Raw genomic sequence first — 72,089 nt, forward strand, 5'->3', positions numbered from 1 at the left:
GATTTTCTCCTCGCGGGATGAATTTCCTAATGTTTCTCGTGGTGTTTTGTATGGCATTGTGACCGCGCAGTTGAATTACCGAAAATTGTGCGCACGTTGGGTACCGAAAATGTTGACGGGTGGGCACTAAACCAAACGTTTAGACAGTGCATTGACTTTCCTTGAGCGGTACCACAACGACAGTGATGATTTCTTAAGTCAAACTGCTACGGGCGATGAAACATGGGTGGCCTACGTCACACCAGAATCAAAGCAACAGTCCATGGAAGTTGAGCAAGGGCATCGTTTTGCTGCAAGACAATGCATGTGGCGAATCAGACCAAAGATCTCATCACATCTTTTCGAAGGGAAACTCTATATCACCCTCCGTACAGTCCCAATCTTGCGCCCAGTTACTACCATCTGTTCCTGCACTTGAAGAAATACCTGGACGGTCAGCATCTTCAAGATGATGACGAAATCAAAAAAGTGGTGATGACGTGGTTAACAAGTCAGGCAGCAGACTTCTATGAGGAGGGTATTCAAAAACTGGTACAACGTTATGACAAGTGCCTCAATATTGACGGAAATTATGTAGAAAAGTAGATTAAGGTACGGGCTTTCATGTAAAAATAAAATTATTGAGATATCTTGGCACGTCTTTTTTTTAATTTCAAAACGGTACTTACTTAAAAAACACGCCTCGTATCTTATCCAAGAGATGGGAGAATGTAGTGACCAGCGATGGTCAATACTATGAATCATAACGTTTTTGTAAGTTTTTCATAATAAAGCCCCCAACTTCGAGAAAAAAAAACGACGGAAGCAAAGTTGTAGACTTAGTATTTTGTATGTTAGAGAGAGAAACACCTTATGTGAAATGCCTTGTAGGTAGTCGAGCAATAAACTGTGGAATAACACAGGATATTGTTAATACTGTTACGAAGAACCCTCAACCATCACTGCACAGTACTTTTCGGAGTATACAAGGCGCTTTTTAAAAAAAAGTGTAACACGCTGCTACTGGGGTAGTACTGGTCAAAATTGGATGAAATGTTCCTGTCATAATATGCCCAGAAACCAATATTCGTTGAGATATGGGTTGTTGAAGATCCGTAATTCACAGCCTGCATTTTATTTACTGATGAACCAGGATTCACAAGAGACAGCACAGAAAAGTACACAACAAACTTGTACGGGGAGATGCAAATCCTTGAATAATAATGACGGTGAGATGTCAGGACCGCTTTAATATCAATATATGGCCATGAATTTTCGGCGACAGGCTCATATAGCCATACACTCTTCCAAACACATTAAGAAATGCTATTGGAGGATGTTACCGTTGCTGAAAGACCATTGCGGTTTATGCACGACGGGGCGGGCCGTGCCACACTAACTCACCACCATGTATCTCGGGCGATAGATTGGTCGTGGAAGTACGCCAGTATGGCCTTGCCGTTCACAGGAACTGAATCCCTCGGCTTTCTGCCAATGGTGTCATTTAAAGGCATTCATTGTGTGCCCAACCTACCGACGATGTGCAGACGCTAAAGAAGCGTGTGACCAATGCATATGGCGCCCTCCGAATGCAGCAAACTGTACTTGAAAGGCTGCGCGATGAATCGCGTAAGAAGGCTGAAGGATGCGTGGTAAGCAGATACAGCACTGCCTACATTGTGTACTCCTGTGTAACAAAGAGGTGGTAATGAGAAAATAGATTGGCCCATTTTTCAACAGGTACTGGTTTGCCGTTATATGATTATACGAAATTTTCTTCTATGTTCGACAAATACTACCTCCTGTAGGAATGTGGGAGACTTTTTTTAAGCAATTAAGAAGGGAAGAGTAGTGGTATAACTTCCCGTCGATGACGAGGTGATCAGAGACTGAACTCAGGTCTATAAAGTCAAAGGCTGGGCTGTGGCCTTTCAAAGGAATGACTGTGGCATTCGCCTTTAACGAAATCATTGTGACCAGGTACGTAGTGTACCGGCTGGTTATTATTAGAGGGCAGCTACTCACAGAGGTCCAGTGTGGGCTATAACGATCGTAAGGCACCGAGACTTAGTGATACGCTAATGCGTTAATGGATAATCGATTTACGCTGTAAAAAAATTAATTCCACTTTTGGCCAGGATGTGCAAATATGGTGCTCTGAATGGAAGAAAGACGTATAGAAACGTGTCCATACGTAATGGATTATGAGCGGGACGTGGCTAGAAAAGGTGAAACAAGTGAGAAAGGCATAGTGTTGATTTTATTATTAACTGCCACTTACACAGTTTGTTCAGTATGAGCACAGGATACGTCGACGAGACGCTGCATCCGTAAAACAACAGTTACTCTCAGCAGTTCCGGTGGAATTTGAGCAGTGTATTTCTGTCTACTGGCCTTCAGATGGGTAAGAACCGAACGTGTACCTGGTGAACGCGTTCTTTTAGACACCCTCACAACCAAAGACTCATCGATTCAGCTTGGGTGACCTCGCAGACCACGCATCTGGAGAACCTCTGGAGAGAAGACGTTCGTGGAATGTTGCATTAAGCAGATCTTTCACTGGGCGGCATGAGGTGTTGCCCCATCTTGCATGAAAACAATGGTTTCCGCAGTTGCGCTCTTAAACAGCACGAATCACATGCTGTACAAGGTCATTTCGATAATGTGCAGACGTCACGGTATACCTGGTACGCCATCTTGGTGTATTCTCTTCAGAGAAGACCGGACCGAGACACAGGTACTTTCGAATCCACAGCACACACTCACATACGGCGAGTTCAATGGCTCTTCGTGCACAACACGCAGTTTAACAGTTCAAATGGTTCAAATGGCTCTGAGCACTATGGGACTTAACATCTGAGGTCATCAGTCCCCTAGAACTTAGAACTAATTAAACCTAACTAACCTAAGGACACCACACACATCCATGCCCGTGGCAGGATTCGAACTTGCGACCGTAGCGGTCACGCGGTTACAGACTGAAGCGCCTAGAACCTCTCGGCCACACCGGCTGGCTAGTTTAACAGTACCCCAAAAATCGGCACGTCTACGTATTAAACGCATCCAGCAATGTAAAATATGTCTTGTCGCTGCATAGAATATTACACGGCCACATGTCATCAACTTTAATCCGTGCCAGAGGCAGAAGAGAAAATTCAGAACGTTGCTGCAGATCAAGGGGTTTCAATTGCTGCACCGTATGGATGTTGTACGAGTGGATGTGTAAAATAGGTCGCCAAACTTTCCGTTCTGTTGATCATGGGATGGACAATTCTTGTGATGTTCCACGTGCACTAGCACTACACGGGGCACGTGCTCATTTCTCAGTTACAGCAACAGCAACTTTGTCAATAACTTCCACCGGGATGGGAGGCTTTCCTCTCCCAGGTGCGACACCAAGCACACCCGTGTTTTCGAATAACATAACCATCTTCTTTAAACCATTTAAAGGCATGGGGCCACTGCTAAGACCTTTCAGTCGGCGATACTTTCTGTGCAGCACTGTAATTGCTGACGTTCATATAAAACAGTTTCATTAACAGCGCACAGACTCTTTTCTCGACAGCCATACTGTTCAGTCACGTTACGGCTTGTCAAATGACAGCATGGATGTCACACCATCACTCAAACAGTTTATAGCGCCAGATTTGCACCTGGTGGCCAAAATTGGAACTATTTTTTTTTCAGCGTAGATCTGTTCAGCATTGACGCATCACCATATCTAGCAAGTTTCGCTGCCATACGGTAACTGCAGGCCACACCGGACATCCGTGAGTAGCTGCTCTTTAACTGTAACCACCCTTTACATGTACCCAGCAAAATAAACGGCATGCGAGACTACCGTAATAGAACCATACGAGCCAAGGAGTATGCTGTGTGCCAGAAGTCTATGGACTGCGGATCGCAGGCAGCAGGCACTGGGGCAGTGGGCGTGCCGGGCCCGCGGCGTGGCTTCCGTAGGCGTCTGGTCGCCTGGCAACAGCGCCCGGCCTGCGCGCCCGCCGATCGATGCCGCCACCTTCACCCCAACCTCCACCTACAACCCTACCTGCAGCCTCCTGCTTGCTGCTGCACCACAACAGCCTACGGCCTTCGTGTTGTTATTTCACGGACTAATCGCTACATTTCGCTACCAGACAACTTAATGGTCACAGTTCTACCGATATCTCCGTTCTACAGTGCAGTCAACTCATCGAGCGTACGCCGTCAGTCAAAAAAGTTTCGAGGCTGAATTAATAAAAAACAGAGAAAAGTTATTCTCCAGGAGGTGGAAAAATATGAAAACACCAAAAACACAATATATTACCATGCGTAGGTAAAACCATTGACACTCAAAACAGCTTCCAGCCGTCTCACAGTTGATAAATAAGGTTTTGTATAGTTTTCAGTGGAATCTTATACCATTCTTCCTGCAAAAATAGTGGTAAGTTCAGGAAATGGTATTAGGCGTAGATAGCGATCGCGCCCCTTCTCTCCAGAATACACCTCAAATCCCCAATAATGAGAGATTCGGTGAAAGTGGTAGCCAGGGGAGATGCGTCAGTTCAGCCTCGCGCTCATGGACGATGCGCGTTGTGTGAACAGCGGCCCTGTCGTCTTGGAACACAGCATCGCCATAGGAGTGTGTGTGTGTATATGTGTGTGTGTGTGCGTGTGTGACACATTACTTAAACTAACTTATGCTAAGAACAACACACAACCCATGCCCGTGGGAAGACTCGAACCGCCGGCGGGAGGGGCCGCGCAGTTCATGACATGGCGCCTCTAAGTGCGGCTACCACGGGGGAAGAAATATTGTACCATGGGATGGACCTAATCAGCCAAAATGGTCACGTTATCCTTGGCAGTAATACGACCGTGCGAATATACCATGATGTGGCTGCCCAAATCACAACGGAATCCCCACCAAAATTCATTCTTGGGAGGGGAACTTTGCCAGAATTTGGAAACATTGCGAAATTAGAGTCTCCCGACCAAATAACTTCTTTCAATTGCTCAAAACCCACGTTTTACGGCTTCGGTGCCATGTTTTCCTACTACGGCTATTTGTATCACTGATGAGTGGTTTTGGAATTCGAGCTGTCCCGGCAATTCTCGTTTATGGAGCCCCCTTCGTGTTGTTTTGCTGCTGACAGGATTCGTGACTGACGCATTCAGTTCTGTAGTGACTTTTGCAGTTGTCGTCCTCTTATTTTTCGTCTCAATCCTCTTCAATGACCGTCTGTCACGATCACTCAACACAAGCTTTCGTGTGCGTTGTTTACTTAGCGGATGACGTTCCTCCACTTTCCCTGAACGCGGTACAAATCATCCATACGGTGTCTCCTCAAACACCAAGCACTTTAGGTAACATCGATACAGAAGCATCCACTATACTACATAGAGTTTACCCACGTTCGAAGTCACTTAGCTCCGACATAATGCACTGAAAGTTACACAGAACACTGTTCTGGCCACAACTGACACTTGCAGCGTATTGGGGACATCGCACAGGTGGCGCTCGTGGTCAAATACAACAGCGCAACCTCCAGGTTTGGTTACACCTGTTTTCATGTTCAAGTATCCGTCTGTCGCGGTGTTTCCATATTTTTCTCAAGCTGTGTCCATAGCCTGCCACCACTTAAGGACAACGCACACAATGTTGATAGAACCTTGTGAAACAGTCAGAAAGGTCCTTCTTTTGGACATTTTTCAACTCGTCCGTCACATTCGCACCTTCATCGGTCTTGGCGAATTATCAGAGAACTTCGTCGTTTTGTGGTAGGTTCGTATTAATAGCACCAAGTCTCGTCACCACTCATGATTTTCCCCGGAAAAGAATCGCCTGCGTTTGCATTTTAATCAAGCGACAACAGGTGACCTCGCGTCGTTGTTTTTCTTTTCGGGAGTCAAGGTCCGTGGAACAAACAGTGAACACACTTTTCTCTTCTTCAAAACATTTGGGAGAATGTCTTGAGCACTTCATTTAGAGATGTTGGTTCACTGCGGTTTGTGACCCAACAGAGTTGACACACTACTGCCACACGTCCACTTTTTAACGCTGTCTGCTTACAGTTGAATAGTTGAATGCATTTCTGTCAATCACTGTTGTTAGTTCAAGCTCCTACCGTACAAACTGCGCTGAACTCGCCTATACGCCAGGAATAAGTTCAATCCAGAAAGTTTTTGGACGGACGGTAAGTCTCTTATCACATACTCTGGGATCGCTGAAGAATCTGTGGCGGAGCTAAGTGACTTCGAACGTGGGTAAACTCTATGTAGTATATCTTCATACTCGCTAACATCGATGTCGGTAATCATGCTAGGTAAATATTTAACTTCAAAAAAGAATGTTACATTATGAGGCTTAATCTACAGTTTACTTGGAATCATCATTACAATACTGATTTTTAGCATAAAGTGTGCATCCCATCACTACGCGTATTGTTTGACCAATGACAACGAACAAGCCGAGTATGCATCAGACTAAGTAATCGGCATTATGACTGCAACGTCATACTTTTGCCCATATTTTAACCGTAAAGGACACAGGTAGTTTTCATTGGGCGAATTTTGTACAGCGGGAAGAATAAAAAGAGTTACTACTACGATCCTCATTCACAGATTAATAACACAAAAACATATCTTGGGAACAGAACGAAGTGGGTATCACAGACAAATAAGTGTTAATAACAGAATATTTCTCGCAAGATATTCCAAGAGAATATAGTAAAATAAGATATTCAAACATAATATACACTACTAGCCATTAAAATTGATACACCAAGAAGAAATGCAGATGATAAACGGGTATTCACTGGACAAATATACTATACTATAACTGACAAGTGATTACATTTCCACGCAATTTGCGTGCGTAGATCCTGAGAAATCAGTACCCACAACAACCACCTCTGGCCGTAATAACGGCCTTGATACGCTTGGGCATTGAGTCAAACAGAGCTTGGATGGCGTGTACAGGTACAGCTGCCCATGCAGCTTCAACACGATACCACAGTTCATCAAGAGTAGTGACTAGCGCATTGTGACGACCCAGTTGCCCGGCCACCATTGACCAGACTTTTCAATCCGCGAGAGATCTGGAAAATGTGCTGGCCAGGGCAGCAGTCGAACATTTTCTGTATCCAGAAAGACCCGTACAGGACCTGCAACATCCGGTCGTGCATTATCCTGCTAAAACGTAGGGTTTCGCAGGGATCGAATGAAGGGTAGAGCTACGGGTCGTAACACATCTGAAGTGTAACGTCCACTGTTCAAAGTGCCGTCAATGGGAACAAGAGGTGGCCGAGACGTGTAACCATTGGCACCCCACACCATCACTCCGGGTGATACGCCAGTATGGCGATGACGAATACAAGCTTCCAATGTGCGTTCACCACGATGTCGACAAACACGGATGCGACCATCATATGCTGTAAACAGAACGTGGATTCATGCGAAAAAATGACGTTTTCCCTTTCGTGCACCCAGGTTCGTCGTTGCGGACACCATCACAGCCGCTCCTGTCTGTGATGCAGCGTCAAGGGTAAACGCAGCCATGGTCTTCGAGCTGATAGTCCATGCTGCTGCAAACGTCATCGAACTGTTCGTGCAGATGGTGGTTGTCTTGCAAATGTCCCCATCTGTTGACTCGGGGATCGAGACGTGACTGCACGATCCGTTACAGCCATGCGGATAAGATGTCTGTCCTCTCTACTGTTAGTGATACGAGGCCGTTGGGATCCAGCACGGTATTCCGTATTACCCTCCTGAACCCACCGATTCCATTTTCTGCTAACAGTCATTGGATGTCGCCCAACGCGAGCAGCAATGTCGCGATACGATAAACCGCAATCGGGATAGGCTACAATCCGACCTTTATCAAAGTCGGAAACGTGATGGTACGCATTTCTCCTCCTTACACGAGGCATCACAACAACGTTTCACCAGGCAAAGCCGGTCAATTGCTGGTATGTATGAGAAATCGGTTGGAAACTTTCCTCATGTCAGCACGTTGTAGGTGTCGCCACCGGCGGCAACCTTGTGTGAATGCTCTGAAAAGCAAATCATTTGCATATCATAGTATCTTCTTCCTGTCCGTTAAATTTCGCGTCTGTAGCACGTCATCTTCGTGGTGTAGCAATTTTAATGGCCAGTAGTGTAATAAAAAAACTTTAGCTATATAGCCTACGTGCAGAGTACGTTACACAGTTACGAATACATGAATGTGTCAGAAGTCAAACGAAGCGATTAGCGAAAACATGTAAGTATATTCGTTGGGACGAAAATGTATCAAGTACCATAAAAAAAGATTTACAGGAGGTATACAGAACATGAAAGTATGAAAAGGAATAACGGTACAGGGAAATGAAATTAAAAATATGCATCAAGAAGTAGCGTTACTGCTCACAGCCGAAGAGTAGTATCGCAAATTTCTCTTGATCCAAAGTTGTGAAATATTGTCCGAATGGAAATGTCGTGTGGCTACGGCCTCCCGTCGGGTAGACCGATCGCCTGTTGCAAGTCTTTCGAGATGACGCCACTTCGGCGACTTGCGTGTTGGTGGGGATAAAATGATTATGATAAGGACAACACAACACCCAGTCCCTGAGCGGAAAAAAGCTGCGACCGAGCCGGGAATCGATCCCGGGCCGTTAGGTATGACATTCCGTCGCCCTGACCACTTAGCTACCGGGTGGACATTGCCCGAATGAAGAAAGGCGATGTGACGGCAACTTTAGCGGCCTTCAAGTTTCTTCTGGGGCTTCCGCCGGTGAAGGGATCGAAGCTGGAGGAGACGATAATGCACAGTTTTTCTGACACTTACACTCTCTACGAAAAACAAGCGACTCTGTGTCCAGAAATAGTGCTATCTATTTTTTTATTCCCCAATGATCTCCTTGGAAAACGACTTCGCAAGAAGGAAACTTAGGACGCGTTATTTAATGTCTATAAAACCGACTGAATTCTCTTATGTCGATAGAGGTGAATGGCGAGCTGATTAATTGTCAAAAACCATTCAACAGCCAAGATCGCGTAAAAATATTTTTTTCTTTATTTAAGACAACCGCTTTCAACAGACTATGCTGTTACCTTCAGTTCTTAAAATCTTTTTTGTTGTAAAATATGTTCATTTCACGCTGACCTCTCGACAAGATGTCAAGCGGATAAAAATTACACATTATAAAACGTTTGTCATCGCTAAAATATTTTTAAAAAACGATAAAGCGCCTTGTGCAACAAGTTACATCCACAAACATGTTGCTCATAATTGCTTGTTGCATCATACAAATACGATACACAAAAGTACAACTGTTTACATATGCTGGACGTATTCTAAACAGTGCGAATCCACTTTTTTAAATGGCGCACAATTAAATTTATATTTGTTGTTAACAAGTTTTTCTTCATCAGAAACGTTTTTCATGCTCCACTTTTGCTATCATCACTAATTTTACAGCCTAAATAGTACAATTCATCTAGTACTTTTAGTGTCTCATTTCCTATTGCAATTCCCTCAGCATCCCGTGATTTAAATCGACTAAATTACATTGCCTTTGTGTTGGTTTTGTTGTCCGCCTCGATTGTTCAACGCGACGGAATGCCATGATAAGGGGCCCGGGTTCGATTCCCGGCCGGGACTTCGTGCTGTGTTGTCTTCATCATCTCATCGCCATCGACACTCAAGTCGCCGAAGTGGCTTCAACTGAAAAGACTTGCACCAGGCGAGAGGTCTACCCGACGGGAGGCCCTAGCCACACGACGTTTCATTTCATTTAATTGGTTTTGTTAGCGTTCAAAAACTGAAACGTGTCTGCCCTCTGTTGGTTTATATATTCTTAGTAATAAGAGAATACTCATCAATTTTTAAATGTATTACGTTTCATACTTCGTGAACAAAACTTGAAAATAAAAAAATATGAAGAAGCCAGTCAAATATTTTGTGAAATGAGTTGTCTAAAAGTAAGAAACAAAAAAGATTATGGATGTATTTAACATGCCTCATTTGCTGTACAAGATTCCGGCAGCATTCAAAACTGTATCAACTATTTTCCTAATCCATCTTACTTCTTACTTCTAGACAAATCATTTTACGAAACATTTGACTGGCTTTTCTCTTTCGAAAAAAAAAAGTTTTTTTCGTTATTCTTTTACAACAGCATCAGTGTGACCACTCGTTTTCAGTAACCTTTGTACCGAAAACATGATAAATGACGAATAAATCAAACGTCGTTGTCATAGCTCACCAACGTTCCAATATTCTCCGTCGCCTCATTAGGTGTCACAGCACGCTTAGTGCCTCACCAAAGTCAGAAACGTGCATCGATACCACAGACTAACGATGTCTCCTTGCAATCCTCACCGACGAATGGGAAACGCTGGAGAAGACACTTCCCCTCCCTCAGCAACACGGCACCATTGCATGGAGGTTGATAGAGAGAAGAGCGTGGACTCGCTGTGTCCAGTTCTTGACCTCCGCAGAAGCTGCAGATGTTGAACTTGTACTTCAACAGAAGAGTTCGTGCGCACCATGCCATGATTTACTGTTCAAAGAGAAAGACATCTACCTTCGGCAATGGATTGTGTAAAGTTGAGTAAATCTTTTTATGACTCTTGTAATAAAGTGAACTAATACTTCATTTGATGTAGTTCCGATCAGTCATCTCCCAGAGTAATCTAAGAACCCACAAATATAACCGGACGATTGTAGTTCGTCTTGCCGTAATTCCTCTTAGATTAGCAGACGAACTAAACGGAGCAAGTGTCGATGCAGAAATGTGGTAGGCTTGCTTGAGCCCACAGCCTGTGGCTAGGCCATTTCTCCGAGATATCTTTTCCAACAAGAGAGCCAGTCCCGCAAGGGAGGCAAGAGAACTTCTCAGAAGTGTGGAAGGAAGGAAAGGGCTACTGGAAGAATTGAAGTTGTGATAAAGGTTCATGTGTCTTGCCTGGGTAGCAAGATTAAAAAACACAGCATACATTGCGCTGCGGAGTGCTATATTCGTCGTGGAAGCTAGGAGCGATGTTTAGTCTCAGGCAGCAAACTTGCCCTCTCCACAGCTTTTATGAGAGGTAAATGAACCTAACTGTCGTTTTGTGTCGCCTGGAGAAGATGACATCCCCTCAGAATTATTCATGTCCTTGGAGGATCCAGTCACGACAAAACTACTGATTGGCAAGATCTATCAGACCAGAAATAACCCCAAACTTCAAGAAGAATGTAAATAATATAAATTCCAAAGAAGCAGACAGTTAGTGAATAATACCGAATAGTCAGTTTGATAAATCATAGTTGCAAAACTGACACGAATTATTCGCAGCAGAATAGATACAACGACTGTATAATTTTTCTTACAAGACAGGAGAAAATAAGCCAAAGCAACGTATCTGGCCTTTATAGATTTAGCGGAAGCGCTTCACAATGGTGACTGGACTACACTTTTCGAAATTCTGAAGTTATCAGATATTTATAAAGTTATCATGCGTAAAGTACGGGGATGTACAAAGCCAGACTCAAATTATAATAGTCGAGAGACATGAAAGGGAGGCGACAGTTTAGTAGGAAGTGACACACGTTTGTAGCCTCTACCCCATAACATTCAATCTGTATATTGCGCAAACTGTAACAGAAACCAAGAAGACATTAAGATAGGGAATACAAGTTCAGGGGGAAGAAATAAAAGCGTTGAGGTTTGGTGACGAAATTACAGTTCTGTTAGAGACAGGACAGTTAAAAGAAATGGATAATCAAGTTATAAAATACAGTATAGTACAAGTTATATATATATTGTTCATGAGACCCAGAAAATATTAGATACAGGCTCCCAGGTAGATGCCATTTTCCTTGACTTCCGGAAGTTGTTCTATACAGTTCCGCACTGTCGCCTGATAAACAAAGTAAGAGCCTACAGAATATCAGACCAGCTGTGTGGCTGGATTGAAGAGTTTTTAGCAAACAGAACACAGCATGTTGTTCTCAATGGAGAGACGTCTACAGACGTTAAAGTGACCTCTGGCGTGCCACAGGGGAGTGTTATGGGACCATTGCTTTTCACAATATATATAAATGACCTAGTAGATAGTGTCGGAAGTTCCATGCGGCTTTTCGCGGATGATGCTGTAGTATACAGAGAAGTTGCAGCGTTAGAAAATTGCAGCGAAATGCAGGAAGATATGCAGCGGATAGGCACTTGGTGCAGGGAGTGGCAACTGACCCTTAACATAGACAAATGTAATGTATTGCGAATACATAGAAAGAAGGATCCTTTACTGTATGATTATATGATAGCGGAACAAACACTGTTAGCAGTTACTTCTGTAAAATACCTGGGGGTATGCGTACGGAACGATTTGAAGTGGAATCATCGTATGAAATTAATTGGTGGTAGGGCGGGTGCCAGATTGAGATTCATTGGGAGAGTCCTTAGAAAATGTGATCCACCAACAAAGGAGGTGGCTTACAAAACTCTCGTTCGACCTATACTTGAGTATTGCTCATCAGTGTGGTATCCGTGCGAGGTTGGGTTGACGGAGGAGGTTGAGAAGATCTAAAGAAGAGCGGCGCGTTTCGTCACAGGGTTATTTGGTAAGCGTGATAGCGTTACGGAGATGTTTAGCAACCTCAAGTGGCAGACTCTGCAAGAGAGGCGTTCTGTATCGCGGTGTAGCTTGCTGTCCAGGTTTCGAGAGGGTGCGTTTTCGGATGAGGTATCGAATATATTGCTTCCCCCTACTTATACATCCCGAGGAGATTACGAATATAAAATTAGAGAGATTCGAGCGCGCACGGAGGTTTTCTGGCAGTCGTTCTTCCCGCGAACCATACGCGACTGGAACAGGAAAGGGAGGTAATGACAGTGGCTCGTAGAGTGCCCTCCGCCACACATCGTTGGGTGGCTTGCGGAGTGTAAATGTAGATGTAGAACACCGTTTTTTATGACTGTAATGAAAGTCTTGTTAAGAAATTACGTGTTTCGCTTTATTTTAAATCATATTTAACTGTCACTGTAACAATACAGTTTTTTCTAACAATTATATCTGCTAAGATCATGAGAAGTTTTCATGATTTAATTTACTGTAGTAAACAATAATATATTATCATCATTACTCAAGATTTTATTCTTTATTCTTTCACTGGTAACGTTCTTCTACAAATATTTGATATATTTCTGTGCACGGCACATTCACTGACGTGAAATATGTTTACATTATTGTGTTGTGTAGGTCCACAGCCGTCTCGCCATTCTGTACATTTTGTTTCGATATTGCTGTATGCGATCGCCTTTCGTTTTGTTTCGGTGGTAGTGAAAGCTTTGTAGCTTATTGTCTGCGAAGCATGTATCTGAGATATGCTTTTTGGGGGGGGGGGCTACGGATGTTTAGATGCGTGCTCCATAGACTAAACTATGTACCACTTGATAAACACAATACTATAAGGAGCTCGGCATAAGAATGCAAATAGTAAATACCAAGAATATCTAATTAAATCACTGAAAAAAATTCAGAAACACCAAAATTTTAAAAAATCATACAGTACACAAATCCAGAGACCCACAACATCCATCACAAACGCACGCATCAGCAACATCACTGTCACACAACAAGGACAGAACACAAAAACTCAACAGACAAGTTGGTACATATGCACATATACACACGTCAAAAAAGGTTTCGTATCACCTCGATTCCGAGAGTTCCGGAACCTGTACAGATAACTGAAATAGAGATCAACATAAACATCATTTCCGCCCTTTTTATTGCTCATGAAAACCACACATTGCATGTTGTACCACCATACAGCGAGATCTTCAGAGGTGGTGGTTCAGGTTGCTGTACACACCGGAACCTCTAATACCCAGTAACACGTCCTCTTGCATTGATGCATGCCTGTATTCGACGTGGCATACTATTAAAAAGTTCATGAAGACACTATTGGTGCAGATTGTCACACTCTTCAACGGCGATTCGGCGTAGATTTCTCAGGATGGTTGGTGCGTCACGTCCTCCATAAACAGCCCTTTTCAATCTATCCCAGGCATATTCGACAGGGTTCATGTCTGGAGAACATGCTGACCGCTCTAGTCGATTGATGGTTTTATGCTGAAGGAAGTCATTCACAAGATGTGCACGATGGGGGCGCGAATTGTCGTCGATGAAGACGAATGCCTCGCCAATATGCTGCCGATATGGTTGCACTGTCGGTCGGATGATAGCATTGAAGTATCGTACAGCCGTTACGGCGCCTCCCATGACCACCAGCGGTGTACGTCGGTCCCACATAATACCACCCCAAAACATCAGGGAACCTCCACCTTGCAGCACTCGCTGGACAGTGTGTCTAAGGCGTTCAGCCTGACCGGGTTGCCTCCAAACACGTCTCTGACGATTGTCTGGTTGAAGGCATATGCGACATTCATCGGTGAAGAGAACGTGATGCCAATTCTGAGCGGGCCATTCGGCATGTTTTTGGGGCCATCTGTTCCGCGCTGCGTGGTGAGGTGGTTGCAAAGATGGACCTCGCCATGGACGTCGGGAGTGAATTTGCGCAACATGCAGGTTCCTCCGAGCGATAATACTTAGGTAGCGATCATCCACCGCAGTCGTAGTCCTTGGGCGGCCTGAGCGAGGTATGTCGTCGACAGTTCCTGTCTCTGTATCTCCTCCATGTCCGAACAACATCGCTTAGGTTCACTTCGAGACGCCGGGCGCTTCCCTTGTTGAGAGCCCCTCCTGGCACAAAGTAAGAATGCAGACGCGATCGAACCGCGATATTGACCGTCTAGGCATGGTTTTAACTACAGACAACACGAGCCGTGTACCTCATTCCTGGTGGAATGACTGGAACCGATCGGCTTTCGAACTCCCTCCGTCTAATAGGCACTGCTCATGCATGGTTGTTTACATCTATGGGCGCGTTTAGTGAAATCTCTGAACAGTCAAAGAGACTGCGTCTGTGATACAATATCCACAGTCAACGTCTGTCTTCAGGAGTTCTGGGAACCGGGGTGATGCAAAACTTTTTTTGATGTGTGTAGAAACAAACTGATACGCAGAAACGATACGCAGAAATAAGGGATAGAACTAGCTTACCAAAGCAATAAAGGACTTCTGAAATGTTTAAAGAAAGAGAATGACACTAACATATACAAAAATCTCATATTTAGCAATTTCAGTGTAACAGTTGCGATTCTCTGTACTGAAGACAGACCTGGTATATAGAACGAAAAAGTAGATGGAAATATGGCATCAGTATAGAAATAGACATGAAACAGACCGATTCAGAATCAAGAAACGTTTCCTAACCCTGCAAGAAAACTTCCAAATCCGAATGACAGCGACGGAGAAGAAATACACAATAAATGACCAACCAAATAATAACAGCCAAACGTTATCTAAAATAACAAAACATGTAACGCATAAATAACAACCATCCTACACATTTTAAATATAGGATCACAAGCTAGGCAATGTATCCAGACTAGACCTCCCACCACAGTACCATAGTTGTGTAACAGTTTACTCACACAGAATTTAGGACATACTAACTGCACTTAAACACACACATACACCCACTCCCACCAAGAACAAAAAAATCACGATCACAAGGCGCATCATCGAAACAAAATATACGAAATGGTGAGATGGCAGTGGACAGACACAAAATGAAACGCAAATAAACTTCGTGTCAGTGAAAGCATTGTGTACTAAAATTTAACACATACGTGTGGAATATTTATAATGAAGTAAGAAACAAAAAAATCGTTAATAATGATAATAATTTAATACTGTTTGTAGTAGTAAATTAAAGGATAAGTATTGTTCATGATTCTAGCAAACAATTGTAAGAAAACCCGTATTCTTACAGTGAAAACTGGAGACGCTTTGAAATAAAGCGAAACACCTGTGTCCCTAATAAGAGTTCTATTACAATTGCAAGAAAAATGGGGTTAACCTATATAACTTGCATAATTGCGAATGCGGGAAAATGAACCAAGAAACAAAGAAGACAACATGGAAAATGTCTTGATTAGCGTTAATAACATGAGAATCAACCAAAGTTAAACAGGGGTAAGGAATGTAGCCGAATTAAATAGGGCGATGCTGAGGGAAGTAGATTAGAAAATGAGACACATAAGTAATATTTGTCTTTTTCTGTTTGGGTAGAAAATGATGGCCGAGGTGGAAAGGATATAAAATGCAGGTCAGCAGTAACAAATAAAAAGCATTTCTGAAAGGGATACGTTTTTAACATCGAATATAAATTTAAGTGTTGGGAAGTCTTTTCTGCAAATCTGCCTGGAGTTAGCTTTGTACGGAAGAGAAATGAGGACAATAAACAGTTACGACAAGAAGAAATAGAAGCATTTGAAATTAAATGCGTAGAATGAGTGACTAAAAAGAAGATACTGAATCGAATCAGAGAAAAATATAGTTTATGACACGACCTCACTAAAGGAAGGGATTAGTTGATAGTACACATCCTGAGGTGTCGAGGAATTGTTAATTGTTTGTTGGAGGGAAGTTTGAGTGGTTAAAATAGTAGAGGGAGACCAAGGCTAGAGCACAGCGGATATACACTGCGATGCCAAAAATCATGGGATACCTCCTAGTCGACGTGGCGGGAACTCAGCAAGTCGTTGGAAGTCCCCTGAAGAAACACCGAGTCATGCTGCCTCCGTAGCAGTCCAGAATTGCCCAGAATTGCAAACGTGTTGCTGGTGCAGGATGTTGTGCGCGAACTGACCACTCGATTATGTCCCATAAATGCTCGATGGGATTCATGTCGGCCGATGTGGGCTGTTCTTCAAACCAGTCGCCAACAGTTGTGATCCGGTGACGTGACACTGTTGTTTGAGAACCTGAAGTCCATGAATGGCTGCAAATTGTCTCCTAGTTCTCAAATATAATCATTACAAGTCAATGATCGGTTCAGTTGGACCACAGGACCCGTGCATTTCGTGTAAACAGAGCCCACATCTTTTTTGGAACCACCACACGCTTGAACAGTGTCTTGTTGACAACATAGGTCCATAGCTTCGTGGTGTCTGCGCCATACTCGAAGCATACCATCAGCTCTTACCAACTTAAATAGGGACTCATCTGACCAGACCACGGTTTTCCAGTCGTCTAGGGTCCAACAGATATGGTCACGGGTCCAAGAGAGGCGCTGCAGGCGATGTGTTGTTAGCAGAGGCACTCGCATCGGTCGTCTGCCACCACAGCCAATCAACGCCACATTTCGTCGCACTGTCGTAACGGATACGTTTGTCGTACGTCCCGCATTGATTTCTGCAATAATTTCACGCAGTGTTGCTTGTCTGTTATCACTGATCTACACAAATACCGCTACTCTCTGTCGTACGTGAGCACTGTCGGCTATTGCGTTGTCCGTGGTGAGAGGTAATGCCTAAAATGTGATATTCTCGACACACTCTTGACACTGGAGATCTCAGAACGTTGAAATCCCCAACGATTCCTTTAATGGAATATCTCATCCGTCTAGTCCGATTACCATTCCGCGTTTAAACTCTGTTAATTCCTATCATGCGGCCACAATCACGCCGGAAATCTTTTCACGTTAATCACCTGAATACAAATGACAGCTCCGCAAATGCACTGCGCTTTTATGCCCTGTGTACGCGATACTATCGCCATCTGTATACGTGTGTCTCGCTGAGACATGAATTTTGCCAACTCAGTGCCAGTTGTAGTAGTTATGCGGAGATGGAGAGGCTTCTACAGGATAACTAGCCTGGAAGCCTGCATTAATCTGTCTTCGGGTTGAACACAACGACAACAATATTCTCCTTGCTGCTGATGAAACGCAGAGAATTATTGAATGGTATAGACGCATTACACAGTTTGCTGTGTAACTACCACGTACAATGTGTGACAACATTTAGACTCAGTAACCGTGTGCAATTTGATTATCCAATCCCCAACCGGTTTAGCGAGAAAATTCTGTCAGTGAGCTGGTTTAATCGCTACAGTGTGTTTGCCGTAAGTAGCTGAAGGAACAACGAATCCCTGAGCACAGAGCTGATGTAGTAAGTAGCCTAGTATAAGGAAGGGCAGGAGACAGAGGCGCGTGCCTGCCCATACTGATCGCATTACGCGGGTAGTCGTTCATTAAAGCCGACGAGCGGCCAGCAAACAGTATTCCAAGGCGGCTGTGGCCGGCTGATGTTGAGTTTATACAAACAGAACGGCAAACATCTCCCTTACAAATCTCCTCAAATCAGAGTCGGAAATTCCCACCCCCGGACGTTTGCTGAGCAAACAGCAGCCGGAGTGCAAAGGCTCTCCTCTGCCCGCGGCCCTGTTAGCTGTTCTGCGGCTGTTTGGTCACCCGCCACCGACGAGTAGTCGAGAAGGCGGCTACAGCGAGACACCCATACAGATTTCCGCCTATCAGTATCTTCCCCTCATAATTACACCAAACAATATTTTCTTCACACATTTTAGCGCGTTTAATGAACGCTGAGTCATTCTTCGATGTAGTCATTTAGCAGAACCGTTGAACTTACAGTAATAAGAGCACCGTGGCTACATCGCAGACGATAACCTTCTTTGTCACGCAGTTCACGTTTGTGGAAACATCGACGATACAAAATCTTTAATCTTTTCTTAAAAAAAAAAAAAAAAAAAAAAAAAAAAAAAAAAAAAAAAAAAAAAAAAAAAACATTACGTCTCTTGGAATTGCTCCTGCTGACCTCACAGTTTTGTTTCGTTCTGGCGGACGTACTTGCTGGAGAGTTGGATCTCTCGCGCAGTATAAACAGTACACGTAGGTTGCGCGGAAGACGCAAAGATGGTGTACGGATGCGAAAGCTCCTAGTTGACTGACAAGTAATTGAGCAATCTATGCAGCTTGCCGGGATAAAAAGTCCCTTGCAATATGATCCTACGTAATACCATCGACATAAACTCGGTGTATCTACATAAATAAAAATGTAAATGTCAGTTTGTTCAAAATCGTGTATCTACAAAAGTTTCTTCATCGATTACTTCAGTTTTTTAAACAATGAATACGGGCCTGTTTTACGTTGTTAGCAAAAACCTGTCGTTCGTTTGTTCAAAATCTTAAATATGCGCAAGTTACTCGCCAGTTCTTTTGAAATTTTGACATAACGTTGGATTGGAATATGCTCGTGTTTTATACAACTATTTTTGAATATATATATAATATACAACGAAATATTTAATATATAAAGCGGAGACGTTATTACCAAAATTATCGAAAAGTCTTTGACTGGTTAACTTCAAATTTTTATACAATCTTCTAACGAACATTAGGACGGACATAGTCTATGCATATATTGTAGTCGTAAACATTGTTAACAAACAGGAAAGTTGTATTTATGGCTTACCGCTACATTTACGTAGAATGCTACTACAGAATGTGAATATGGAATTACAGTAATCAAGACTCAATGTCAGAGAAAGGGGGGGGGGGAGGGGGACGGAGTGGAGATGGAGGAAATGGAGACACAAAGCGAAAAGGAAGAGACGCGCAGACAGAGAGGGCAGATGAAGATGGAAAGGGGGAGAAGGACAAAATCCATTTAGAAAGGAGGAAGCAGATGACGGTCAGAGAGAGGGACAGAGAGGGAAGCAGATGACGGTCAGAGAGAAGGACAGAGAGAGGTGCAGGAGGAGGGGGAGAGAGATAGGGGAGGAGAAGATGGACAGAGAGTGAGGGGAGAAGGAAGATATGGACAAAGAGAGCGGGAGCAGGAGATAGGACGGAGACAGGGGGAGGAGCAGATATGACGTATATTCAGCCCCCACGGATATTAAAAACGTTTGTTTCTCTTTTCTCTGTTTTCCATTTCTCTTTATCGGTATTTGATGGCTCGATGAACCCTCTGCCAGCCACTTGAGTGTGATTTGCAAAGTATCCATGTAGACGTAGATTCATAACAAAGGATGATCGGAAACCTCCATCATTATCATGTATTTTATTCACTGTTCAAATAACTGATTACTTTGCACTACGTATTTTCGTATTATCTGTGCCACAAAATACTTTCTTCACTTTGTTTCTGTTAGAAACTAAATTTTACATGTTTTTCACCACAAAACTGCGACCTTTAATGTTCTTACAAAACAGGTTTCGTGCAGGAAGAGACACTAATTACTTCTGCTACCGTCCACATCCACAATGACCTCCTTCTTGCTCATTACTCACTTCTGGCCACAGGATCCTACAGTTTACCTCTGTGGTCTCTCTCGTGCAACTACACTATGTGATCAACAGTATCCGGACACATGGCTGAAAATGACTTGTAAATTCGTGGCGCCCTCCTTCGGTAATGCTGGAATTCAATATGGTGTTGGCCCACCCTTAACCTTGATAACAACTTCCACTCTCGCAAGCATACGTTCAACCAGGTGCTGGAAGGTTTCTTGGGGAATGGCAGCCCATTCTTCACGGAGTGCTGCACTGAGGAGAGGTATCGATGTCGGTCGGCGATGCCTGGCACGAAATCGGCGTTCCAAAACATCCCAAAGGTCTTCTTTAGGATTCGGGTCAGGACTCTGTGCAGGCCAGTCCATTACAGGGACGTTATTATCGTGTAACCCGTCCGCCGCAAGACGTGCATTATGAACAGGTGCTCGATCGTGTTGAAAGATGCTATCGCCATCCACGAATTGATCTTCAACAGTGGGAAGCAAGAAGGTGCTTAAAACATCAATGTAGGTCTGTGTTGTGATAGTGCATCGCAAAACAATAAGGTGTGGAAGCCCTCTCCATGAAAAACGCGACCACACCATAACACCACCACCTCCGAATTTTACTGTTGGCACTACATCCGCTGGCAGATGACGTTTACCGGGAATTCGCCATACCCACACCCCACCATCGGATCGCCACATCGCGTACCGTGATTCGTCATTCCACACAACATTTTTCCACTGTTAAATCGTCCAATGTTTTCGCTACTTACACCAAGCGAGGCGTCGTTTGGCATTTACCGGCGTGATGTGTGGCTTATGAGCAGCCGCTCGTCCATGAAATCCAAGTTTACTCACCTCACGCCTTGCTGTCATAGTACTTGCAGTGGATCCTGGTACACCTTGGAATTCCTGTGTGATGATCTGGATAGATGTCTGCCTATTACACATTACCATCCTCTTCAAATGTCGGCGGTCTGTCAGTCAACGGACGAGGTCGGCCTGTACGCTTTTGTGCTGTAGGTGTCCCTTCACGCTTACATTTCACTAACACACCTGACACAGTGGACCTAGGGATGTTTAGGAGTGTGGAAATCTCGCGTACAGACATATGACACAAGTGACACCCAATCATCTGACCACGTTCGAAGTTCGTGAGCTCCGCGGAGAGCCACTTTCTGCTCCCTCAAGATCTCTAATGACTCCTGAGGTGGCTGATATGGAGTACCTGGCAGTAGGTGGCAGCACACGGCACCTAACATAAAAAGCGTATGTTTTTGGGGGTTTGCGGATAATTTAGATCACATAGTGTACTTTTGTCTCAGCCGCCAACACTCGACTACATTGCAGCAACCATGCTTTTGTTCAGACGGTTTGACAGTAGCTTCAGAGGTGCACAAATCCGGTAATGGGTAAAAGAAAAAATTACCAAAAACAAGTAAAGTTCTTTGAAGAAAAGCCATAACGTCTATCGTATAAATAATACACGCTTAAATTTGTTTGATTTTCATTAACCTATCAGTGAGTAAGGTGATTACTTCAGTCGTTTGAAAATGATACTTTTCTATTCAGAACAACAAGTCATTGCAGCGGTGTGATAGATGGCGCAGCAAGAAAATAACCATTATTTAAATTAATTTTATCAACCTGAAAACCAACTAACATGAGAAAAACAAAATCTAATAGCTAAAATTGGGTAACACAGAAATCTGTCAGAAAAAATATATAATTATAAACCCAAATCTAGAGAAAACTGAGCTGATGAATATTAATACTTTCTTTAGATAGCAACGAGTAACTTAATGAGATATTCCTGTAAATACTTCAAGTAGCTTTTGCGGCTGTAGGTATCATGTAAGCCATGGTGCAGCAAATACATTTTACGATGATTAGGTTACTGTCTTATGAACATAAACTAAGTTACCGGTATAATATTTATTACATCTAGAGGATATTTTGTGCTTACAAGTTATTTTATTGTTCTTCAATTACAAAAGAAGTTAAATATCCGAGAGGGATTATTTTATATGGCGAAAATGCATATGTTAACATTATTGTGAAAGAGTCAAGAGGAATGTTGTTAATGGTGACAAGGATGTAGCCGTAACTCACATCCTGCCGACCTTGTTTCATTTCCATGATTCCCATTTAGCGCTTACGCAAATATCATGGCGATTTGAAACATATTATCCCAGAGTGCAAGCGCAGGCTGATCGTCTTGAATACTGTGGAGGCTTTTGTCAGTCTTCCCGTAACGCTTTTAAATGAGTTGAGTTGGAGCTTACTATTCTGGCTTACGGACGAGGGATAGCAGGTGTTTTCCAGCGCCTGCTGGAATTAAGTATTGTAGAATCCTGGCAGCAAGCAGCACTTTGCCGATCAATGATATAAGTGGGAGCTAGAAATGACCGTTGAAAATGCCTTAGATCTGCTCCTGAGACTGACTTATTGCAAGGCCCGAATGTTATCTCCCGGGACGGAATATGTGTACCCCAATTGTTTGCGCATAGTATTATTTGTGTGAAAGTGAGCGAAAGTTTTTCTAGACGCTTGCCAGACGTGTAACTGGGGCAAGACTTGGGTATCCCTCCGGTATTCACCTAGTGGGATGCGAGAAAACGTCCAAAAACCAAATCCAAACTGACCAGCACACAGACCCCGTCGTTAATGCGACAGGTGGATCCGATCCGATCCGGATCCAGCGCAACTCCCCGTCCCGGAAGCGGCACTGTAACATGTGAGGATATCCGGGCGGTTAGTTATTACAGTACATACAGATTTATAAAAATAGAAAATACAGAAATGTCATCGACCAAATTTGAAAATCGGATGGAATTTGTCCAAAACCGAGCCAAATTACGACACCACCGTTTGCAAACATAAGTTCCTGCTCTGAACAAGTGAATGTACAGAGATGGCACTGGCATAGTCGTTACACAGTACATTCTTCTCCATGCTGACACTTGCTTTCCTCCGATGTGAAACCCTACAATTTTAGGGTGAACTTCGCTCCTACCGACACCAGTTCTTAAGCCGATAAAGGAGCTCCAAACACCCCTCTCCTCGTTGTGGCCGGCCTGAAGATTGTCTCACAATTTCATCCAAGCCTGTTGAACGGATTTCCATCGATAAAGTGTTTTGCGGAGGGAAACTTTGTCTTGACTTTAGCATAGGCTTAGGTATCTCATGGACAGACAGTGGGGTGATCTTCAAAGGTCTCAGCCTTCTGTTTCTCAGGGCTGGCAGCAACTCCTTGACGAATATTTGGAGGAGTGATACTGGTAGGACAGTAAATCTTCTCAACAAAGAGGTGATTTTAAATACCCAGTAGTTAGCCTGCACGCTTCGTTCAGAGCAGGGTCCACGGTTTTGTCTTAAGAGGATTTACACTAGTAGTTCTAAGAACTTGTAGCTTAGCTCCCCAGTTTGTGCCTCTTAACTTTCTCGAGATGTTTTAAGAGTATTGACTATAATGCGTCGGTAGTGAGGTCCTCAGCGAAGAATTAAGTTTTTTGCCCGAATGGAAAACGTAGATAGAGTTCGCATATGCCATACCATTCACGGATGCGGAATCTGCTTAATCTGCCAATTTTGTGAGCGAGTTTTGAAGTTAATTAAACGTGCTAGTGTTTTGTAGGAGCAGTCCACAGAGCAGGGCGTGGAGCCATTAGCTAGCTAGAGGTGGTGTTTAATAAACGAGAAAAACGTGGCGACGCCTAGTAATGGCAATAAATTGCGTTTGCTTCACGTCTTTTTTGCGTTTCTTTTTCTTTTTTACTTTAGGTGCTATGCAGATTTTTTTCTCTCCCTGAGACTATAGGTGGTAGTTGCCAGAAACCAGCCGGCGGCGATGCAGTGACTGGTTGGTGTACGTTTTCCAACATAGTGGTCGAATCTAACAGTCTTTCTGAAGGTGGGTGGACTAATACAGGAGCAGTGATAATTTTAACGCTTTATTGCAGGATTAATCCGAGTTGGCCAATGAACTTTCCCTAGTAAATATGCTAAGAAATGTACTGCGTAATTTGTCTCGCTCCCCGGACGTTGCTAGGAGTGCATGAATCGCGAGTGGGACTTTGTGCGACGCCACGAAAAGTCCGGGACACGACGTAACGAACATTCGCGGTTTTCCTAGTAAGATCATGGCAGATTCCTTTCTCCTTTCTCATCCACCTCAGTTAAATGGTTCAAATGGCTCTGAGCACTATGGGACTTAACTTCTAAGGTCATCAGTCCCCTAGAACTTAGAACTACTTAAACCTAACTAACCTAAAGACATCACACACATCCATGCCCAAGGCAGGATTCGAACCTGCGACCGTAGCAGTCGCGCGGTTCCAGACTGTAGCGCCTTTAACCGCATGGCCACCCCGGCCGGCCACTTCAGTTATTCCTCCGTTTCTAGTGGCCTCTAGATAGAGGAAATGGCGACCTCTAATCTTTCTTTCAGCACCAACTGTGTGGACAGAAAACATAAATATTCAAACCACTACCCATGTACACCAGTGAGATAGCGTAACAGTGAAATCTGTATGTGAAACCTATATTCATAACTACTCCACAGAATGACTCACGTGCAAGTGGAACTCCCCGAGGGATTTCTGAAACGAAAGCACCGATAACTTTCCTTTGGGTCTTTACCTGTGTTAAATTACGTGCGTCGCCCATACACGCATCATATGCGGTGACACACAAAGGGCAGTGATGGCCACGTCGCGGCGATATCTGACAGTTTAATTACAAATGTCATTGCTGCGGACGAGCTTGTGGCTCTCCCACAAATAACAGTCGTTTCTCTGCTGGCAGCCACCCCGTCAACAGAAACGAACTGTTAGACGCCACACTGGATGTAACTTGAAACAATGACAACAATGGACTGTAATGAGTTTTTGGAACGACCTCTAGCGAATCCGAGTGTCTGCCTAGTAGCCATAAAAATATTTCAAAATTCCAAAACTTTTCCGAATTACATTGCTCTCACGCATTGTAGCCAACAAATTATATACATACGTTGGCCTGTCTCTGACTGACCGAAAAGTTGTGACTCTTCCAAAAGTCTTCATAAAAAGGTTTCTAATTGAGAAAGTCTTAATGGTACTAAACTTTCTGGCTATTCAAAGCCAAGTATGACATGTAAGCGAGCTGGAAGGTGATAGTGTCAGAGTGTGTTGAGGAGAGCTCTCTGCACATTGTATTGGGTGTTCAGAAAAAAAGTAAAAAAAGTAGATTTACGTCATTTTAGAGGGTATAAGAAAAAACACTGTTTAATGTTTCATCTGATAAAAATATGACAGTGAACTATTTTGTCACTGCAAGTGCTTCAAATACGAGGTGCGACAATAAAGTAATGAGACTGATGTGAAAAAAAATGTTGCTTACCATTTTAGTCAAGCTTAGTGTTGCCTCCTTCAAAGTAGTTCCCTTCTGATTGCACACACTTTTTCCAGAACTTCTGCCATTGATGGTAACATTTCTGGGACTCATCTTCTGTAATATCGTCAAAGACCCTAGTCACAGCATTTTGGACATCCTGTGTTGTTTGAAAATGGTGTCCCTTGACCGCCGTTTTGACTCTTGGAAATAGAAAAAAGTCGCACGGAGCGATATCTGGTGAATAAGGCGGCTGTGGTAGTACTGAAATTTGTTTTAAGGTTAAAAATTGCTGTATTGACAGAGCAGTATGGGATGGCCCATTTCGTGATGCAGAATCCCATTATCAGCAACGTTGGCACGGACACGAAGAATTCTTTTACGAAGTCTTTCTAAAATTTCTTTGTTGTAATATTGGTTAATTGTTTGTCCAGGAGGCACCCACTCTTTATGAACAATTCCCTTGGAATCAAAGAAGCACACGAGCATGCATTTCACTTTTCACTTTTAACATGCGCGCTTTTTTTGGTCTGGGTGATACCTTTGAGAACCATTGCGAACTTTGCCGTTTAGTCTCTGGATCGTACTGAAAAAACCAACTTTCATCACCAGTGATAACACGGCCCAACAATTCTGAATTGATTTCCGTTTGCGCAATATTACGCGGTTCCATTTCCGGGACGAGAGACACAAACACGAGTTAACCTGTTACAGCACAACTCACGACTGAGCAGTTGCATCAATGTGCCGCTTGGACTAGAAGCAGCTTATAGACCAAGGTCAAAGATATTGTGCCTACGCAAGCCTGCAGGGTTGCCACATCTTGCAAACAAAATCAGTCTCATTACTTTATTGTTGCACCTCGTATGTATGAATCATACATTCCACTACACAGTATCTGGATTGCCAGCGGTTCCTTGATCCCTGTGATCTCCCATCAAAAGTCTGTGGACGAACTCGTCAATAGAGTTAGTTGTTCACACAGCTTTTATGTGGCGAATTCGGATTTCTGAGTTTTGTAGAGAACAAGTGCCACCTGTAAAATTCCAGCCACCTCTCAGCAATATCAACATTTAATCGAACGGTATTTTGGTACTCCACACACGAGCCTGTAGCTCTTCAACTATTTTACTAGGTGTCCCAACATGTTTACCCTGATTCTTAATAGCTATTACAATCTACCATGTCATATGTCCACGATGTACTGTTTCAGTGTGTTGACAAACTCATTAAGTTTCCATGATGGTGTGTTTCAGTTACTGAATCTATCGCTGGAAGCGGCACTATCGGTTAAAGCTTAAAATGGCGACATCACTGCAGGAAAAGGCACAATATGTTGTCTGGCTGCCTGAGATGAAATTTCCAATCACGGCATGAAGAAGGTTCAGCATAGCCAGCGGAGAACCGCCACCAGACGTCAAATCGATTAAAGTAAAGATGCAAAATTTTTAGGTATGGATACTACTGAAAATAAGAAAAGCAGTGGGCGAAATTCACCGTCTACAGAGATTATCGAAAACATCGGACAGCTTTGCATGATTGTACACGATTAGCATCCAAATCGATGAGATCACTACCATGTCAGCTCCAAGTACCAAAGACCATGGTGCACAGAGTGCTACGCAAACTGTTATGCCGGTAAAACAATAGGACACGAGACGGTGTTTTTAAAATGATTAAACTATTGCAACCGAATGGTAACAGGAGTCAACATTCAGTACAACATGCGTCCTATGTATCCTCTCCTCCGTATTACTACAGATTACACAAGCCCTTCCACATCTGTGCTGTGAATACAGAATGTGCGAGGATCCCAGTTACACTCTGCCGGGTCAAGTCAGTACACACTGATTCTAATTGTCCACCAACATGGTGTCTTCCATAGATTTCCCTGCGCAGGAGCAGCACTCAGGTCGTAGGTACGTATTTCTCGATTTGACACTGTAAGAAGCTGTCTAATGAGTAGCCTAAGGCTCTCAGAGCTATTAAATGAGAAATCGCAAAGAAGGATGCTATGTAGCAGACAAAATCGTAAATCGCTAACAAGCAATGTAATAACATGACGAATACAATGTAACACACAACACAGTTCCAGTAAGTAACCATCAGATCGTACATAAATACCTCGCATGAATTGCTCCCCATGTAGTAGTAGTTTATCGTAGATCGCTTGAGCAACGAAGGATACCAGCGACCGGAAGAAACTGCAAATCATTTCCGTTTTCAAGAAGCCCGTAGGGCTGATTCACACAATTATAAAGCTATATCGTTCACGAAAATCTATGGTAGAATTATGGAACATGTTTTATGCTCAAGAATTATGACGTTCTTGGAGAAGAAAAATCTCCTCCATAAAAATCAACATTTATTACGCAAACAGAGATCCTCAAAAAAACTCAGCTCGCTCTATTTCAACGCGTGATCTACAGTACCATAGACAATTGCGATCATGTTAATGCCGTGTTCCTTGCCTTGGGTAAAGCATTTGACACCGTCCCGCACTGCCGTTTAGTGAAAAAAAATACGAGCTTATCGAGTAACAGAGCAGATTTTCGACTAGTTGCAAGACTTCCTAGCAGACAGAACTCAACACGTCGCCTTTAACAGAACAAAATCAACAAATGTAAAAGCAATTTCCGGTGTACCCTAAGGAAGTGTGATAGGGTCGTTACTATTTACGGTACGTACATATGATCTAGTAGACAGCGTCGGATGCTCTCTAGGGCTGTTCGCAGATGATGCTGTTGTCTGTAACAAAGTAGCAACTCCAGAAGGTAGTAACGATTTGTAGAGGGACCTCCAGAGAATTGGTAAATGGTGCAAGCTCTGGTGGTTAACCCTGAACGTAAATAAATGTAACATATTGCGCATACGTGGGAAAAGAAATCCACCACAGTATAGCTATACTATTGATGATAAACCGCTGGAAACAGTATCTGCCGTAAAATACCTAGGAGTAACTATCCGGAGTGACCTTAAGTGGAATGGCCAAGCCGGCCGCGGTGGTCTAGCGGTTCTAGGCGCTCAGTCCGGAACCGCGCGACTCCTACGGTCGCAGGTTCGAATCCTGCCTCGGGCATGGATGTGTGTGATGTTCTTAGGTTAGTTAGGTTTAAGTAATTCTAAGTTCTAGGGGACTGATGCCCACAGCAGTTAAGTCCCATAGTGCTCAGAGCCGTTTGAACCATTTTTTGGAATGGCCAAAGAAAACAAATAGTGGTAAAAGCAGATGCCAGACTTAGATTCATAGGAAGAATCTTAAGGAAATGTAACTCATCCACGAACGAAGTGGCTTATGAGGCGCTTGTTCGACCCATTCTTGAGTGTTGTTCATCTATCTGGGATCTCCACCAGATAGGACTGATAGAAGAGATAGAGAAGATCCAGAGAAGAGCGGCACATTTCGTCACGGGATCATTTAGTCAGCACGAGAGCGTTACGGAGATGCTCAACAAACTCCATTGACAGACGTTACAAGAGAGGCGTTGTGCATAACGTAGAGATTTACTATTGAAATTTCAAGAGAGCACTTCCCGGGAGGAGGTGGACAACTTATTGCTACCCCCTACATACGTCTCGCATAATGACCACGAGGAGAAAATTCGAGAAATTAGAGCCAATACAGAGGCTTACTGACAGTCATTCCTCCCACGCGCTATTCGCGAGTGGAGCAGAGTTGGGGGTCTCAGTGGTACAAAAAGTACCCTCCGCCACACGCCATTAGGTAGCTTACGGAATGTGATGTAGATGTAGATGAATTACAATCGCATAGGAAAGTAAACTTCCTGTTTACATTGCACTCTGCATTGCTTGCAGAGACTGCGCGTAACTAACAGTCAAACGTGCGGCCTCTCACCTACAACAGAACCGTACAGCCACTGTACGAGACTCAACTCGACTCTCTAAACTCAGCTACTGTCGTCAGTCCGAAACCCTTCGCTCGGCACGCATAGGTGGCGCAAGCCAAAGGTTCACCAAGATCTTCGTCTGCATTTCTTAATACTAAAGTTGTTAAAGAAAAATGCTTATGAAAACAATTTTAATACGGTGTATAAGATCTCACTATTGAAGATCACTGCGATGATTGTCAGTCAAATCAGAATTATACGTACTGAAGAAATATTAATAAAAGGAAGTACGTCTAAAACTCACTCCAGTTGTTGCGTTATCCCGCAACTGACATTTACTTTCTCAATTGCGAAGTGAATACCATGCCTCCCAGAGCCAGAGATGCTACGCTGTTAAAAATAAACCCTTACAAAATTCAGATTTTGCAAGAATGTAAACCATGTCGTTACAAACAAATAGAAAAAATTGCGAAGAACATGTTATTCCACATTGAAAAGAATGAAAATTTCTTACTTTAAGTGGCGTCAGTATTTGGAGAAACTAAAAGCCAAGGCATATGAGGCAGCACATAAGGGATAGCCGAATCCCAAGGTGTGGTGTGCGCTGATGCACGACACACTCATCAGCACATTCTTCTTCCATTAAACATCTGTTACTGGTATAAACTTCAGAATTATGCTATAACACAGTTGCAGGAGGTGAAGCCTCATGTAATTTTTCAACTCTACGGAACTCCGCCTAGTTGGGCTTCATGTGTTCCGAAGTTTCTGGCAGAAGACTCTCTGTATTGGTGGACTGCAACGGATGATCCAATCCCAGAACCGTCCAAATCACCAAACATTAACCCACTATTTTTTTTTCCTTTCGGAATATGTTTAGATCGAGGCATACCCCACACCTGTAGCGATATGTCCTCACTGCATGGACGTAACAGTCAAGCTGTTGAAAGTGACACCACTCAAATGCTACAAAACTCTGACGTTAGACTGAACACTATTTGGACATTCCGCGTGCCATCAGCGATGCTCGCATTGAGTGCATGAAATGAAATTACGTATGACTTAAAAATTTGGATTATGTGCATGTATGTGTCAAGCGCTGTGTCTTTGTCGACAACAGTTATAGAGCTAAGACCACTTGAAATTAGGGTATATGTTCTGGGACACCCATTACATCGCCTACATTTTTCGCACATCAACTGTGAGTAATATTAACTCATCTGTAAATATGAGGAGCTTTCAATAAGTAACGTAACACTTTTTTCTGAAAGCAGGTTGGTTTTATTCATGATTCCAATACACCAGATTATTCCCTACTCTTTTTTCAAATATATAAGTGGCGTTCAAAAAGAAACGAGTCGGAGGCATAATTACAGAAGCCTATTTTTTCTACATAATCTCTATTCGATGCGACCGCGTTACCCCACCTTACTGGGATGGCCTGTGTGTCTGCATTGTACCACTCTTCTGGTCGACGTCGCCATCGTCCACGAACTCCTTCCCGGCAGTGTATCCTTCCTTAGACCAAACAGGTGGACATTGGAAGATGCCAGATCAGGGCTGCAGGGTAGATGAGAAAGAACAGTCCAGTGAAGTTTTGTGAGCTCCTTTCGAGTGAGCAGACTTGTGTGAGGCCTTTCGCTGTTATGGAGACATTCATTTGCATTTGTATGGGAAAAAACAAGCCGAGCACCCGGGATTAAAAAATACCCCGTCCATATGCTAATGTACAAATAGATTATAAAATTTACAGTGGCAAATTAATATGCAAACAGTTGCGAAGTACTTGCAGAAACGAACCATATGTCCCAGTGGCGTTCAATAAGTCAATGAAAACCTTTTTTCTCGGCCCATTTCGGTTGAAAAAACGCAGAATTTGCTGTGGGACATCGAGGAATATTCCCCATTTAGCCTCTATAGCTTCCTCAAATTCCGATAAGTGGCGGCGCTATATCCAGTCTTCAGAATGGCGTTTGTAACGGAGGCGTGTTGCAAGAAGAGAGCTGCCATTAAGTTTCTTTAAGCGGAAAATCAGAGCGACACTGATATTCATAGGCGCTTGCAGAGTGTCTATGGAGACCTGACAGTGAACAAAAGCACGGTGAGTCGTTGAGCGAGACGTCTGTCACAATCGCAACAAGGTCGCGCAAACCTATCCGACCTTCCGCGTGCCGGTTGGCCGCACATAGCTGTGACATCTGCAGTTCTGAAATGTGCAAAAACTCTCATGCGAGGTGATCGTTGCTGCTGCTAGTGCTGACATACTCGTCCACCAGTTGGGGCACTCAGAACTCTGAGCCCGCTGGTTTCCTCGCCGCCTGACAGAAGACCAGAAAGAGCAACGAAGTACCTTCTGTAAAGAGTTGTTTGCGCGTTACGACGCAGATCGTGACAACCTTTCTTCGACGTCGTCACAGGGAATGAAACATGGGTTTGTGGTTTCAAACCGGAAACAAAACGCCAATCCCTGAACTGGCGCCACACCACCTCTGTTCCGAAGCAAAAGTTAATAACCAGCAAAGTCATGGCGTCGGCTTTCTGGGATTCTGAAGGGGTTATTCTGATTGATGTCATCTCTCATGGTGCAACGATCAACTCTGAAGTGTTTCGTGCTACCATTATCAAACTGAAGAAGTGACTTCAGCCTGTTCATCGGCACAAAAATGCCAAAGAACTACTTCTTCTCCATGACAGCGCAAAACCTCACACAAGCCTGTGCATCCGAGAGGAGCTAACAAAACTTGATTGGACTGTTCCTCCTCATCCACCCTACAACCCGGATCCCGCGCCTTCTGACTTCCATCTGTTTGGCCCAATTAAGCCTGCACTCCATGGGAAGCAGTACGTGGATGATGGGGAGGTTATTGATGCCGCAAGAACGTTGGCTGCGCCGTCGATCAGTGGAGAGGTGCCGTGCTAGCTTACAGGCTCTCAGGTGGTATAACGCCGTCGCACTGAACGGAGGTTATGCTTGAAAATATGGTTAAAATGGCTCTAAGCACTATGGGACTTAACATCTGAGGTCGTCAGTCCCCTAGTCTTAGAACTACTTAAATCTAACTAACCTAAGGACATCACACTCATCCACGCCCCAGGCAGGATTCGAACCCGCGACCGTAGTAGCAGCGAGGTTCCGGACTGAAGCGCCTAGAACCGCTCGGTCACAACGGCCGGCTTTAAAATATGGTTTTGTAAGCAAAAGAGAAGGCAGTAATATGGTGTATTGTAATGCTGATTAAACCAACCCACTTAAAGAAAAAATAATGTGTTGCAGTACTTACCTAAAGCCCCTCGTAATACTCTCTCATGCCAATTCTCTTGTCCTAGCTCTCTTCAGTTCTTCTACTACCATGATTTCTCTCTTCCAACGATTCTACAGTAACATATTACTTTCTACGAGGATAGAACTGCTCATTAAATATTTCATATACAAAATTACACACATTTCATTTACAGTATACAGAAATATTTACAAAACTTCGAGTTACAAAGATTTACATTTATGAAAAAAAAAACCACAGATTACGCTAACGAAAAATCTGTCACAATATGTTTGTAAGTGCATGGTAAAAAATTGCCCTAATATGGGTTTCTGACTGGAGAGACTGAAAGGAGCGCACGGCCGCTCGTGTGCGCGCTGCTATGACAGTTGGTGGGGGAGCATAGGGGCAGGGGGGGGGGGGGGAGGGGGGAGAGGGCACGGCCGCAGCTGTAATACCCACGTGTTTTTGTCAGATTTGCTAACATCCACACGTGATGTCACGAATGTCATTAGCGGTTCGCACAATCATCGCGATACATTAGTTTACACATGGAGTGTATACTACTAGTCATACAGCATAGCACGATGTGCCAAATTAAAGCGCTCAACGAGACAATTAGTTTGTTATATAGATTAACTATGGAAGAGAAGTGTTTATTTAGTTAATGAGGTGTAAAGGAATTTTCCAATAATTGTAATAACGTTTATACTAATTACGTCACAAATGAAAGCGTTCGTCGAGGTGCTTTAAATAAGCTACTCATAATTACTCAATGTGAAGCGTCTGAATTAAGTAATTAATTAAAGTCCGAGTAACTAATATTACAAAAGAAATGTACAAACAGCATTGCAACACACGTTTGCAAATGTGTCACACATTTTGAACAGTATTTAGATTAAGTTTTCACTGCTAAATTGCCGTTTTTACTTAATTTGATTTTACATTTTTTGTCCATAATTTAAATTCTATCAGACTACATATATTTGGATATTCGCAGCAAAAAGGGCAGCGCATTTCCTATAGAACTGATGTGCTACGTATATGCATGCAATAAATGTTGAAGGCACAGTTCGTTAAAACTTAAATGTAATTCACGTGAAATTTTAGCGTGCATCTTGCTGTTTTCAACGCGTTTGTCGGCACTTGCTGTTTTACGTATACGTTTCACTCAGAACTTGAGTTCTGACAGGGGAGTGCATATCAGGCAGCCGGCTGGACATGTCTTTTTATGTGTATTGACCAGACTTGCTCTTTAAATTATTGTTCAGTTCAGTTCATGTCTTTGGATCACTGCGTCAGCTACGAACAATTTCGGACGTTGGGTTGTAAATCTGATGAAGTCGAACTTACATTTTTCAAGCTTTTAGTTCCGTGAAATTACGGGAGGGTAAGTAGAACTGTGAATTTTTAAAGCTGATATAAACAGTCTTGCTTTAAATTTCTAGTGATCTTGAAACATCATATGTGGGGCTCGAGCCGTATTCAGATTACGCATTTGGATCAGTGTTCACTAGGCCACTCTTGAATGTGTGCAACTGATATAGTAAATACTGTCATTTTTAAATACTAATCACGTTGTCGGGTGACGGTATTGATAAACCAATCCAACAAACTTATTTTTCTGACTGTGTATACATTTTTTTATTATTTATTGTATGGCCTTCATTGGACCACTCCAGTCAAAAATACAAAGTTGTAAACAAGTTGTTACACAGGGATACAATTTGGCTCAACAATAACTTAATATGATATTTAGGTAATATAATTATTAGAGTCTATTCTTATATGATAGGTGTTTTGCTCTTCTGTCTGCCCAATATTTCTTCATTCTTTCAAATATTTTCTTTCTTTCTTCATCTGAGAACACTCTTCCTGTACTCCTTTTACTGATTTTCATATGTAGTCTGGTTTGTGGGTCTTGCAGTATTCTGGTTTTCTCTGTCTTGTTTTTTAGGTCATCTATTGTAATTTGGAGTTCTTCTATATCTTCCTTAATTTCTGTGACTACGGTCGCAGGTTCGAATCCTGCCTCGGGCATGGATGTGTGTGATGTCTTTAGGTTAGTTAGGTTTAAGTAGTTCTAAGTTGTAGGGGACTGATGACCGCAGATGTTAAGTCCCATAGTGCTCAGAGCCATTTGAACCATTGTTTTGACTTTCTGTGATCCATTTAATGTCGCTCTTGTTATTCCACAATTTTTGTATTATTTTTTTACTAGTTCTGTGTTCTGGAGTTCTCATCAGATGTCCAAAGAATGAGATGCGTTTCCTCCTGACCGTGCTCATGACTGGTTCTATTTTCTTATATACTGTTTCATTTGATGCTATTCTCCAATGTCCATTTATTTTATACTGTTTATTTATACATTTCTTAATTATTCTTCTTTCTATTTTTAGTAGTCTGTCAATTTCTGCTGTATCAGTTGTTTTGAAGATAGTTTCAGCTGCATACGTTATTTCTGGTTGTGTAACTGTTTTATAGTGTTTTAACTTTGCATCTATAGATAGGCTTTTTTTGTTGTATGTAGTTTTGGTAATGTAATTTGCGTAGCTCAGTTTTTTTATTCTGTTCTGCCATGATGGCTTCTCATTTAGACTGTATGTTATTATTTCGCCTATGTATTTAAATTTATCAACAATTTTGATTTCCTATTCTCCTACTGTAATTTTGTTTGCAAGTGGTGGATCAGTTAGCATAATCTCCGTTTTTTCAAATGATATTCTAAGGCCTACTTTCTCTGCTATTTCTTGTAGCGCTAGTTCTTGAACGTTGTTGGCTAGGAGAGCAAGATCATCAGCGAATCCCAAGCAGTTTAAGCTAATATCATCTTTTGCACTTCCAATTCTTATCATCTTTGGATTGTCCTTCTACCATTCTCTCATTATGTATTCCAGTGCACAGTTGAACAGTAATGGTGATAGACAGTCACCTTGTCTTAAATCTGTTTTTATGAGGAATGGTTCCGAAATTTTTCCTCTAAACTTTACTTTTGATTTGTTGTTGGTTAGAGTGAGTTGTATTATTTTAATTAGTTTTGGATGGAGTCCTAGATTTCTTAAAATTGTTAATACTGAAGGTCTGCGGAGACAGTCATATGCCTTCTTAAAATCTGCAAATGTTATTGACAGAGGTTTGTTCCGTTTCTTGTAGTATGCCATAATCAATTTTAAACAAATTATCTGCTCTGCACAGCTTCTCCATGGTCTGAAACCTCCCTGATATTCCCCTAACTCCTGTTCTAATTGCTCTTTGATTCTTTCATATAGGATCTGCTTGGATAGAATTTTGTATGTGCAATCTAGGAGAGAGATTCCTCTGTAGTTGTCTGGGTTGCTCTTATCTCCCTTTTTGTGTAGTGGGTGGATGATAGCTGTGGTCCAATATTCGGGGAATCGTTCTGTTACCCAAATTTTTGTTAGAGCCATGTGGGTGTGTCACTTGCATATTTCCACATTTCAACAAAAACGTGATCTTCTCCACATGCCTTATAATTTTTTTGTTCTTTAAGAATTTTTTCTACAAATGAGATTTAGTTCAATTTTTATTGGGAAGAACAGACAGTGACTAGTGCGACGGTGACACTTGTGACCCTGACGAGCCAAAGATTTTATTTGTTGGTCGCACTAAAAGCTCCCAAGCCGTAGGTGTATCACCTAAATTGTATTCTGAAACATCGCAAGTCCGTCACAATCTGTCATTGCCTCTCTTGGTGACTGTATACGGGAAAAAGATGACATGACTACTCTTATGTATAAAAATGCTACATCGAGGAGGAAAAAGAAAATTATAGGATGGTTGAAATTTAGCGGTATATGAACTGTTTGAAGTGAACCTCCGTTTCAAGGTTGATAACTCAGGTATTTGAAGAGAAACTAGTTGGTTAATTTGGGGGAGTGGGCCAAACAGCGAGGTTACCGGTCCCATCGGATTAGGGAAGGATGAAGAAGGAATCCGGCCGTGCCCTTTCAAAGGAACCATCCTGGCATTCGCCTGAAGTGATTTAGGAAGTCACTGGAAACCTAAATCAGGATGGGTGACGCGGGTTGGAGAAACAGGGATGAAGGTACTTGAAGGGAAGGAGTACAACCACAGAACAGTTCTACTAGAGAGACATGAGATGAGAGTTCTCTGTGTATCATTTCCGCGTGCGAGTCGTTTGTAGTTAGTCTACATGACAAAGCTACTGAAGTTTCAAGAGATGCTTATAGCAGTCAGCTGTTTACCTTCTGAAATGTTAAAAATCGCAACAATATACAAATCTAGTAAATCTGAATTACAATCGTCGAAGGTAAAACTCACTCAACTGTTCTGTAATAATAATATTCCTCAGAACGAAACATAAATTACATAAACCGCCAGAAAACCAGCATAGTTCGCTATGATAAATTCACTTAATTAAGCCCTAATTTTTCTTTCGTAGTAGTCGAAACAACGCGATATGTTTGTCGATATTTATGCTGCCAGGTATAGCCCATCTCCTCGTTCAGCACCATTGTTACAGCAATATCGTAAGTATTGCGACAGCTGGAACGGAAGCGTTAGCAGCCTTGGCCCTCAGTGAACATCTGGGTCTCGTTCCTGTGTCTCGCAGGAGCAGCGACAATCCCTGGAGGACGCCGTGAGGGAATGGGAGCCGCGGGGCGGCGTTCCAACAGTCGTAAAACGTCTGCGGAATTGTCTCCGGCCTGCGCAATATCCTCCACTCGGAGCCCGGGCTCACTGTTTCAACCTGCCTGCCGATAAAGTCTTACAGGCATGGTAGATTCAGTCACAAACGTGTGTCATAGGACAAAAGTGTTAGCTGCCAACTCATCGTAAATAATTAAAGGCTCCGGAACGAAACATAACTTTTCTCTTAAGAGATAAAATCGGTAATAAACGAACCCACACTGATACATTTTAAGCTATTGTGTTTATCCCTATGAAAACTCTAACACTTGTGGTCCTGTTTCCATTATTCAAATGCTTCATGTATCCTTTACGTGAAGAGCAGAAGACAGAGATGGCGAAGGTAGCGTTTGGCAAGCACGAAGACAAGCAATAGAAACTCTCGCGGTGTACATGAGAGCATTATCTTCCTGAAATGTAAGCCAAGGATGGCTTACCATGAAGGGCAAAAGAACGGGGCGTAGAATATCGTCGAGATACCGCTGTGCTTTAACGGTACTGTGGATAACAACCAAAGGGTCCTGCTACGGGAAGAAAAGGTACTCCAGACCATCATTCCCGGCTGTCGGGTCGTACGTCGGGCGACAGCCATGTTGGTGTCCCACCAGTAACGGGCCTGGATCTTTATCGACTGGAGTAGAATTTTCTTCAGTGATCTGTTTCTAACCCACGACCAGCGAAGATGTGTCTCGAGACTCCTCAGACAGCAGTGGGATACCAACCTGATGCAGCTTGCCATACGGCCTTACAATCGGAAGTGATGGTGTGGGCTGTCATTTCTTTTCATAGCAGGATCAGTTTGGTTCTCTTCCACCACACCCTTACTGCTCAGCAGTACGTCGACGATATTTTGGCCCCCTTTTTGTTGCCCTGCATGGTAAGCCCCCATGGGCTGACAATGTAGGAACATAATGCCCGCCCGTACACGGCGAGAGTTTATACTGCTTCTCTTCGTGTTTGCCAAATCCTTCCTTAGTTAGCAAGATCTCCGGATCTGTCCCCAGTTGTGAAGGTTTGAAGCATTATGGGCAGGACCCTCCAACCGTCACGGTATTTTTACAAACTAGCCGGCCGTCTGGACAGAATTTGGTTCGATATCCCTCAGGAGGGCATCCAACAATCTTATCAATCAATGTCAAGCCGAATAACTGCTTGCATCAGGGCCAGAGGTCGACTAATGTGTCATTGGGTGTCTGTATATGTACATCATATCTAACGATTTCCCCCCCCCCCTCCCCCCCATTCGGATAATTCCTTCGTGATGCGTCTTTTTGAATGTACATGTAGAAGCAGGCCATGTATTCGTTCCCTCTTCTAGGAACAAATGTGGTGTCACCGCCAGACACCACACTTGCTAGGTGGTAGCCTTTAAATCGGCCGCGGTCCTTTAGTATACGTCGGACCCGCGTGTCGCCACTATCAGTGATTGCAGACCGAGCGCCGCCACACGGCTGGTCTAGAGAGACTTCCTAGCACTCGCCCCAGTTGTACAGCCGACTTTGCTAGCGATGGTTCACTGACAAATTACGCTCTCATTTGCCGAGACGATAGTTAGCATAGCCTTCAGCTACGTCATTTGCTACGACCTAGCAAAGCGCCATTACCTGTTACTATTGATGCTGTAAAACATGTACCGTCAAGAGCGATGTTCACCATTTACGGATTAAAGTTAAGTATTCCAACAGCTACGTCCATTTTTGCTAAAGTCTAACTTCCTTGTCCTGTTCCAGACCTCACGCCAGCCTGCGTGAGCTAAAACGCGTGCCTTTCGGCTTCCTCTCATAGTGGGTTGGCTCTCTTGCCAATCCACAACAACAAACACTCACGGAATTTTACTAGTGGCTACTAATACTAGAGTTTCGCTACTACCTCCTTGACGCTCTTGCGGTTAATAAATGAGCATGTAACGAAACGCGCTGCTGTTCTTTCGATATTCTCAATTTCTCTGTCAATACTATCCGGTACGGATCTTAGATTGACGAGCAGTATTCAAGTACCGGTCGAATGAGGGTTTTGTAAGCTACCTCCTTTGATGGATAAACTAGACACTGCCTGATTTTACTACGGGAAACTGAGAAAGTATCTCCCTAAACAATTACTGGGAAAGCAAGAATAAATACCTTTTATTATTATTATGAACTTCTCTTCCTACACTTAATAATGGGAATTGCACTTCAAATACAATCATATTCTTCAAATAAAGTGAAAATATCGTGATGTTAGGAATTATTATTCTGCGATCATAGATATATTTCACAGCTACGTAAAATTATCTTTGGTGTGGATATTAAATAGTTTTCTCTCTGAGTCGAAATAAATTGAAAATGATTTCAAGTCTGAAATATTACTTCGTCACGCTCAAGCCAAAGTTAATGCAAGCTGCTACTTTTGTGTTTTTGCGTAAAGATAAATTTTGAGCAATCAAGGTAGCCGTGCTGTGTTAACTGAAAATCTGACTTCGTAAATAACTTTAAAATGCAGGTTGTTCAGAATGTAGAGCACGAGAAATGAAAGAAAACTAATTTTAAGCTACTTTTGGGAATTAAAATAAAATACCGTAAGAGCTTCCATCCGTACAAAGCACTGGCCACATCTACGTAAATATTAAGGAGAGGAAAAGATTTCCGTTTCAAAGCAAGAACAAATTTTTAAAATTCAGTACTGATATTTATTATTTAACGCTAATTTAAGTTACATGAATAGGCAGGAAGACTCTATACATCGAATGGCATAAAGAGCCACGAGCGCAGAACAAAGCAAGAGCTAAGCAACAAGATCAAAAAGACAAGCGATAAGAAAAAGATAATATCGGCGTCTTTCCTTTCATGGAATCTTTATCTGTCACCGATAAATCTAAAGTTTCAATACACTACTAGTGAAAAATATTCTTTATTAAGCAAATATCGCTGTAATTACTTTTACCACAAATTAGAAGCGTCACAGAGAGCACAACACAACCTGAGAATTTTTCCAAATAATCTTTGTCTGCCATCAGTTTTTCCTGCAACTAGGCTGATGTGGTCGTTCCACTTTAGATCGTTCTCTACGCATTCACCCAGAAGATGCGACTGCTTCCGTGAGTATTGTGATATTGCTAATCGAACGGTAACGGATGTTTCCACCTATTTACACGCAATACGTTACAGCTCTTTATGTCGGGGTGAACTATCAGTTTCTGCACCAAGCGTCGAGTCTCTGCAGGTCTCACTACTACTAATACTATTACTACTACTACAGTCTAGCTTTGCGACAGTTCTTTACCCAACACTATCATCCGCGAAGAGCCTCGTGGACGTTTCCACGTTATCAATTAGCTCATTTACATATATTGTCAACAGTGAGGGCTCTGTAACACTCCACTGGGATACGACCCAAGTCATTTATTTGCCTGAATATTTCATGCCATCAGTAGCCAATAGAAACACGAATCCCACACCCACCTCAGTAGTACAAGTTAACATGCCAACTAGCTCTGCAGCTGATGAAGAGACTGAAGAAATGTAGGATGAGATAAAAAAAATTATTCATGTAGTTAAGGGAGGCAAGAATTTAATGGGGATGGGGTCCTGGAATTAGATAGCAGGGATTAGGAAGAGAAGGAAAAATAGTAGGTGAGGGTGGGCTGGGGGAAAGGAATGAAAGAGGAAACTGCCTGGTAGAATTTTGCTCAGAGTATAACTTAATCATCGCTAAAACTTGGTTTAAAACTCATGAAAGAAGGTTGTATATGTGGAAGAGATATGGAGACACCAGTAGATTTCAAATTGACTATATAATAGTAAGACACAGATTTTGCAAACAAATTTTAAATTTTAAGACCTTTCCAGGGGCAGATGTGGACTCTGACTACAATTTATTGGTCATGAACTGTAGATTAAAACTGAAGACATTACAGAAAAGATAGAAAATGAAGGAGCTGGGACCTGGATAAGTTGAAAAAACAGAGGCTGTTGAGAGTTTCAGAGACTGCATTATGCAACGATTGACAAGAACAGGGGAAAGAAATGCAGTAGAAGACGAATTGGTAGCTTTGTAAAACGAAATGGTGTAGGCAGCAGATGATGAAATAGGTAAAAGGCCAAGGACTAGTAGAAATGCTTTGATAATACAAGAAAATATTGAATTTAACTGATAACAGGAGAAAATATAAGGATTCAGTAGATGAAGCGGGCGAAAGGGAATACAAACGTCTAAAAAATGAGACTGACAGGAAGGGCAAATTGGTTAAGCAGGAATGACTAGAGGACAGACGCAAGGCCATAGTATTTTTGTTACTAGGGGAAGGATAGATACCGCTCCTATAGAAAAATTAAAGAGGCCTCTGGAGAAAGGTCTTAATATCATCTGTCTGTTTTATTGAAGATCTAAATTTCAGTTAACAGTGCTGCTGTAATCAGTGCGTTGTAGGTAGTGATTTAGGCTCAACATAATTGCAACAGCACGTCTTCTAATATAACTTAGGAATGTACAAGCATTAGTTGGAGTTGGATTAATGCTTTCATATGCCCAAGTTACATTGGAACTTACGCTGTTATAATTACGACGAGTCTACACGACTACCAACAACGCATTATAATTGATGCACTTTTAGCTGAAATCTGAATCTGCAATAAAAAAGACAGACGATATTAAGACCGGTGCTGACCTTCGTTGTGTCCTGGATCACATCACGGCCGAGGGGGACAATCATTCCCATGGAATCGAACGTAATGAACAATCCTTTCTTACATTGAAGAGCCAAAGAAACTGTCACACCTGCCTAATATGGTGTAGTCCTCCCGCGAGCATGCAGAAGAGCCGTAACACGACGTGACATGGACTCGACTAGTGTCTGAAGTAGTCGTGGAGGGAATTGACACCATAAATCCTGCAAATTTGTCCAGAAATCCATAAGAGCACGAGGGGGTGGAGAACTCTTACGAACAGCATGCTGCAAGGCATCCCTGATATCTACATCTACATGGATACTCTGCAAATCACATTTAAGTTCCTGGCAGATATGCTCAATAATATTCATGTCTGGACAGTTTGGTGGCCAGCGGTAGTGTTCAAACTCAGAAGAGTATTCCTGGAGCCACTCTGTAGCAATTCTGGACATCTGTGGTATCGCATTGTCCTCCTGGAATTATCCAAGTCCGTCGGAATGTAGGATGGACATGAATGGATGCAGGCGATTAGACGGGATGCTTACGTACGTGTCACCTGTCAGAGTCGTATCTAGAAGTATCAGAAGTCCCATATCACTCCAACTGCACATGTCCCACACTATTACAGAGCCTTCGCCAACCTGAAGATCCCCTACTGACATGAATGGTCCATGGATTCGTAAAGTTGTCGTGAGGTTGTCTCCATACACATCCATTCGCTCGATAGAATTTGAAACTATACTCGTCCGACCAAGCAACATGTTTCCAGTCATCAACAGTCCAATGTCGGTGTTGACGGGTCCAGGTGTCCAGGCTTTGTGTCGTGCATCAACAAGGATACACGAATGGACCTTCGGTTCCGAAAGCCCACATCGTTTATGTTTTTTTGAGTGGTTTGCTCTCTGACACATTTTGATGGCCCAGCACTGAAATCTGCAGCACTTTGCGGAAAGGTTGCATTTCTGTTACCTTTAACCTCTTCAGTCGTCATTGGTCCCGTTCTTGCGGATCTTTTTCCGGCAGCAGCGATTTGCGGATTCCGGGTTCCTGATATTCACGGTACGCTCGTGAAATAGTCGTACGGGAAAATCCCCACTTCATCGCAACCTCGGAGATGCTGTGCTTCATCGCTCGTGCACGGACTAGAGCACAACGTTCGAGCTCACATAAATCTTGATAATCTGGCATTCTAGCAGCAGTAACCGAGCTAACAACTGCGCCAGACATTTTTTGTCTTATATAGGCGTTGCCGACCACAGCGCCGTTATCTACCTGTTTACATATCTCTGTATTTGAATACGCATGCCTGTACCAGTTTCTTTGGCGCTTCAGTGTATAACGTATATGAAATATGTGAACATGGATGACACGAGGACAATGTTCTGTGAGGAGGAAGAATAATATGCATTGACACAGTTCATAGAGACCTATTACTTGAGGCTGGCACATATGTCGAAATCGTGGTTGTGCATAAATACATTTAATAACAGTTGGCCCGGAAATGTTGTTACATTTATAAAAAGTTTAGATGCAAAAGACCAATAATAATTATTATTATCTATATTATGCACATCGGTTATTCCCCATGTATTTACTGTTATGACATACCTCAAAGTAGTCACGTTTCATTGGCTATAGCTCGTTGTAATGAATGTCTCTCTCTCTTGTAGCTATTACCTTCTGATGTGGACCTGGGGGGGGGGGGGGCAATTCCGTGCTAGGTTGGGTTGCTGCGGTGAGTCGTGGAGACGGTGCTGGATGATGGCAGCTCAGATAAGCAACACCAAAAGTCTAATACACTGCTGGCCATTAAAATTGTTACACCAAGGAGAAATGCAGATGATAAACGGGTATTCATTGGACAAACATATTATACTAGAATTGACGTGTGATTACATTTTCACACAATTTGGGCGCATAGATCCTGAGAAATCAGTACCCAGAACAACCACCGCTGGCCGTAATAACGGCCTTGATGCCCCTGGGCATTGAGTCAAACAGATCTTGGATAGCGTGTACAGATACAGCTGCCCATGCAGCTTCAACACGATACCACAGTTCATCAAGAGTAGTGACTGGCGTATTGTGACGAGCCAGTTGCTAGGCCACCATTGACCACACGTTTTCAATTGGTGAGAGATCTGGTGAATGTGCTGGTCAGGCAGCAGTCGAACATTTTCTGTACCGAGGAAGGCCCGTACAGGACCTGCAACATGCAGTCGTGCATTATCATGCTGAAATGTAGGGTATCCCAGGGATCGAATGAAGCCACGGGTCGTAAAACATCTGAAATGTAACGTCCACTGTTCAAAGTGTCGTCAATGCGAACAAGAGGTGACCGAGGCGTGTAACCAATGGCCCCCCCATACCTTCACTCCGGGTGATACGCCAGTATGGCGATGACGAATACACGCTTCCAATGTGCGTTCACCGCGATGTCGCCAAACACGGATGCGACCGTCATGATGCTGTAAACAGAACCTGGATTCATCCGAAAAAATGACGTTTTGCCATTCGTGCACCCAGGTTCGTCGTTGAGTACACCATCGTAGGCGCTCCTGTCTGTGGTGCGGCGTCAAGGTTAACCGCAGCCATGGTCTCCGAGCTGATAGTCCATGCTGCTGCAAACGTCGTGCAACTGTTCGTGCAGATGGTTGTTGTCTTGCAAACGTCCGCATCTGTTGACTCAGGCATCGAGACGTGGCTGCACGATCCGTTACAGCCATGCGGATAAGATGCCTGTCATCTCGACTGCTAGTAATACGAGGCCGTTGGGATCCAGCACGGTGTTCCGTATTACCCTCCTGAATCCACTGATTCCATATTCTGCTAACAGTCATTGGATCTCGACCAACGCGAGCATTAATGCCGCGATACGATAAACCGCAATCGCGATAGGCTACAATCCGTCCTTTATCAAAGTCGGAAACGTGATGGTACGCATTTCTCCTCATTACACAGGGCATCACAACAACGTTTCACCAGAAAACGCCGGTCAACTGCTGTTTGTGTATGAGAAATCGGTTGGAAACTTTCCTCATTTCAGCACGTTGTAGGTGTCGCCACCGGCGCCAACCTTGTGTGAATGCTCTGAAAAGCTAATCATTTGCATATCACAGCATCTTTTTCCTGTCGGTTAAATTTCGCGTCTGTAGCACGTCATCTTCGTGGTGTGGCAATTTTAATGGACAGTAGTGTATTTTATTAAAACACGTGCGTCTGCACTCGTAGCGTGGTGGTGTGACTACCGTGCCCCTTGTCAGCACGTGGAGAGGATGGCGAGTGGAGCGGAGTAGCGGCGTAGCGGCTAGCTTTCGGCCGGAAGGCCTTGACATCTGCGCCGGTGAGTGTTGACACCGGAAGCCCATTCAGCTACGCACTCCCCAGTTGAGAGCCGCACGGCTGTCCGCGGACGGTGGCAGCGGTACAGAAGGCATCCGGAATACTTGCAGGGGATGACAGCTTCCGGTGATGGATCTGGTACTGCGAGTGACGGCGTTTGGTGTCAGAGGGCCCGCACCAGCGCAGGAAAGTGAGGAGGTATGCTGATCCGGAGTCACGGACTCGATTTGCTGCCCTCCAGGGCAGGAGTATGGCTGCTGCTGGAGAGTGCGTGTAGGCGGACCACCTGTGGAGAGGCACCGAGTCTAGGAAGGAGGATGTGATGCCAGAAGATGGTGGCGGCTGCTTTCTGTTCCATACTGCTCCAGCTCCGGTGTAGTCCTCTCATCGTGGCAGGTGCTACAGGACTGCTGATAACTCTGCTAAAATTTTGCAAAAACAGACATAATGTCTGCAGGGATACCGCAATCACTTTTTATACACTGTTACTTTTAATCCGTCTTGATTGCAAAAATGTTTATTCACATGACCGGTTTCGGTTCCTCTAGAACCATCTTCAGATCTGCAATTTCGGTTACAGGAGTAACCCGTCCACACTCAGCAACCTTCACATGCTGCGTCACATTCAGGACATGACTGTGACGCAGCATGTGAAGGTTACTGTGTGTGGACGGGTTACTCCTGTAACCGAAATTGCAGATTTGAAGATGGTTCTAGTGAATAAACATTTTTGTAATCAAGACGGATTATAAGTAACTCTGCTAAAATTGATTGTTACTTACACGGGCTAGCCGCCCATTTGTTCTGCCATTGAGATTCTTCCAGCCTCGTTCGGAACATTAAATTCGTGGCCCACTGATGCAGAAACTATTTGCAAGAGCCTTTCTTATGTATATGGTGTAGGTTTGAAAGGCCTGTAAGCCTAAAAGTTGGATGCGCGGTTTAGGGGTCCATTTAAGAGCGACTTTCCACTATAAAACTGTTGTACTCTGGACAGTTGCCTGGCCGCTGGTTACGGGGCTGTCCTTCTCTTTCTCCCAGTTCACTATCCAGGAGGGTTAGGAACACGCTATCCTCTGTCAAAGAAACATGCAATTTCCTCGCACAAGAATTTTAGCCAGATAAGAGATGCTTCGAGGTAAGGTCCAGTTTAAACCTTCAGAATACTGCTTTCTCTCTGTGTCATTCTGTATTTTTTGAGAGTGCCCTCACTTTGGCCCTCTGGCTAAGTGCAGAGATTTCTATTCATCAATTTGATAATGATGCCATGCAGTGGGAGAAGTCTCCTGTCTCTGACTGTCTGCTCTGAGCGACTGGTTTAAGTATAACTAGATAGAAGAGAGTGGGAGATTGTTTATCGCTGTTACGTATTTTTAATCTGTCGGAACTCAGAATCTCCGCGCTCGTTGGGCGACGATTGCCATTTCTTGCAGCAAAACTGCCGAGTTTCAGACGGCTCTTGGAGAACACGGTTAGTGTTAAGCTTCATAGAGTAATTACTTCGGCCGGCTGCGGTGACCGTGCGGTTCTAGGCGCTGCAGTCCGGAACCGCGGGACTGCTACGGTCGCAGGTTCGAATCCTGCCTCGGGCATGGATGTGTGTGACGTTCTTAGGTTAGTTAAGTTTAAGTAGTTCTAAGTTATAGGGGACAGATTACCTAAGCTGTTAAGTCCCATAGTGCTCAGAGCAATTTGAAATTTGAGTAATTATTTCGTTTTAGAGTTTTTGAGGGTAGACAACTGTCATCAGGCTGCAGTAGAGAAAACCCTTAACTTTAAGGCAGGAGAAGTGACTGATGAGACGTGTCTCGTTGCCGCTGCGGAGATGTCTGCACTTCAGCGCAAGTCACTGGCTCTGTTCGCAAATTATTAACTTAACTATGTTTTATACTCCCTACCCACCTGCGCCTCGGTTATACTTCCAGTTGTATTCCCTTGTCCTACTGTCAGCGGTTCTTTTTAAGATGTCAGTGGGTAACTTTCATGTTCAATGTCAATAAATCTATTTATTATAGAGAGCATTTGCTTCCTTTCGTAGCTAGTATATTCCTCCTACTACTAGTATATCTACGTGAGTGGTGTGTACCCATTTTCTCGATGCTCAATTAGGCCAACTCTGTTAATATACACTTGAATAATATGTTTTCCATCGCGGAGCAGTATCCTTGTATGATTATTTTCAATGGTTCCTCATTCTGCTGGGTGCAACAATTAGGTTTTGTGCATTCTAGGGGTATGCTCCCATCACATCCGGCGCCCTACTTGCTGCGTTGGCAGGACTGCAGTGATTGGCCTACTTCACCTCACAATACATAAACAGCCCTGTTGCTGCAACCAGCAAGCCGACACCCTAGCACCCGCCAGTTGTCTATGGTTTCTTCAACTGCTTTTCCTGAACTTCTAGCTTAAAAGAAAATATGGTTCTCAGGGAGAGTTGCTTGTTTCGTGAAATGATTATATTGTCTCCGAGAAAACTGGTATCTACACCGCTAGCCATTAAAACCATAACACCAGGAGTAACAGCAAATAACGATATTTTGATTATTGTCGTATAAAGCAAAATAGCAAGCAGATACTCAGCTTCGCATTGACTGAGTTGTTGAATCTCCTGAGCTATGTCAGCCAAATTCGTCCAAATGGTTCGTTACATCGTCAAAATTCCAATATGGTTGAAGGATCCTGTCCATAATGCTCAAAACTTTCTCGACTGAGGAAAGATCATACGACCTTGTGGCCAAGGTAGGGTACGAAGAGAGTCAGCACAAACTCTCGCTTGCTCAAATTTTAAGCCCATAGCGGGTTGCCATGTAGGTCAACAAAACTGGCGTAGAATATCGTCAACTCACTTTGTCCTGTAAGTGTGATACGGGTGGCAACCAAAGGGGTCCTGCTATGAAGAGAAATGGCTTCTGTGACCACCACTCGTGGTTGTCGGGCCGTATTTGAGGAGACAGCAGGTAGTAACCCAGCGTTATCCGGGGCGTCTCTGGACAGGTCTTGGCTGCTCATTGGGGCTCAGTCCGAAGCAGGAGTCATCACTGAAAATAAGTTTACTCCAGTCAATGAGATTCCAGGCTGAAGATGTATCTGGAGAAATCCGCCCCCCCCCCCCCCCCCATGCTGGGGTGGGATACCAACCCAACTGTCGCCCGTCACATGGCGTGACAGCCAGGAGTGATTTTCTGGGGCGCCATTTCTTTTCATGTCAGGCCTCTTTGGCTCTCATCTGCGGCACCCTTACAGCACAGCGGTGTGTCGACGACATTTTATCCTCGTTTTGCTAGCCTCCATGGCAAGCCACCCGAACTTAAATTTCGGCAAGATAATGCCCACCCGCCACGGTGAGATTTTCTACTGCTTATCTTCGTGGTTGCCAAACACTACGTTGCCAGGAAGGTTGCTGGATCTCTCGACAGTTGAGAATGTTTGGGCATTATGAGCAGGGCCTTCCAATCACCTCGGGATTTTGACGATCCAACGCGACAATTGGGCAGAATTTGGCACGATATCCCTCACGAGGACATCCAACAACTGTTGTCACTCAATTCCAAGGCGAATAGGTGCTTGCACAAAGGCCAGAGGTGGACCAACGTGGTATTGACTTGCTCAGTTTTAATTCTCTTGGATAAACGACCCAGTTTTTTTTGAAATTATAATCATTTATCTGTCTGTACATGTACATCATATCTACCTATTTCCGTTTCAGTCGGGTAATTTCTTTGTGGTGCGTAGTTTTTCTTTTTTATGTTAGAGTGTAGATTCCGTATTAGTGAAATGGAGTGTACTAAAATCAAACATCTTTGTGTAGAAGAACGTAACGAATTAACTATGAAACAAAAAAGTGTGTAATAATGTCAGAAATTAAGTATGAAACAAAAGAGTGAGTAAAACCTGTAATTTAATACTGTTTAATATTCGTAATTTAAAAGATGAGAACTGTTTATAATCTTGGCAAACAAATTTGTAAGGAAAGGCACATTGTTTTAGTGGACACTGAAGATACTTTAAAAGTAAAATGAAAGGTGTATGATCTAAATGAGAATTTTATTGCATTTTAAAAAGACAGTGTATAAACCTCTATTACTTGAATACTACGACTGTCCGCTTAGGCTGCCGGCTGGAGTGGCCGAGCGGCTCTAGGCGCTTCAGTCTGGAACCGCGCGACCGCTACGGTCGCAGGTTCAAATCCTGCCTCGGGCATGGATGTGTGTGATGTCCTTAGGTTAGTTAGGTTTAATTAGTTCTAAGTTCAAGGGGACTGATGACCTCAGACGTTAAGTCCCATAGTGCTCAGAGCCATTTGAACCATTTTTGAACCGCTTTGGCGCTAGGCGCGATGGGCAGTGCCCTCCCGCCTGACGTTAAGTGTGGCGCTCCTGAACCATCGCTTCCATATTATCATGGATTCATGGGCGTCCGATCAACGAGAGCAGCAATATTGCCAAACAATAAATCGCAGTAACGATAGTGTACAGTCCTGCGCGCATGTAACTCCGAAGAGTGCTGGTAGACGTTTCTGCCTCTCAGACGAGACATAAGCGATCATCCCATAAACAGACAACATTAAAATGTGATTCCTGGATGAGAAATCCACTGCGTAATCTTCATGTACGGAATGTAAATGGCGTTCCTCCTAACTGCATTGTGTAGTTGCGTTGAAATGCCAATCATCTGGCTTATCAAAGCATTTACTATACTTCAGACCAATTTGTAAATTTGTTGCGTGCTGCCTTCGTGATGTTGCAGTTTTAACGAGCAGCAATGCATATCGCCTTTGAGATAGAATACACGCAGGCGGGAGACGTGATGAAAGCCTACACCAGGCCTCGCGCGGACTTCCCGCCGGCGCGCTTCACACCTGAGCGGCACTCGGCTGATTGCTCGTAACCCGGCGACGCGCCGTAACGACCGCTCTAACGTGACCTCGCCAATCCCCTAATGGCCACCCGAGGCCTCCCGCCGCGCACTGATTTCGCCCCCTCGCTGCAGGAGAGCAACAATTTTTACGACAAAAGACTGCTGTACTTTGCCACACTCTCGTGTGACAAGTAATGCTATTACTCCTACAGTGAATTATCTCTTTAACGGACCAATATCTGCTAACAATTTGGAGTATTAGTCTCAGTTGTAAAATTGAAATTGCACTGAAAACAAGAGATTCAATATACATAAGCACTCACGGTAAATAATTAGTCAGCTAACACTGTATAACACCGCCTCTAGCCTAAATAATGGTCTCAGTTCGGCGGGGAAGAGGTTCCACAAATTTCTTCATCCATGTCGTTTCCTGCTGTAGCCTCACATTGATGATTAGGTCTCACAAAGCTACCAAATTACTAGATATTGACTGATAAGTTCATCAGATGTTGCAAACAGTCTCACGCATTTTATATGCTAGAGAATACTCATCATTGTAGAATACTCAGTATAATGTCGTTTATTGAAACGAAACTACACTTCTCGAACAATCACTATATACACACAAAAACAAATAACTCGTAGACGGCCATTCATCAAGAGCGTCGGTGAGGTCCGTCGGAGCTGGTCCTAGCTCGGCGAGGAACTGGCTGTACTGCTGCTGCGCTGGCCTTATAAAGCCGGCGGAGGCCGGCGGAGTACTCCAACTTTCCCTGTATCTGTGAGACTACCTCTGCAGAAAAAGGTTCGCAATAGTCTCTAGCAAGATCTGTTTGTTTGGAAGAATTGTTTTCCTCTTGGTTGCGCCTGCAAGTGCTTGTGTATGTTATGTGGTACGTAGGGGTGTCTTGAGTGTAGTCTGCCTAGCAGGGGCCGTCTGTGTCAGACGTAACATATGCCACAAAGATCGGGTGATTCTGCAGGCCATTCGAGGTGCGATGACGTTTTTGAGTGTTCCTGAAACTAGGAACGTATAAGGATAACCCAGTCTGATAGACACGAATATCTACAGCACACTCATTATGAACATGTAGAAGAAAAGCAATATTTTGTCACCGAGAATGTTAAAGTAAACATCATGGCTTATGTGGTATCATCCAGAGATCGCAGTGTCACACCAAAGTCGGCAACATATATCGATACCACAGACATTAGAGAGGTCTCGCTGCAATCCGCAACGACAAATGGGACGCGCTCCTGAAGACCACATCCGCTCCCGCAGTACAGCAGTGCCCCAGCACTCTAAGTCAATACAGAGCTAAGCATGGAGGCGCTCTGCCCAGTTCGTGACCTCAGCTCAAGCAGTCAGTATCATCGAGTAGGACTAAAGAGTTATTCAAGTCTCAGCTGAAAATGTGCTTTTGTAAATGTTCAATATTATAACTCATGAGAAGAGTTTGGTAATTAGTGCAACATGTGACTCTTTAATAGTCAATGACAGCTGTAAAGGATTAAGCACTACTGTGGCGAAGGACTGTATCAAGCAACGTAAATCTTTTTATCATTCATGTAATAATGTGAACTAATATTGCACCTATTTCAGTTCAAATTAGCCATCTCCTAGAGCAATCAAAGAACCCACAGTTATGGTCGGACCAGTGTAGTTTCGTCTGGTCATAACAGTTAATGTTCACGGTAAACCGAATAAGAGAGCCGAAAACATGCTACGAAAAATAGCCCTAAAACATCACAGAACCACCTTTGCCCTGAACTTCACCCCCCACACATTGCAGGTTCAGCGCCTGTCGGTCCACTCGATGCCTTGCATTATCGAAAAGTAGCCGAAATCGCATCTGGTCTCACCATGCTACACGCCTCCTTCACCTATTGTCCATACTCTATACAGTTTGGCCCATCATGAGTCGGGGCGAGGAATGATCATTTGCGATGTAAGAAGCTCCAAATGCCTATTGTATGCTGTTTCCTTCGCAGCGTTCGGTTGGAAACTTTTTGTGATTGACCTTTATTTACTGACAGGATACAGAAGAACTTTCAATGTAATCAGTATAGCAATTTTATTTATGGGTATATTATTCTATCTATATTTGTGAAAATTGTAATATATAGCGCATAGGCCACTGCACGAATGTGGTTGACACTGATTATAGAAACATGGAAAACAAAAATTATTTTGACATACAGCACATGTAATGAAAGCTGAATATTTGCAAGTGCACGGTGCTTTCAATTTGTGTATTGCAAAACTAAATTTGGCTTATATTGATAAACGATTCTCTGCCAACACATAGTTTCATCGCCTGCCACGTTAGAATTACGGAGAATGAAAAAAAAAAGTATCGGAAGTGAGATCCGATCCAGAGACCTTGCGCTTGTGAGAGTAAGCGCTTACTTGCCCGGGTGCGGGCTCGAATACTAGGGACTGGACGGAGTATGTTAAGGATGCCCAAAATTTTCAAATTCGATTTTCTCAAAACCGGTTGAGAGTAGCGTCTTCCTGTTGGCATATGCTAAAGTCCCAATCGCGCCTACATACGCTGTGAATATGAATCAAATCGGTGAGGGGAAATTCATAAGGCGTCCTTTTGGATTACAGAAAATTAGGTAGATATCCTCGTCCACGTGGATACGAATCTCAAACCTATTCGCAAAACACTGGGTCCAGGTTTATGCGAATATTCCAGAAAGTGAGTGAATGAGTGAAAGAAACATCGGAAATAGACTGAATAGACTGAACTTAACGGAGAAAATGTTTCAAATGGCTCTGAGCACTATAGGACTTAACATCTGAGGTCATCAGTCCCCTAGAACTTAGAACTACTTAAACCTAACTAACCTAAGTACATCACACACATCCATGCCCTAGGCAGGATTCGAACCTGCGACCGTAGCAATTGTAAGAGCAACGTACGGTGTCACCAATTAAAGCATCATATGGCTGCATCTAGATCTGCATCGACCCAGTTCCGAAATTCTACCACCACTGTTAAAAAAAAAAGGGCCGATCTCTTCAAACTTTCGTTGGTCAAGTCCTGACTGGCCGTCACTCCAAAGAACTTCGTGAGACAATACTGTCGCCCTGTCGCTAAATGAAATTAAAGGGCCACAATTTCGAAACCTCGTAATTGTCTCCCATTTTGAAACTGAAGGTAGGCAAAGTCCTCGTAAGTGGCGTCGAACGGGTTGCCTAACCATCAGGCGTTCGTGCAGCCGCGAGACTAAACTGGTGTCGGAGTTTCCGGCAGGTACATTTCTAAAGTGATCAACAATGATGCGTGGGTGGCGCCGAGAGCGTTGCCGAATTGAGTGCACCCATTGCCAATTTATTCACGTACATGATAATGCGTCCATGATCACGCCAAAGGAGGGCGCCAAACAGAAGCGCTTTTTGTTTCGGATCACATTTAAATTTTGTCGAAAGGTTTTGAACGATCTCTATTGGTGCCACACTACGCTCCAAATGGGTTAGATCTCGTTCAATGTGGTTGCCGCCGCACGATGTCCTTAGAGTAGGATTGAAAATGCCAGGGGTGTGGCATCAGGCGACATGTGTGTGGATCAACTTCTCAAGGGAAGGGGTGGTTTCATTGACGTCCTTTATGCCACCCTCTGAGCTTTTTCGTGTCAATTCTCAGCAGTGGTGTGTCCGGAATGTTTTCCTCGGTGACCCACAAGAAACCCGTGTGATTTCAACGCTGGGTGTCGCGGCTCTCATCTGCAACGCACAAGATGCAAAAGAACCGTTTAAATGTGTGTAAGGTGGCATTTGGTAGAATTTGGGCGAAATTTGGTGTCAATGAGACGTCATTAACCCACCTTAAAGTTCACAAGAGCTCCTGGGCGTAGGCCTTTCTCCCGCATTCGTCGACACCTCGCTGTTTGAATCGTTGCTGAGCGCGAGGGTGACGGCGCAGGACACCATACTTTTGCACCATTGCAGCGGAAGGTTATGCCATTATAGCCACCTTTGAGCCGAATATCAAACTTATACGTCGAAATGGGAGACAACTACGGAGTTTCTAAAACGTGATCCTTTAATTTTGTTGCGCAGTGTAATTGCGCAAGGCACACCATCATAGAACATATGGATAAGTCTCTGGAAGTCACCGCATATAGCGACTTACACCATGCAATCAAATGAGGCGAAGTATCCGCCACGTTTCAACTTAGCCGAAACCGTACTAAATGTAGTAATGTTAACTGATTGCGGCTATGACAAAAACAAGTATCTACAATTCGCCAGTCAGTCTTCTCCAGAGACAGAATGTAATTTTTTCCCAAAATATTGTGACTTTTTGCTTTACTTCTGTCTAGCGACGCATAAAAAGTTAAAAGTTAGGTGTTCTCATGCCGAGATAACTGCATCATCGTGTAATGAGTGTTCTGCCAAAGGAGGTGTGTAAATCGGAGATTTGCTTTGCGTAATACCATCTGCAGAACGGGAAAAAGTAGTGGTCACAATGTGTATGTGTGTGTGTGTGTGTGTGTGTGTGTGTGTGTGTGTGTGACAGAGAGAGAGAGAGAGAGGGGGGGAGAGAGAGAGAGAGAGAGAGAGCCGGGGCGCGGGCTGTGTCCACGAAGCGCACACTGACCGCTGGGATTGGTGCGGCTGTGTTTGCGATGTGATTAGCCGCGCGCCGCGCCGCGCTCCACCAGAGCGCATTCATTAAAACGCCTCGGCGAGCCGGACAGCGCGGCGCGGCCGGCGGACTTATGAATATGTGAGTTATAACGCGCTTTCCCTGTTACCGAAATCGAATTTTAGTTTCGCGACTGAGTCAGATGCTACGCGTTGTCTCGGCACAGCACCGGCCGCGGCTTCGTTACAGCTGGAGAGACGTCCAACAAATGGGCACTCCAATAGGTGCAACGTTGCTACTCAAGAAGCGCACTCGGATGTCTCATAACGTCTCACTTTAAGAGGCAAATGATAAACTAGTTTTCACTACAGTATCAGTGTCAAAAATCTTTTCCATTTTTTCGTTGAACGATTATGTAATTTCAACAGCCAATTAACGATGATTTTTGTGAATCAGCGTTTATTTTCGTTGTACACAACTAACGTGCACTTTGAACATGTTTGATTTTCCTCCCAGTATGTCTTCATTTGTTCTCTGTGTTTCTTTTTACGTCCCCTGGTCCATCCCGAACTCCACCACGATATGCTCCTCAGCATATTACCGTCTGTGAATTAGAGTTCTAAATTACTTCCTATGAATATCCAGAATGATTTCTTTTACGTTTCCATTAACTTCTGTTAGACAGCGATACGGGTGGTCCACTGATCATGACCAGGACAAATATCTCACGAAATAAGCGTCAAACATAAAATCTACAAACAACGAAACTTGTCTAGCTTGAAGGGGGAAACCAGATGGCACTATGGTTGGCCTGCTAGATGGCGCTGCCATACGTCAAATAGATATCAACTACGTCTTTTAAAATAGGAACCCCCATTTTTTATTACATTTTCGTGTAGTACGTAAAGAAATACGAATGTTTTAGTTGGACCACTTTGTTTTGGCTTTGTGATAGATGGCACTGTAATAGTCACAAACATGTGGCTCACAATTTTAGACAAACAGTTAGTAACACGTAGATTTTTTAATTAAAATACAGAACGTAGATACATTTGAATATTTTATTTCGGTTGTTCCAATGTGATACATGTACCTTTGTGATCTTATCATTTCTGAGAACGAATGCTGTTACACCGTGATTACCTGTAAATACCACATTAATGCAATAAGTGCTCAAAATGATATCCGTCACCCTCAATGCATTTGCCAATACGTGTAACGACATTCCTCACAACACCGAGTAGTTCGCCTTCCGTAATGTTCACACGTGCACCGACAATGCGCTGACGCATGTTGTCAGGCGTTGTCGGTCGATCACGATAGCAAACATACTTCAACTTTCCCCACAGAAAGAAATCCGGGGACGTCAATCCGGTGAACGTGCGGGCCATGGTATGGCGCTTCGACGACCAATCCACCTGTCATAAAATATGCTATTCAATACCGCTTCAACCGCACGCGAGCTATGTGGCGGACATCCATCATGTTGGAAGTACATCGCCATTCTGTCATGCAGTGAAACATCTTGTAGTAACATCGGTAGAACATTACATAAGAAATCAGCATACACTGCACCATTTAGATTGCGATCGATAAAATGGGGGTCAATTATGTTTCCTCCCATAATGCCGCACCATACATTAACCCGTCAAGGTCGCTGATGTTCCACTTGTCACAGTCATCTTGGATTTTCCGTTGCCCAATAGTGCATATTTTGCCGGTTTACGTTACCACTGTTGGTGAATGACCTTCGTTGCTAAACAGAACGCGTGCAAAAAATCTGTCATCGTCCCGTAATGTCTCTTATGCCCAGTGGCAGAACTGTACACGACGTTCAGAGTCGTCGCCATGCAATTCCTGGTGCATAGAAATATGGTACGGGTGCAACCGATGTTCGTGCAGCATTCTCAATACCGACGTTTTTGAGATTCCCGATTCTCGCGCAATTTGTCTGCTACTAATGTGCAGATTAGCCGCAACAGCAGCTAAAACACCTACTTGGGCACCATCATTTGTTGCAGGTCATGGTTGACTTTTCACATGTGGCTGAACAGTTCCTGTTACCTTAAATAACGTAACTATCCGGCGAACGGTCCGGACACTTGGATGATGTCGTCTAGGATACCGAGCAGCATACATAGCACACGCCCGTTGGGCATTTTGATCACAATAGCCATACATCAACACGATATCGACCTTTTCCGCAATTGTTAAACGGTCCATTTTAACACGGGTAATTTACCACGAAGCAAATACCGTCCGCAATGGCGGAATGTTACGTGATACCACGTACTTATACGTTTGTGACTAAATGCATACCTTATGATATATAAGCACTTGTTCGTCTTCGCTTCTATGAAACACATCTCTTCTACTGAACAAGTGCTCATAGCGCTGAAGGTATGCAGTTTAGAGCCCATTTTTACTAGACAATTTTTCCTTGTTTTGGTCCTTACTGTCTTCTCTCAGAACATGGAAAGTGAAGAGCTTGCAGCAGCAGAAATCTGTTTCACAGTTCTGGGATGAACAAGTGCTCAAAGCTCTAAAGGTATGCATCCTACAAGGTACCCAATGAGTGTAGGTCGCAAAAGGCCAGTGATGCTTACAGTATTGAACGCTCCACATATTGTCTATGTTGCAATCACTATATTGGCTGGTAATGGCAACAGGAGGCGCAACTGGATGTATCCTATGGTGAGCAGAGCGTGAGGCTACGGAGTGTAACAGAACAACTTAGTCGACGAGTAATTCACAACAGTGCTACAGTGCTAGTGGTACTGATACAAAGCCGAGCGATGGCAACTACGTACAAAGCAAACATTGAATTATATCTACAACAGTTGTCCCAGTTGAGAAAAAAGTTCCACATGTAATATTAGCGTTTCTGCGAGTTGAGTCAGAGGTTTTGCGGTGTATACTATCGACTATGAGGAAAATGTACCCGAGGAAGATGGAAGATCATCAGCAGCATAGCAAAAAAAAATTATGAACAGATTTTGAATAAGTCCGCAGCACTATGACTCCGTAATGCGTAAGAAAAGCTAAGGATACGCAAGGGAGGCCAAGGCGTGCTTGTTACAAGACATGGTGTTTTCGTGTTTCAAGGACACTCGACACAGTTGTGCATTTTAGTGACCAACAACGTTATGTGCATCACGTTGCGCGCGACGTAGATTACATTGATTTCAAGTGAAGTAGTGGATAGTTGCATAACTTCAGATAGTGATACAGAATTGGAAGACGTCAGCTAACGAAATCTCAGACAAAACATCAACTTGATTATGCACAGCAACTTGCGGAATGGGTCCAAAAATTTCTACACGAGATAAATAAACTTACCCCATCGTTCAGTAAGGAATTTGTTTTCAACTCCGACCAATAGCGATCTGAGAAGAAACTGTGTATGAAAGAAATCTTGAAAATTAGAGGTACCAAGAGAGCTGTATCAAGATCAAGTAACATCATTGTCTTAACGTATTCGATACAATTATGCCGACTGTTGATGTGGATGGTAAATTGATTTGGAAGGTACTTACTGAGCTGCGAGAAGTTGGAGGTGCTCTGACCCGTACGATTCATTCTCGTGTGCGTGAATATTTACGTCACAGCAAGCAGGAGTGGGAAAATGGAAGGAAGAGAACTACAGCTATGGTTTGAGCACTGCTTTTGGCCAGTAGCAAGTCAAAATAACTTTCTTTTTCTTGATTCCTCGTCTGCGTACAAAAATGATACTCTCTTAGAGCAAACTACCCCTCCAGGAAATTGTGTGACATTGCAGTTCATAGCACCTGCACCTTTTATTGCGCCTTCCTTGAGATACTACTATCTCATAGAGATATACTGTATGAATAAGCTCTAATAGCACTGCAAGGTGAGAAACAACGTCGGACGATGTAGCTCACTCTCATAACACTACAATAAGTTGTACTGACAAGACCTTGCCTACTCTCAACGTCGTAGTCTGTGCCACTGGAAACAATCGTCTGTACTAACACAACGACCTCACGTAAGATTTGATACTCAGCTTCTCACGCTATGAATCACACTATAGCTCGCTACGAAATCACTACTTACAAAATGATGGGCACAATAGCACTTTTCGAGTTATAATAGGATCTGTGGTAGCTGTCTGGATATTAATTAAAACAACACATCTGACTGTCAGAGTTCAACCACAGATTCAAGTTTCCTACAAAATTTCAAATTCGTTGTTAATAATCTGAGATAGATCGGATCTTTAAGTAACAAGTCATAAAATTAGATCGGTAATAACAGTAATTTTCCCCAGACACGAGGATCAACGAATGATTGCTTGCGTGGAGGACTTAACAGTTACTGGCCATTACGTTTGGGTGTAAGGTGAAGTCCCGCAGTGGTGTAGGCACATCGGGTGTAGGGTGAAGTCACACGGTGGCGAACGCATATACCTTTTTCCCTCGTTTGGAGAATTCGCGCCCAAACAGGTATCCCTGAGAGGCAAAGAGACTGTGCCACGCGCTGTTTGAGGCTGCGTCAACGATTCGTTCCCTCCAGCTGTCATGTTGGTTGCTGGGGCCTACTAGAGAACTGCGGACACACACTGCGATGCGGTTGCCGACCTCTGACGTCTTCACTACGCGGACGTAGTGTTGCGGAAGGCACTGCCATTTTGTTACTGAAGTGATGTCTCTCATCACGCTGGGAGTCGACCGTGTGTTAGCACTGTCTTTGTGGATCAGCGCCGGCCGTTGTGGCCGAGCGTTTCTAGGCGCTTCATTCTGGAACCACGCGACCGCTATCGTCGCAGGTTCGCATCCTGCCTCGGGCATGGATGTGTGTGATGTCCTTAGGTTAGTTAGGTTCAAGTAGTTCTAAGTTCTAGGAGACTGGTGACCTCAGATGTTAAGACCCATATTGCTAAGAACCATTTGAACCATTTCTTTGTAGATCAGCATTATTCGTGTTCAGCAACTTGTGCAGTCCCGTTGTTTACTACACGGCTTGTGCAGTGAGCGACCGCACACATCGTAAGGAGTTAATTGCTGTCGTTTGGATCCTGCTGCTGTTTTCGTGATGCAATATCTCATGGGTAGAATTTTAACATTCTCTCTTTGAACCTCTCGTCGCTGGACATAATGTCGTTTAACTATCATGTGTTTTGAGGCACTTTCTTGTTTTAATTCCTTGTACTACATCAAGGTGTCTTCGAGCCAAGTCACTCAGATTTCTGAGTGCATGTTATAAAACTTGTGACAGAGATACCTTATATCCGTGTGTTTTACTGCAGTGTATATGACTGTTTTAATCAAATTTACTGCCTATCAAGTTCTGTAACTTTCCCACTGTTTATTCGTCATTATGTGAAGCTAACAATCAAGCAACGAAAGACTTGCAGAGAAAAGAAGACTAACACCTATACGGTCTATGGACGGCAGACCAGCAGGTGAGTGTAATTTCCTGTCTGAGAGGGAAATGCGATAGGCAGAAGCACGCTACACCGTCCCAACACCCTGTTCAGATAACAGACCAGAATGACGTATGCAGCGAGCACATATATTCGAAGCATCTGCAGAAAACGACTATTGTGTATTAAGTGGCATCACCATAGAAACTTGAAAACAGATCACACATCAGCTGCGTTGTAAAGACTTCAAAGATCGAATCAAAAATGGTTTGATGATTTATGTGATATGCAATCAGTTATTTTTTGAGTTTGATATAAATTAGTGCACCGTTAATTAGTTTTCTAGCCCCTGGAGACATTTATTAAAAATGAGGCATATGTTAACGAAATGTTTATGAAACGAAACAAAACGAGAAGATCGTTATGTTTCAGGATACTTACGTTGCACAGCCTAATGGTACACGTGACAATTTTTTTTCGGATAACATACACTTTAGCTACCTTATACACATAAATAGTATTTAGTTGCGCTTTGTTTTATACTAAATAAACAATGAAAGTAAGGACAAACACTATGAAGATATTAGATATTACACTTTGCCATTCGCAATCTTTGACGTGAGACGCAGTAAACAACAGAAAATTATAAAATATCTAAGAGCATAAATAATGGACGAAATGAACACTTCAAGCTGTAGTTGTGTTCATACTTCGACAATATACATGTAATACAGATCAAAAATATTTGTTTAAACTTCCATTAGTTTCGCCAGCCCCCCGACCCTAGTGTACAGTTGCACGTGTCCCAGAAAATAGCGCTTCTGTAACAACGAGATCTGATAATGTGCCTGAAACTAGTCCTAAACTAGACCTAAAAAATCATATTCAATTCAAAAAGCGACTTGTTGCATATCATACCTACAGAAACCGCCAATTTAAATCACAGCTGCAGTTCGTCATCCACAATGCTTATAATGAAAGTATTAAAAGGAAAGTACTATAAAGGAAGTATTTAATTGGCTGAATTATTTTGGAGAAAATTGGCAATGAATTACCTATTAATGACAGACGAAGTCCCCTAGGAAACATCTTGTGCACAAGGCAAGAAAAGCCCTTCATTGAGCTTAGTAGATGGTTGTATTTGAGCGTCAGTACCCCTTTACAACTGATGTTGCAGAATGCCGTCGTCAAGTTGAGTCCATTTTGCAGATGTACTGGCTGGAGTTAGCGATTAGAATGGGTGACTAGGCACCACACATACTCGTATAAGGTCTCTTGGTAATGCTGCGCACTTATTGGTTCATTTTTGATTGTTCATCCCAATTTCCGAGTTTCACATTTATACAGCTCTGATTTATAAATTCTGAAGAATATTTTAGATCATCGAACTTACTCAGACTAGAATCTGTATCACTGAAATTGATTTACCTAAGAAACAGTAAGTAAATTATTGGACTTCGATGAAAGGGTTTACAGAGGTTGTGTTCGATGAAACTGAGATCATGTAGCTGCTCGTACCCAGTACTGAAAAACTATTGCTACTCTTGACACATATTTTGCAATTGCAAATCTCATAAATATCGTGTGACACTTAACATTTCTAAAGCATCTACCGTGTACACGCCCACAAATTTAGTCAAAGAATTTGTAACAGAGAAAATACATTCTAAGACAAACAAAACGACGCACCACGAAGGAATTATCCAAATGAGATGGAAATCGATAGATGTGATGTATTTGTACAGACGAACATATGATTACAATTTCATAAAAATGGTATGTTTTATTCAAGAGAGAGAGCATCACAAATTGAATAAGTCAATAACGCGTTGCCCCACCTCTGGCCCTTATGCATGCAGTTATTCGCCTTGGCACTGATTGATAGAGTTGTTGGATGTCCTTCTGAGGGATACTGAGCCAGTTCATGTCCAACTGGCGCGTTAGATCGTCAAAATCCCGAGCTGGTTGTAAGGCGCCGCCCATAATTCTCCAAACGCTCTCAACTGAGGAGAGACCTGGCGGACTTGCTGGCCAAGGTAGGGTTTGGCAAGCATGAAGACAAGCAAAACTCTCGCCGTGTGCGGGTAGCCGTTATCTTGCTGAAAAGTAAGCCCAGGATGGTTTGCCAGGGCAACAAAATGGGATGCAGACTTAGGAGTGCCGCGGATGACAACCAAAATGGTACTGCTGTGAAAAGAGTTGGCACGCCAAACCATCACTCCTGGTTATCGGGCCGTAGGGCAGCCGACATTTTGGTTGGCACACTACTGCTGCCTGGTGGTCTCCAGACACGTCTTCGCTAGTCATCGGGACTCAGTTCGAAGCGGGACTCATCACTGAAGACAATTCCAGGCCGAAGACGTGTCTGAAGACGCCCCGGACAGCAGTGGGATTCCAACCTGACTGTCGCTCAGCATACGGACCGAAAACAAGAGTGATCGTCTGGGTTGCAATTTCCTTTCGTAGTAGGATGCCTTTGGTTGTCATCCGCGACACCCTTAGAGTACAACGGTACATGGACGGTATTTTGCGCCCCATTTTGCTGCCATTCATGGCAAGTCATCCTGGACTTGCATTTCAGCGAGAAAATGCCCCTCCGCAGCAAACGACGAGAGTTTATACTGCTTTTTTTCGTGTTTGCCAAACTCAAAGTTGGTCAGCAACGTCGCCAGATCTCTCCCCAAATGGGAACGTTTGATCCATTGTGGGCAGGGCCCTCCAACCACCTCGGGATTTTGACGATCTAACATGCCAATTGGACAGGATTTGGCATGATATCCCTCAGGAGGGCATCCAACAAGTGTGTTAATCACTGCCAAACCACATAATTACTTGCATAAGGACCACAGGTGGACCAACCCATTTATTGACTTGCTCAATTTGTGAATCTCTTTCTCTTGAATAAATATCCAATTTTTCTGAAATTGTCATCATCTATTTGCCTCTACATATACATCACATCTACCGCTTTCCGTCCCTTTCGAATAATACATTATAATTCATTGGGGATTCTTTTTTTAGTGTAAACTGAAACATTGGGAATATTAATGAAATATCGTTTAGGAACATGAAAATAGCGCTCTCAAGGCAAAAATTGCTTCTCTCAGGAAATGCAGATGTCAGATTGAGATTCATTGGGAGAAACCTCAGTAAATGTAGTTCGTCAACAATGGACGTAGCTTATGAAACCCTCATTCGACCAATACTTGAAAATTTCTCGTCAGTATGGGATCTATACCAGATGGGATCTATAGAGGAAATAGAGAAAATCCAGAGAAGAGCAGTGCATTTCATTACACAATCATTTATTAAGCACGAAAGTGTCACGGATATAAGTAACCAGTTCCACTGGCAGAAGCCGCAAAAGGGGCGTTCTACAAAAGGAGTGTAGTGCGTTCCCTGTCAAGGGGATGCGTGCAGAGAAGAACAAGTTACAGGAAGCACTGCACGTGCGTTTCAGTATAAAGCTCAGTCCGATCTCGGTGACAGTGGCTGCTACCGTAACTCACCATTCCTGAATAATGAGATCATCCATCTGTTGGATAATGGCATCGGTGATGACATGTAGCGCACCTTACCTTGCACCATCACCCAACGACATCGGTCTTTCCTTGAATCGCTTGCCACGCCTTCCTTGCAACTGACATGGAGTGCGCTTCGCACATTTGTGCCATTCGTCGATTGCTTTCTCTTTCCCGCACTCTTTTCACTGCCAGGAAATGCCCTTCTCTTGAAGCATCATTCTACTGTTTTCTGCACTACTGAGAGCAGTGGACAGTCGACGCGTGCACGTGCACTCTCTGTCATCGCCCTCTAGCTGCGAGTTTGGGACCACAGGACTGTTATAGGCACCATTCTTCTGCCGCAGGTAGAGATATTTCCTCCTTTCAGCGGTTTTCATTTTACAGCCTCTGATTCGTTCCGGTTTGAATGAACCTGAAAGTTAGTGCCTGACAGCCCAAGAGTGAAAGTGTACCGTGACAGTAACAGGATGGAAAACATTTAGATGGTGATCAAAATTTTGCCTGAATTGCATAAATGGATGGATCTGGTTGTTCGCAGAAAGTGATTATCATTTGCTAAGTATGCTAAATTATAGTTGGATCCTTTGCACAGTTCCTGACCATTACGTCTTGATGCTATTGGACAGCGGTAAACTCTCAGCTGGTATAGCATCTCACTCTCTCCCTTCATTCTTTTTTTCTTTTTCCACAGCCATTCCTACTGGAAGAGCGATTCAGCGTTGATTACACAACCGATGACCGTCCACCACAGCACAGAATGGAAACTTTCTTCCCAAAGAGGATGCTCAGAGGCGGAGATACGCTGGTTCCACCCTCTGACTTCGAGAGTTAGCAGGAGAGGAGTACTGGCACCGCTGCCGTCACGGGACTCTCCAGGGTTAACTACGCTACGTTACATACTCTTTCCATCCGTCCACGCGTTCTGTTTACCTTATCGTTGGAGTCCAGCACAGACAGACCAATCGATTGTCTGTACATTCGAGGTATACATTAGAACTGATGAATGTCATCGAGGTCGGTCATTTAGAGGCTTTTAAAGCAGCCTCATCTACATGTGGTAATCTTCAAATGATCCTGACTCATTTATGTGCCGATCGCACCAATTAGAGACAGTATTGCCTCCTTGTGTCCACTGCTTGTGAAACGGCTCGACGTGGCTCGTGACTTCATTACTGAGATGTCGCCAGGCCTGGTACTGGCTATCTTCGTGTCGGCCGATCGTTGGATGGACAAGACGCACAGAATCGGAGCATCTGATCGCAGCCATATAGTGACTGACACATGCATTGGATACTGGGTCGAGAGCGTGCCGCAAGCATCTCTATACGGGAAAAAACAGCGCTGCTGGTCAACTGTTGCTAGCTATATCCACATAAGTGAACCAGCAAATCAGTCGTCAGTTCGATGCTGGACAACAATCAATGAATCATCTACATCCTAGCTATAGGGTAGAGAAACGATCGCAACACAATGTGTAACCTTGTTCATTTCGTGCCACAGGACACACGGGTTAAGATGAGTGAAGGACCATAGCCAGAGGATGCTCGAAGTATGGAAAAAAGCATGCTGCACAGATGAGTCACTCTTTGGTACAAGCAATGCCCGTGTACAGAAACTTTACAATGCACGTAAGGTGACGCATCCTGCTCTCCAATAGGGCATCTTTAAAAAGGCGGTGAAGGTATTCCCTTGTTTGGGATGGCTACAAAAGGCTAGACCACTTTTTTTAATCTCATTTTTGTTCGTTTTCGTTCGTTGTATCTGCTCGGAGCGGACGTTGGAAGACACCCGTTTCAGTTCGTCGTTGATCCATGAACTCCGTTTTTTTTTTTATTACAGAGGGCAGTTAACCCGCTGACCGAACACGCTGAGTTACCGTGCCGGCCACTAATGCGTCTCCCGAAGTCTCTCACCGTCGATCAATACAATAAGTTACCGTGCCATCATTTTTGTCCATTTGTTCATCTACAATACTCTGTAGTCGACCTATAACTACTGAAATATGACAAAGCACGCCTCATCGTTCCAGAAGTATATCGTAAGCATTTGAAGAATACCTCGCGGAGATGAAAATGCCAATATGGCTCCCAGATCACATGTCCTCGGTCCACCTCTGGGCGCCACTGAGCAGGTTGAGCGGTGATTGATCTGGATGCCTCTCTGCTCTTCGCATCTGGGCTCCATTGGAAGTGATGAGCAATCATAGAGCAGGATAGGTCCATATTCATCACATCTGGGCGCTGCTGAGCACAATGAGCGGTCATAGATCTGGATCTTCACATCTGGACTCCACTGAGAACGATGAGCAATCATAAATTAGGATGGCTCCATATTCATCACACCTGGTCGCCAATCAGCAGGATGAGTGGTTATAGGTCAGGATGCCTCGTCATTCATCCCATCTGGGTGCCATGGAGCAGGATGCGTAGCCATAGTGAGGATAGGTGTACAATGCTTACGCGATATCTCATACAATCGTCACCTTCGTTAGATCCTATTGATCGTGACTTCCCCTAAAATAAAGTGTGTAATCTCCAACTGAAATACGAAACGAGGAACAACACTCCGAACAAACATCCGTTAACCAAAGTTGCGGTTGCATATCTCCGCTATGACTTGTTCGTGTGAGTAAAGAAGGGTGTTCTGACTGTCAATACTACGGTGCAGATATAGACGAACTGTTGGTGTTATACTATTTTGAGGCATACCGAGATAAGTGTCACAGTGGTTAAGGCAATGGTTTATAATTATTCTCGGGAAACGGCGTTCTAATACCCAAGCACATCTTCTGACGAAGGTTTTCCGAAATTACCCTAAATAAATTGTCAAATAGTTCCGGCCAGGAATGCTCAGTTGACTTTTTTTCCTGGACTGTGTGCAAATAAGCTAGTACTTTGTAGCAAGAGATTCTGGCATTAACAGCTTGTCAGATCTAACGTTCCATCCACCCGTCATGTAGTTAGTTGACGCACGAGTTGCCTCTGCAGAGAGCACACTGCGGTTTAACCCATGCTTAACGAGCCGTTTCTTTTCTGGAACAGCCGCTATGATGAGGTTCCGGTGGAAACTCGAAAAACACTCTCTCGAGTAGCGGAACGACCGAGACCCGAAAAAAAAGTATACTGCTGAAAGCAGCGCTGCCCCAGTGTTCGCAAAACTTGGAACCATTGTGCACCTCCACGGCGTGTCTGCACTAAATTCCACCAACTTTGGCTACATCAGCAGGACGAAAGCAGCACCGAACAGGTTGATACTTTGCATTCCACTGAAGTCAGAACCGAAAACTCCTGTAGGATGGTTTGAAGGGGAACTCCTTTGTGCATTTTCTTCGTGTCACGATGCATTTTGATACAGCGCAGCACGGATATTCAAAAAGTGACGCCAACTTATGGACGGCTTTTTTCCTGATGTAACCTTTCTTAAACTGAGGAAGAAGGTGTTAGATATTAGCAGAGAGTATTTATTGTCATCCAGTGTGTTAGATTTGACATTTTTGACGAGCCTCACGATGCCTGCACAGGTGCGACAAACATTTCCAGCACCAGCGGAATGCACGACATGCTTTACAAGCAGGAAATCTGGCAGCCGCAGTCAGAAGCACGCAACCAAGAGTGCCAACACCGGAAAACAACTGATAGACGTGCAAGCTGCATGTTCTTTGAGTCTCACCAAGTCGAATCGCCGCCTCTCTAACCAGTCTGGCCCCTCTGTAGTCCCCATATTGTATTTCGCGAGTGTTTAAGGATGCGTCCCTACAAAATTCGTGCTGTTCGCGCGTTGTTTCCTAGAGAAGATCGAAAACTTGTAACTTTTTGTCAATGGTACTTGTGGTAGACAACAGACATTTCCGGAGCCATTACATCCAGTACATGCAAAGAACGAGCATGTTAAAAATCAATTCACCTAAATTCCAGTCACAGATTCTCACAGCCGATGAAATTACGAATCGAATGATCGCAATCTCGGGTATATTATAAGTATATTAAACAGTTCCATAAAATTAATACGTATATTTCTCGCAGTAAATTGATCGTGTGCGACATTCTGAAACTACAAATCAGTTGTGGAAGGATAGGAGTATTAGACAGTGATTTCAGAATAATAATGTGACTACCATGCTTTTTGGGAAACATTTCGTTTAAAATAGCAAGAAAACTCAGTAAATTTCAAGTGAAAGTGATTTTCCGTGCACCATCTAAGATTGCACACCTTGTATGATCTATGAAGAACGATTTTTTATTGTGGAACGATGGAATTTACAAAATACCTTGTCAGTGTGGTATGGCTTACATAGGACAGACCAAACGCACTGTGAAAGAAAGTCAAACTGAACATCAATGTTGCACTGGCCTTTTGCAATCAAGCAATCTGCTATCGCCAAACACTGTATTTCCACTGGACATTCAATGTTGTATGAAAGAACTGTGATTCTCACCACAGCTACATCTTTTTTCGAATTCCATTATTAAAGAAACCTGGCGAAAAGTCTGATGAACTGTGATAGCGGCTACCTGTTGGACAGTGCGTGGAAACTCATCATCTCTACGATACGTTCTAATAGAAGAAGACAGACTGCTCCAACGGCCACGGCGAGCGGTAACGCAGAGGAGAGCTGAGATCCACGGTTTCAACAGTGAAGGCGCTGCTGCTGTAAAGTGTGCTCCGTCTATCAACTTGAATTTTGACGCATACGCGGAATACTCGCAGCGCGCTATGTAGGGCAAAACAGAGCAAAGTTTCGTCAGTGTTCGATGGCTCATCTGAAGATGACTGGCTGGTGCCCAATCGAAAAATTGTGCAATAAATTAATCGACGACTGGCTGCAAGCCCGAAATTTGTTTGGACATACCGTAAATCACTTTTATTAAAAATCCCTAAATGGTGTTCACAGTTACATAAAGCTGCATCTGTTCAACTTTTGCGACTTATCGCTTAGGGAGCTGAACCGCCGAGTGGGGAAGCCAACCACAGAGCTACGCAACCCGTTACACCATGCTACAGGGCCGGCCGAAGTGGCCGAGCGGTTCTAAGCGCCTCAGTCTGGAACCGCGCGACCGCTACGGTCGCAGGTTCGAATCCTGCCTCGGGCATGGATGTGTGTGATGTCCTTAGGTTAGTTAGGTTTAATTAGTTCTAAGTACTAGGGGACTGATGACCTCAGCTGTTAAGTCCCATAGTGCTCAGAGCCATTTGAACCATGCTACAGGGTGCAGTGAGCGATATTCTCTGTCTTCTTAAAATAGACTAACGGAAAATAAATCACAACACCAAAAACTAATTAATGCAGAGTAATGAAAATTCGAGAGTATATTTATCTCGTAACATATTTAAGTGATTAACATTGCAAGATCACAGGTTGATGTAAGCGCGAGATAACCCATTGCAAATATGAAATACTGGTCCAATAATAACCAGTGTAAGCGCCAGAATGTTGAATGCAAACATGCAGACGTGAATGCATTGTGTTGCACAGGTGCCGGATGCCAGTTTCTGAGAGGGAGCTCCACGCCTGTAGCAATTGGTCGGTCAATAGAAGGGCCGTTAATGCTGGCTGTGGATGACGCTGGAGTTGTCCGACGACGTCCCATAGGTGCTGGATTGGAGATAGATCTGGTGATCGAGCAGACCGAGGCAGCGTGTCGACACACTGTAGAAAATGCTGGGTTAGAAAAAGAGGTATATGGGCGATCATTATCCTGTTGGAAAACACCCCATGGAATGCTCTTCATGAATGACAGCACAACAGATCGAACCGCCAGAATGACGTACAACATTTGCAATCATCGTGCCTGGGATAACCACAAGACTGCTCCTGCTGTCATAAGAAATCTCACCACACGCCATAATTCTAGGTGTAGGTCCAGCGTGTCTACCACGGAGAAAGACTCGCTGCAGGCCCCCAACTGGTCTCCTCTAAATCACCACATGGCCATCACTGGCACCGAGGCAGAACCAGCTTTCATTGGAAAACACAACAGAATTCGACCCTGCCCTCCAGTGAGCTCTCGCTCGACATCACTTTCGTTGCAACTAGCGCAGGTTTGGGGTCAGTGGAATGCACGCTACAGGGCGTCTGGCTCCGAGCTGTCGTTGAAGTAACCGATTTGTAACAGTTGCTGCTTAAATTTCTGCTGCAGATGCAGTACGATGCGCCAGATGATCTTCCCTCTCAGCAGTGCCACGTGGCCGTCCGGAGCCTGGTCTTCTTGCAACAGTACATTCTCGTGACTACTGCTGGCAGGAATCGTGTACAATGACTACATTCTTGCCATGTCTTTCTGCAGTGTCGTGGGAGAATCATCTACCTTTTCGTAGCCGTATTACACGACCTCACTCGCCTTAAAGGCGTAGTTGACTAACATCATCTCACCACGTCCAATCTCAAATCCAACTCACGCTCAAGATCGTTACAGCGTGTATTCAAAGCACAACTGATATACATTCTCATAGTGGCACTAAGTAGCGCCATTCTTACGCGACTGGTGCAACATTGGAATAGATATTATCGTTCAGCTGTATGCCTGCCAGGTTTCGTTAATGTTGTTGTTGTTGTAGTCGCGATTTTTTTCCGCCAGAGTATTCTCATTTCAAATATTGTACCATCTGTAACAACGCTATTTCCACTGACAGCCCGACAATGTTGATTAGTGACTACCACAACGGGGAGGCTACTTCAAATTTCATTTGTGTTGAAGAACCATTATCCTGTTTCTTGTCTGTAACGGTCCGACCGTCCCACCAGTCCCATAAATCCACGCAGCAGAATTGACCAAAAGCACCTGCAGTATGGCAAAGTCTGAAACAGCCACTGTCATGTCGACAGGAGAATTTCTCTAGAGGTAAGAATTTTCTTGTGTTAGAGAAGGGAAGGTAGCGGTGGTTAGGGAATCAGTAAAGTCAGGTCAATATCTTTGATGTTACACTACTAGGATTGCGTCAGTTCTATGATCAGATTTAATTTACAAAGTTTTACTATATTAAAACAACTCTTAGTTCACGGATTAACCTCAAGTGTTACAGTGTCATGTGTAACGTCAGAGGGGGAAGAATTCGACGATTGGATTTGTCCTGACTAGGCATTGTTCCACCAAGATGAATATGTCAATGCACTGAATCACTTGCGCTATGGAAGATTCGCGACACCAGCATGAGACCTCTAGGCATACATAGGACCTGGCTGTTTGGCGTGTATTTTGACGCAACTAGCTACAGAACACGCGATTTCAGCAGGACAATCCTCATACAGACAACACTACCACGAGTTCCTTCGACCACTGCCTTCATCTACAAGTGATTTCATCGGAGTTGCGACTTCCTCATCTCCTGACTCATCCCTGACTGAGTTTTTTTTCTGTGGGGATACATTAAGATTGCTGCTTACAGAAATAACCATTGCACGGTTCTCGGTTTGAAGAGAGAAACTGAACGACGCATGGAGAGGAATCCCTCAACTAACGTTACAATGCTCTTAAGAGCATTCTACGTCTTATTCGATTGTGTAAATCACATAGCGGAAGCCACTTTGAACAACATTTGTTTCAAATTTGCCATTTGTCCACAAGATTGTGTTTCTGTCTGAACACACTATATCTCAATAGTACTTTGTAACCCGTTGCTATAGTTGGCGGAGAGTCCCACTTGTTCACGTTGGTACATTTTGATTACCTACGTACATTACAAACCTGCGTTTATAGTATTTGTAGACTTAAAGAAAACTTTTGACAGTGTTCACTGGAATACTCTCTTTCAACTTCTAAAGGTGGCCGGAGTAAAATACAGAGAGCGGAAGGTTATTTACAATTTGTACAGAAACCAGATGACAGCTATAAGAGTCGAACAAGCAGTAAAGGAACCCAAAGAAAAATTTGGAGTAAGAATTAAACTCCAGGGAGAACGAATAAAAACATTGAGGTTTGCCAGTGACATTCAAACCCCGTCAGATACCGCAAAGGACCTGGAAGAGAAGTTGAACGTAGTGGACTGTGTCTTGAAATGAGGATATAAGGTGAACATCAGGTGATGCCGAGCGAATTAGATTGGGAAGTCAGGCACTTAAAGAGCTTTGCCATTTCGGAAGCAAAATAACTGATGATGGTCGAAGTAGGTAGGATATAAAATGTCGACTGACAGTGGAAAGAAAAGCGTTTCTGAAGAAGAGAAATTTGTTAACAGCTAATATAGATTTAAGTGTCAAGAAGTCCTTTCTGAAAGTATTTGTACGGAGTGTAGCCTTGGATGGAAGTGAAACATGGACGAGAAACAGTTTCGACAAGAAAAGATAAGAGCGTTTTGAAGTGTGGTGCTACAGATGAATGCTGGATCTGAGATGGGTAGATCACGTAACTAATGAGGATGTACTGAAGAGAATTGGAGACAAGATAAATCTGTGTTGCAACCTGACTAGAAGAAGGGATTGGTTGGTAGGACACATTCTGAGGCATCAAGGAATGTAGG

The sequence above is a fragment of the Schistocerca piceifrons genome, chromosome 1 (assembly GCF_021461385.2).
Source record: "Schistocerca piceifrons isolate TAMUIC-IGC-003096 chromosome 1, iqSchPice1.1, whole genome shotgun sequence".
Lineage (NCBI taxonomy): Eukaryota > Metazoa > Arthropoda > Insecta > Orthoptera > Acrididae > Schistocerca > Schistocerca piceifrons.